This window comes from Lissotriton vulgaris, unplaced genomic scaffold (assembly GCF_964263255.1).
Source record: "Lissotriton vulgaris unplaced genomic scaffold, aLisVul1.2 SCAFFOLD_523, whole genome shotgun sequence".
Classification (NCBI taxonomy): Eukaryota; Metazoa; Chordata; class Amphibia; order Caudata; family Salamandridae; genus Lissotriton; species Lissotriton vulgaris.
In genome coordinates this window covers 980302-1052390 of record NW_028244325.1, presented here as the reverse complement: position 1 = coordinate 1052390, position 72089 = coordinate 980302, and the positions used below count along the sequence as shown (strand labels likewise).

The 72089-nt window shown below is 46.0% G+C and overlaps 1 protein-coding gene across 1 annotated transcript; it reads right to left on the bottom strand.

The window, feature by feature from the left end:
• Positions 1-37755: 37755 nt before the first annotated feature.
• On the bottom strand, positions 37756-61026 carry LOC147667607 (G1/S-specific cyclin-D1-like). Its single transcript, XM_086948791.1, has 5 exons — positions 60574-61026; positions 59105-59320; positions 57767-57926; positions 49289-49437; positions 37756-42032 (listed from the first exon to the last, which is right to left on the bottom strand). The coding sequence occupies exons 1-5, from the start codon at positions 60769-60771 to the stop codon at positions 41880-41882; spliced, it is 876 nt and encodes a 291-aa protein (XP_086804917.1). The 5' UTR covers positions 60772-61026; the 3' UTR covers positions 37756-41879.
• Positions 61027-72089: the final 11063 nt, after the last annotated feature.

Below are 72089 nucleotides of genomic sequence, written 5' to 3'. Positions count from 1 at the left end.
GCTCTGGGTGTGTGTGTGAGTGTGTGTGTATGTGTGGCTCTGGGTGTGTGTGTGTGTGTGTGGCTCTGGGTGTGTGTGTGACTCTGGGTGTGTGTGTGTGGGTCTGGGTGTGTGTGTGTATGTGTGAATGTGTGTGTGTGTGTGTGTGTGTGTTTGGCTCTGGGTGTATGTGTGGGTGTGTGTGTGTGTAGGAAGGTGGCTACCTGACTATGGTTACCCCAGATTTTTTGCCCTGTGTTTAGCTGGTTTTCGACTTAGTTGGCCTGGTTCCCTGCTAATCAGGGCCCCAGGCTATCTGCTCTCTCTGTAAAATGGATTCCATGTACCCTAGGTGCATAACTAGATTGGCTTGGGTCACCTTATCAGCCCCTGTACAGAGCACTATAGGTGCCCAGGGCATAGGTGCATCCAAGGCCTACCAGGGGCTGCAGCATATCTTTTGCCACCCCTGGCTGGCTATATAAAATTGACACAACTGGCTGATCACTCAGCTGGGGCAAGGTGGTGTAATCACCCCTTGCTTAGATATAGTATGCCTATATCTAAACCTATCTGGACACATATAAACCTGTGAGCCACTCCTATGGCAGGCCTTAACAATCCTGAAGGCAGAGTGCGTGGTTTAATGTGAGATGGTGCTCTAGCATGAGCTGAGCCTGTCTGCAGCTGTCGGGACCAATTCCCTTAGCTGTTCCGGGATAATGCCAAACCATATACTATTAAGTGCATTATAATCCTCGCGGTTATATGTCAACTTTGGTTTGGCTTTATCAAAACATGTCGTGTGAGGTGTCATACGATTTGGAATACTACCCCCTTGCCAGTCCTGGCGACGGGGGTAGCATTCCACCCCTCTAGAGGGGACGGCATGTTACTTTTGCTAAAACGCGGTTGATTTTTAAAAGAGCCTCAGATCCACAAAATGGATGCTTCTGCCACAGACACATGTCTGACCTCCTGCTGCTGACCGAAACTCAGCAGAGGAGGCCTGGACAAAGGATTTCCTGTCACAGGGAGGTGTGACACCACCCCAGACAGGAGATAGTGGATTGTAGCAGGGAGGTTTGAATGAAACCAGACAGTGCCTGGGGAGCACAAGGCTTCCCCTTGCATAATCCGGTCAAACCGGTTCTGGGGCAGCCCAGCCCCAGCTCCAGTGAGACCTGGACAAAGGAAAGGGGGTGTAACCACCCCCCTTCCTGGTCCCACCCATAGGGGAGGGACCTAGCAGGAGATCCACCCCTCAGATTGGAATAAGAGGGGGAGCAGTGCCAATGCAACTCAGATCATCCTGAAATCAACTTTAAACTAAGAAGACGACTGGACTTCGACATTCTGATGACAGAAGACTGAAGAGCATCTCCCTTGTGGCCTAGGAGGGGCCACCCTGTGAACACAGGCATCACCCAGCACCTCGATGTCTGCTTTGCCGCCGCCTCCCGCCGGAGCCCGAGTGCAGAGCCTGACAAGACCCAGCTTTCCAGACTTCTCCCAGCCGGATCCACAGTCCCTGCAAAGAAGGGACCCGTGGAGGCACCGAGAGACGTGGGAGCGGCCATCTTGAAAGACCCCCGAGACGCTGTCTGCGCAGCACCCGAGGCACCCTCGACTCTGTGCTTTGAGGTTTAGGAAGCCCCAGAACCGAGCAGCATTTGCACCAAAGATCAGCCCTCCAGCATCTCCACGATCTGCGTGGGGCCCTTTTGTTTTGTGCCACTCGACTCGCCATCCCGGCCGCTTGTCACGTGGTCAGCGGCCATCCTGGCAACGAAACCTACGATTTACACTGTGGGTCTGGTTGCTCCAGACCTGCCCTCGCTCCTGTAGAAAGGAGTACCCGCTCTGACCTTGCTGGTCCGAGTAATAAGCCTTTTTCACTTTCCCCGTGGCTTGCATTAGCCAAGGCTTGTTTGCTTCAATCAAGTTGCCGACACCGCCATCCGCTAGAGCCTTCGAGGGACAGCTCGTGATCGACTCCTGGACGTCCTTGACCTCTTCGTGTCCACGTGGCTGCAGAGAGAAGCAACCCCTGATCACCTGTTTGCACCCGACTTTGCCTGGTTCCAATCTGGTTCCACGGTGGTCACTGGTCAGTGACTTTGAACATTGTCCCCTCTGCTTTCAGGTCTTCACCACTTCAGATCCACCCTTGGATCCACCGGACACTTCTGCTTCACCTCGCCTGCAGCTGCAACAGCTTCAAGCCCCAAGAACCTGCGTGTCAGAACCCGACGCCACTTCGACCCTGTGCACCCACGGCCTGTGGGTGAGGTAACATTGCAACGCCGGTGTTCCCACACTGGTACACACCTCTAGGGTCTGTGTCTAAAGTTTTGTGTCTCTAGGTTCAGCGGAAGTATGTTTTAATTCACTTTAACTGACTTTTACGCACCATTGACAGTGCATTGGTGCGCGCCGCACTTTCCGTGCTGCACCCGTCTCCTGTGGGCTACTCCCGACTTCTTCATTGCTTGTCCTGACTGCTCCCAGCGAATCTCTAGGCCCTAGGCCTAACCATTGTTCGATAAGTGTTACTTATACCACTTTTTTAATATATGGTCTGAGTGGCCACCCGCCCTCATCCATAAACGTGCAACTTTATATGTGTAACAGTGCTTTTGATTTAACGCTTGTGCCCCTTTCCTCATAAAGAGTACTGGGGAGTAATTTAGAAATAAATACATATATTTTTATAATATATACTTGTGTGGTGTCCTTTCATTTGATTACAGGATTGTATGTGGTAAAACAGCTCGCTTAACACGACCTCTTAAGTTAAGCCTTTAAGGCTGCTTAGTCCATGCTACCACTAGGATAGCTTGTCTACAAGGTTGACTTACAACCTGACATCTTTGGGGTTTGTTTGGACTGATACCCAGTGGTTCCAGAATTGGAAACACTACATATCAGGCCAACTTCTCACATTGGTGGCAGTGGTGGGATTTGAGCTTGCTGTTTGTTTTACCATTGCAATCTTTATCAAATTGAAAGATCACATCAAGTACCTCTAGGTACATATAAATCAAAAGCTTAGCATATTAAGTTCTACTGAACTTAGTAGTTGTAGATTAAAGGGATTAGCACACCCTGACTACAACTCACTAGCAAGGTACAGTAGGAAACCACTTAGTGTAGGTAAGTGCATCACTTACACCTCACTAGCAGTCATGTCTGATACAGGTAGAGCCTCAGGCTCTGCTCCTGTAATAGTTGATCCTATAGGGACAACATCCAGATATGACAACCTTAGCCACAAAGACCTGAGTGCCTTGTGCACAGCCAGGGGGCTAAAAAAGGGCAGAGGCCCTACCATTCCTTCCCTAGTAGCTCTCCTAGAAAAGGATGACCTAGATAAGGTGAGTCAGGCTCCCTTAGAATCAGGTGAAGGGATACACTCCCCTGAGAATGAGAATCTTCCAGAAGAAGAAGAGGAGGAGGAAGAGGAAGAGGAAGGCTCTGATGTAGAAGAGCCTGAAGATCAGGATCAGAGGGGAAACCAGGTACAGGTTGCCAGGCTTAACCAGGCCAACTTGGACCTACATGAGAATGGAGAGGGCCAGCACCACTCCAGATCTCATAACCAAATTCTCCTAGGCAACAGGAGGGTGAGATCTCCATCAGGGGACTCTCATCTTTCTAGTGCCTCAAGAGAATCTCAAAGAGGGATGACTTCCTCCCAGAGAAAAGAGCATAGGGCCAGGATGAGGGCTGTCCAACTCCAAATAGAAAGGGAAGAGGTAGCCTTGGCTCAAGCTAAACTTGCTTTAGCAAGAGAAAGAAAATTGTGTGGCTTAGATGCCACTGGTGGCAGCAAAATTCCTAAAGAGAAACCCAGGTCCTATGATAGTAGAAACCTGACAAAGATTGTGCCCCCCTATCAGGAAGGGGATGACATCCACAAATGGATGACTGCTCTGGAGAGAGCCTGCATGGTACAGCAGGTTCCTGAGGAACAGTGGGCAGCAATCTTATGGTACTCCTTTTCAGAGAAAGGGAGAGATAGGCTCCTCACTGTCAGACATGAGGATGCCAGCAATTACAAAGTCCTGAAGAGTGTTCTGATAGATGGGTTTGGCTTAACCACTGAACAGTACAGGTTAAAGTTCAGAGATACCCAGAAGACACAGACTCAGGACTGGACTGATTTTGTTGATTGTGCAACTAAGGCTCTGGAGGGTTGGCTAAATGGCAGCAAAGTACATGACTTCACAGGATTGTATAATTTGATTATGAGGGAGCAGATCCTAAGTAATTGTCAGAACCAGCTCTTACACCAGCACCTGGTGGACTCAGATTTGACCTCTCCCCAAGAATTGGGAAAGAGGGCAGATAAGTGGGTCAGAACCAGGATTAGGCCTAAGAATCAGGACAATAACCAGAAGAAGGAGTCTACCAAGCCTCAAGATAAGGGTGGGGATAAAAGTAAAGAAAACACTTCCCCAGGGCCCCAAAACTCCAAGAAGGGGGGTGGGTCCCAAGACACTTCATCAACTGACAAAAAGCCTTATTGTCATGCCTGTAAACAGGTTGGGCATTACAAAACAGACAGCTGTTGTCCCAAGAATGGCATTAAAGAAAACATACCTCCAAAGCCAGCTCCAACACCTCCTGTTACTGTCAGCAGTAATCCCCCAGGAAGTGGGAGCACACCCAGGAATCTGGGTGGGTTTACTTTTGGAGCCCAAGGGGACCCTGGCCTATCCAGGTCCCCATCCCCAAATGCTCTTGTTTATGAGACTGGCATGGGGTTTGCCAACTTCTCTGTTTGCCCAAATACCTTGAGCAAATATAGACAAGAACCCATCATCAATGGTTTGAAAGTTGAAGCCTTTAGAGACACAGGGGCTAGCATCACCATGGTGGCTGACTGTATAGTCCCCTCTAAGCAACTTTTACCTGGTGCCACTTACCAGGTAACAAACATTGATGGCATCCAAACAAATCATCCCATGGCAGTAGTAAGTCTCAGCTGGGGAGGTGTCATTGGCCCAAAGAGAGTGGCAGTGTCACCAAACTTGCCTGTAGACTGTCTACTGGGTAATGATTTGGAAATCTCAGCCTGGGCTGAGGTTGAACAGGAAATCCATTCTAGAATGGTAAATTCCAATGGAAAGGTTAGTGTGGCTGTACTGGCTATAGCCCCAATTCAAGATGTCCTTCCTGAAAAGGTTGGTAGGGCTGAGCAACTCTCTGCCCCATCTTTACCAGAAGCTCTTCCAAACCAGAATAGCAAAGCTGTTATGATAACAGCAGAAACCCAAACTGAGTCTCCTCCTGAAAAGGTTGGTGGGGCTGTGATGGCCACAGCCCAAACTCAAACAGATATGTGTGTTGTGAAGCCTGAAATGATGGATCACTCCACCCAAACTGAGAGCATGGAGGAGGAAGAGAAATCTCCCCCTCACCAGACAGTAGGACAGGATCAGCCTCCTCAGGGAACTGATCTTACCCCTGATGAAGGAACTGCCCCAGAGGTTGTTAGGCCTGGCCTGACAGAGCCTCTGATGGCAGTGGACCCTTCTCAGGTGGGATCCAGTCTGGAGCAGGTAACCTGCCCCTCTCTACCTTGCCTCAGTCAGCCCAGGGCTGCAGAGGACAAGAAGGACAGTGAGACCCAGAGGGCCCCCTGTCAAATAAAGCACCCCCATCAACAGATTAGGGGCACCAAAACTAGTAGGCCTAGTAAGGTGAAAACTTTAAAAACTCCTGAGGGAGCCCCCTTAAAAACAGTTAGGGACCTCCCACAGATGGATTCTGTTGGGCACAGCCAAACCTGGGACCCAAAGGGCCCAAACCTGAACTGTCCCTCCAGCAAGCCAAACAGAGGGACCCAGCCTCCAGCTTTAGGTAGCCAGAGGTTGACCCTGAGAGCTCAGTGCAACTCAGTTGAAGAAAGAAAGGCACACATGGTGGAAGATAATTGGAGGAAGTTGAGCCCAAAAATAGTGGAGCCTCACTTCAATACTCCATATCCAAACCAGCCTTTAACTTTGCCTAAACACACCCAAGGTAGTGATTCCCTATGGTGGAGACCCTCTAATACCCCTAGGGTGAGGGACTGCTTAGTGGACCATGAGACAGGGGGTACCCATGCTAGTGCAGGTACTTCCTTATATGGCCACTCAGGCAATATAGGCTTACCTGGCCAAGGATAGCCTTATCTCCTTTCGTTTGGGGGGGGGTTATGTAGGAAGGTGGCTACCTGACTATGGTTGCCCCAGATTTTTTGCCCTGTGTTTAGCTGGTTTTCGACTTAGTTGGCCTGGTTCCCTGCTAATCAGGGCCCCAGGCTATCTGCTCTCTCTGTAAAATGGATTCCATGTACCCTAGGTGCATAACTAGATTGGCTTGGGTCACCTTATCAGCCCCTGTACAGAGCACTATAGGTGCCCAGGGCATAGGTGCATCCAAGGCCTACCAGGGGCTGCAGCATATCTTTTGCCACCCCTGGCTGGCTATATAAAATTGACACAACTGGCTGATCACTCAGCTGGGGCAAGGTGGTGTAATCACCCCTTGCTTAGATATAGTATGCCTATATCTAAACCTATCTGGACACATATAAACCTGTGAGCCACTCCTATGGCAGGCCTTAACAATCCTGAAGGCAGAGTGCGTGGTTTAATGTGAGATGGTGCTCTAGCATGAGCTGAGCCTGTCTGCAGCTGTCGGGACCAATTCCCTTAGCTGTTCCGGGATAATGCCAAACCATATACTATTAAGTGCATTATAATCCTCGCGGTTATATGTCAACTTTGGTTTGGCTTTATCAAAACATGTCGTGTAAGGTGTCATACGATTTGGAATACTACCCCCTTGCCAGTCCTGGCGACGGGGGTAGCATTCCACCCCTCTAGAGGGGACGGCATGTTACTTTTGCTAAAACGCGGTTGATTTTTAAAAGAGCCTCAGATCCACAAAATGGATGCTTCTGCCACAGACACATGTCTGACCTCCTGCTGCTGACCGAAACTCAGCAGAGGAGGCCTGGACAAAGGATTTCCTGTCACAGGGAGGTGTGACACCACCCCAGACAGGAGATAGTGGATTGTAGCAGGGAGGTTTGAATGAAACCAGACAGTGCCTGGGGAGCACAAGGCTTCCCCTTGCATAATCCGGTCAAACCGGTTCTGGGGCAGCCCAGCCCCAGCTCCAGTGAGACCTGGACAAAGGAAAGGGGGTGTAACCACCCCCCTTCCTGGTCCCACCCATAGGGGAGGGACCTAGCAGGAGATCCACCCCTCAGATTGGAATAAGAGGGGGAGCAGTGCCAATGCAACTCAGATCATCCTGAAATCAACTTTAAACTAAGAAGACGACTGGACTTCGACATTCTGATGACAGAAGACTGAAGAGCATCTCCCTTGTGGCCTAGGAGGGGCCACCCTGTGAACACAGGCATCACCCAGCACCTCGACGTCTGCTTTGCCGCCGCCTCCCGCCGGAGCCCGAGTGCAGAGCCTGACAAGACCCAGCTTTCCAGACTTCTCCCAGCCCGATCCACAGTCCCTGCAAAGAAGGGACCCGTGGAGGCACCGAGAGACGTGGGAGCGGCCATCTTGAAAGACCCCCGAGACGCTGTCTGCGCAGCACCCGAGGCACCCTCGACTCTGTGCTTTGAGGTTTAGGAAGCCCCAGAACCGAGCAGCATTTGCACCAAAGATCAGCCCTCCAGCATCTCCACGATCTGCGTGGGGCCCTTTTGTTTTGTGCCACTCGACTCGCCATCCCGGCCGCTTGTCACGTGGTCAGCGGCCATCCTGGCAACGAAACCTACGATTTACACTGTGGGTCTGGTTGCTCCAGACCTGCCCTCGCTCCTGTAGAAAGGAGTACCCGCTCTGACCTTGCTGGTCCGAGTAATAAGCCTTTTTCACTTTCCCCGTGGCTTGCATTAGCCAAGGCTTGTTTGCTTCAATCAAGTTGCCGACACCGCCATCCGCTAGAGCCTTTGAGGGACAGCTCGTGATCGACTCCTGGACGTCCTTGACCTCTTCGTGTCCACGTGGCTGCAGAGAGAAGCAACCCCTGATCACCTGTTTGCACCCGACTTTGCCTGGTTCCAATCTGGTTCCACGGTGGTCACTGGTCAGTGACTTTGAACATTGTCCCCTCTGCTTTCAGGTCTTCACCACTTCAGATCCACCCTTGGATCCACCGGACACTTCTGCTTCACCTCGCCTGCAGCTGCAACAGCTTCAAGCCCCAAGAACCTGCGTGTCAGAACCCGACGCCACTTCGACCCTGTGCACCCACGGCCTGTGGGTGAGGTAACATTGCAACGCCGGTGTTCCCACACTGGTACACACCTCTAGGGTCTGTGTCTAAAGTTTTGTGTCTCTAGGTTCAGCGGAAGTATGTTTTAATTCACTTTAACTGACTTTTACGCACCATTGACAGTGCATTGGTGCGCGCCGCACTTTCCGTGCTGCACCCGTCTCCTGTGGGCTACTCCCGACTTCTTCATTGCTTGTCCTGACTGCTCCCAGCGAATCTCTAGGCCCTAGGCCTAACCATTGTTCGATAAGTGTTACTTATACCACTTTTTTAATATATGGTCTGAGTGGCCACCCGCCCTCATCCATAAACGTGCAACTTTATATGTGTAACAGTGCTTTTGATTTAACGCTTGTGCCCCTTTCCTCATAAAGAGTACTGGGGAGTAATTTAGAAATAAATACATATATTTTTATAATATATACTTGTGTGGTGTCCTTTCATTTGATTACAGGATTGTATGTGGTAAAACAGCTCGCTTAACACGACCTCTTAAGTTAAGCCTTTAAGGCTGCTTAGTCCATGCTACCACTAGGATAGCTTGTCTACAAGGTTGACTTACAACCTGACATCTTTGGGGTTTGTTTGGACTGATACCCAGTGGTTCCAGAATTGGAAACACTACATATCAGGCCAACTTCTCACAGTGTGGCTCTGGGTGTGTGTGGCTGGCTGTGTGTGTGTGGCTCTGGGTGTCTGTGGCTCTGTGTGTGTGTGTGTGTGGTAGTAATTACTGTCTGCTGAGCTCGTCCAGTAGGGTACAATAGGTCTCACATTTGCGAGAGATTAAGCTATTGGCAATGTAAATGACAATGCCATTTATTTATCTGTTTTCAAAACCAACACAAAAATAAAAATGTTGTCATTTACAATGCCAATAGCTCTAACTTTTGCAAAGGCGAAACCGTTGCATTGTAAATGCTTGTTTTGTTTACCTCTTTTTGCCGTGCTGCTCAGCTTGTTGCTGATGCTGTAAAGCATGGATGAAAGGTGGCCGTATATAAATATCCTAGCGTTAATCTGCGAATTTACTATTGCCATGTAAAAAGAATCCAAATCATGGTCATGTTTTAAATACGAAATATATTTGTAATGGGGAGGGTGAAAATTCTTTTGATATCCAATCTGGATATAACACATATTGAGCATTGCATATTCGTATGGCCCAAAAAAGACAGCTTTTGGGGAGACCCTACCTGATATGCTAATAGAAATAAAATGAAATAGTTACTTAGACACAAGACGCTATTAGCAGCTTTTACGTATAGTCAGCAAAGCAACCTAAAACACCCACTAGTAACTAGGAAATGTAGCAATTATTTAATTTAAAAAAACAAAACTATTTATATAATTCAGTAATGTTTGTCAAAACATCTGAAGGCTCTTTCTACCCACCTCCCCTTTGGTCTTTCTTTCTTTTTGTATAAATAGTTAACGATAAAATAATACAAAGGACGGTTTGACTCAGAACTGATACACCGCCAAACGTGCTAATTCGGCAATAGAAAATAGATGAATACTGCACATCTCATTTGAAATATCAGGTATGGATGTCCATATGCCCTATATTACAATTGACTTTTTGTCCTATACATAGTGTAAATAACTTTTTGTGTTTTTAAATTCCACACTAGATCCAATCAGATTTCACCAGATTTTAGTAGGAGAAACCTCGGACCTCATTTATGAGAAATGACGCATCGCTGCGTGAAAGCAGCGTTGCGTCACTTCTCAGTGCGCCCTCCTTATGACATTCCTGATGCGTCATATTTAATGTATGACGCATCATGTCGCAAGTAGTTACAGATACGTCAGTATTTCTGACGTATCTGTAAGCGCAAAAGTGACGCATTGCTGTAGTGTGTCACAAAAGTGACGCAACTCCAGCAATGCGTCCTTTCACATGGGGCAAGCCCCATGTGAAAGGGCCTGCGTCAGTCTTACGCCTGCTGTGAGGCAGGCCCAAGATTTTGACGCAACGGCATCCTAAAAGTGACGCAGTGAAATCTCATAGATTTCACTGCGTCACTTCTACGACCCTTCCTTGCGTCAATACACCCCCTCTGCATACATTATACCTGGCGCAGGTATAATGTGGCGCATGGGTTTACAAAGTGACGCATCTACCTAGATGCGTCACTTTGTAAACATGGCGTAACAAGGCGCATTTTTTACGCCACTGGTGCGTCACAAAAAGTGACGCACCGGCAGCGTAAAAGTGACGCACAGCCTCATAAATGAGGCCCCTCGTATTTGAACAAATTCAATAAAGATTTCAATACAATGTGTTTTTTGGTAAGAAAGGCTAACTTTTTTATATGATTATAGGGATGAATGTAATTTCTATCATTTAGACATTAGTGCACCAGCCCACCAGAAATTCAAATGGATAAAGACCTGTTTGCAAAAAATATGAATATGAATAGATTAGGCTTTGTGACATATAGATGTGATTTAGAAACGTAATTATAGTACTGTCAGCAGAACGTTTACCATGTTTGATGTTATATAGCCATCCACACTGAAGGGAAGTAGGGGCATATTAGCAAGGAGTAGCGATATTTATAGCTAAATGCGCTTAGTAATTTTTTTTATCGCTGCCTATCGCCTGATCATATCGCAGAGATAACGTGCTATTTACAACGTCTATCTCCAATGCGATAAAATTACCTGCGATCTCTGAAAATCCTGCGATATTCTCAAATTAACGCCGATGGGGGCTTAATGTGATAATCCATCCCCCATTGAGTAAAAAAGGTAAGTCAACTTTTTAGCAGGCGTTAGAATCTAGCGATAATCGCGCTTAGCGCAAATTTTTTATCACATCGCCTGCCTTGCTAATAGCTGATAGCTGTGTTAGCGACTGTTTTCAGTCGCATACAGTTTGGGTACCCCCACTTTGCATATCATTAGCGATGACATGCAAAGCAGGCCCCAAACCTGTAGCTATCGCCTATAAGCTGTCGCTAACTGCTGTTAGAGACAGCTTGCTAATAGGGTGATAAAAATATCGCTGATTTAGCGGGAAAAAGTCCAGCTAAAGCGGCGATATTGCCCTTGATAATATGCCCCGTGGTTTCTTGTAATATGAACCAATGATAGTAAGAATATTATGAACCATTACAAGTTAATGTTTTAAATTGATTGAGATGAATTTGTACTGTTATCTCATATTGTATTGTTTACATTTGTAAATGTTTGTAAATATATGTTATTTGTAGCCCTGTAGAAGTCCGAAAGGACGAAATGCGTTGGCTACGGTATTTTTATCTTGTCGAAAAAGAAGTCATGAATAAAGAATTTGAAGAAACAACTCTGCTGAACTGCCATTTTTTCTTTGAAATGTGATTTACAAATGTTTATATAAAACGAATCACTTTTTGTAAACCTTAACTGAAATCAGAGTGCTGGACCATTGTATTGTTTTGTTAAAGCATGGATGAAAGGCATCTCTAGAACCGATAGCTCCATAAGGAGCCAAAGCTGCCAACTTTGGAGTTTTGAAACCAGGGTCAGGCGTCGGCTCAGCATCCTGTGATTCTGGGCAAATCACTTACACTCCCAATGCCAACAAAAAAATAAACGTTCCCTTGTGTAACGTAACCAGTGCTCTTGTAAAGCGCTCCAATCGAGTCTTATCTTATCAAGGATTTATACAGCGCACGTTCACCCGAGGGTTTCTTGGCGCTAACCAACATATCCAGAAAAACCAACTGACGAGGGGCCATAGAGAAATTAGGCTAAGGTCTGAACAAATAACCAGGTCTTGAGTTTCCGCCTAAACTGTAAGAGAGTGGTACAGGAATGGATCTCTTGAGTGAGGGAGTTCCACAGTTTAGTGGCAAGTGTGGCAAACCTACGGCCTCCTTTCCGTTGGAGTTTGTAGTGAGGGACAGTCAGGAGGATTTGTGAGGCAGAGCGCAGGCTACGTGTAGGAATATATCTAGGAAAAAGCGCCTGAATAAACTTGGGGCTACGTGCATGGAGGGACTTAAAAGTTATACATGCAGTTTTAAATAGTACACGCTGTGTGATCGGTAGCCAGTGCAGTTGATTCAGCAAAGATCTTGCTGATTGCCACCGTGGAATGCGGTATATGAGCCTAGCTGCCTGGTTCTGGGCCATCTGAAGGCGTTTACCAAAGGCGGTAGGAAGGGCCAGGTAGATGGCGTTGGCGTAGTCTAAATGTAACAACACCAGGGCCGACACGACCTGGGTCAAAGCAGGTTGGGTGAGCATCCGACTAATTTCTTTTATTTTCCGGAGCTGAAAGAAGCAGGATGAGACCACCGAATTAACTTGAGGTCTTAATGAGAGCTCTCCATCAATGAGTACACCTAAGCTCTTCACCGTACTGGATGGGGTAGGGGGAGGGCCCAATGTTGGAGGCCAATAGTGTGGGCCCCACAAGGATTTGCTTTTACCAAAGAGGACCAGTTTTGTCTTCTCAGGGTCAATTTTAGCTGGTTACTATCCATCCAGTGGCGTATGAAGAGCATGGTGGACTGAAATTGATGGATAGATTCTGGTGAGTCGTCAATAGTGAAGGTAAGTAGCAGATCGTCTGCGTAATTAAATGTGGTGACTTTTAAAAGATTTTAATGAATGAAGTAGTGAAAGCATATAAATATTAAACAAGAGGGGTGAGAGCGATGAGCCCTGAGGGACTACGCAGGTGGTGTGGAGTTTAGGAGACAAAAAAGGGGACAGGCCCACTGCTTGCGAGCGGCCATTAAGAAACGACTTAACCCAGTCAAAGGCCGAGCCACAAATTCCGGCTAGTCTGACACGGTCGAGAAGGATGTCGTGGTCGACCGTGTCAAACGCGGCCGACAGATCAAGCAAGACCAGCACTTGAGGAATGCCTAAATCAGCATTGTGGCGTAAGGAATCAAGGACTGCTGTTATAACCGTTTCAGTTGAGTGAGCCGGACGGAAGCCAGCTTGAGCAGAATCCAAAAAGTGGGATTGCTCGAAGAAACCTGAGAGATGAGATGTTACATGGGCTTCCAACAGTTTGGCTAGATATGGTAATAAAGAAATAGGTCTATAATTAGATAAAGTAGTGGCTTCCACACCAGTTTTTTTTTAAGGGGCATCACTACTGCCTCCTTAAATGAATTAGGCACTATACCTTGAGTCAGAGAGGTGTTAAGAAGTCTTAATATAGGAGAGGGAAGGGCGGTAATCACCTCTTTTAGCACATGGGGGGACAGCAGTCATATGGAGAGCCCGACTTGACCCTGGTCGTGAGGGCAAGCAAGGCCAGGACATCCAAAAGAGGGAAGTGATCCATTGAAAGTGGATTAGGGATGGGAGTAGGGTCAAAAGAAGAAGGGGGACAAGTAGGGATACCTGATTTAATAAGCGCAATTTTATCTAGAAAATAATGGTTCAAAGTATTACAAAAATCCTGTGTGGTCTCAGGTTTAAGTTGAGTCCTAGCAGGATTTGTGAGTTTGTCAACGATGGAAAAGATGTCCTTCGATTTGTTATTAGACATTTCAATAATTCTGGAAAAGAATTCGGCTTTGGCTAAGGAGATGGCCTTCATATAATCAGAACGGGCCGTCAGATAGTGGGTTTTTCGAGAGTTGTAATTTCTTCTCCAGTCACGTTCCTTCTGGCGGACAGTTAGTTTTTTTGCCCTCAAGTCAGGAGAGAACCATTTATACGCATCAGATTGACGCAAGGTTTTTAATTTTTTCAACGGGGCATGTATATCACTTGCATTTGCCAGCCAGTCTGAGATATTGGCTACAGATAGGTCAAGATCTGCATTGTGGGAAGGGATAGAGTTTCTCAAGCTGCCCAAAAGGCTGGAATATCAAGAGAACCCCACTTTCTAATTAGGCCTGCTCTGTTGTCAGTGTTTATAATAGGCTTAGAGTTAGCAATGCTGAATTGGATCAAAAAGTGATCGGACCAGACGCATGGGGAAGTAATAGGAGGTGAAATACTGAGATCGAAACACCAGATCTGGTCGAGCGTGTGCTCTTTTATGTGAGTGGCAGTGCTGATGTGGTGACTGAAGTTGAGCCCTGTAAAGAGATCCAGGAGCTCACTCGCTAAGGGACCGCTAGATGGACTATTGAACTAATAGTTGAAATCTCCAATTAACAGAATCCTGGTATAGTTGGTTACAAGTGTTGCCAGTTGGTCACACAGCGAAAAAGGAAACGTAGGCATATTCTGGGGGGTCTATAAATAAGCACGAAAAGAAGTGGGGCCGACTTAGAGTCTAATCTGATAACCAAGTTGTCCGCTGCCAGGAGGCCAAGGGACATCAATTTAGAGAATGCTAAGCGTTTATTAATAATTGCTGCTACCCCACCACCTATCTTGCCTGAGGCACGATCTACCTGCAAAATGTGGTCGTTTTCAGGGAGCGCTGCTAAAATGTCAGGGGAGGAACCACTAGTGAGCCACGTCTCTGTAAGAAACAAAATGTCAGATTTTTGGCAATCGAGAAACAAAAAAATGTCCAGTTGATGTTTTACAAGAGATCTGATGTTAAGATAAAATATATTTATTTGTTGGCTATCTACTGGGACAGTCATCATTTGCGAGGAACCGTGATGTATTTGTGATGGAGGTTGGTAAATGCCTAGTTGATTGAGGTGACTCACCGTGAGTGGACCAGGAGGGCCGGCAAAACTTCGCAGGTTCACCAGGCTCTCAGATGAATAGGTCGGTGGGGATGCAGGAAATGTGGCCCCTAGCCCCGGCCTGGCGCGGACGGGCGCAGACGGGCTTGCCTTTAGCGCGCCTTCGGCGCACTCTCGGTGCGCCCGCTGAGCGGCCGGAAGGGGATGTACATTATATACAGATGAGGAGCCGGTGTAAGGCAGACTGCAGCGTCAACCCTAGGCTACCCCCAAGATGGCAGATCCCCTGCTCCATCCCGGTAACAGCACCTAATCGGCTGTGCGGGAGGATCAGGCAGAGTGAGGAGTGGAGGGAGGGTGAGTGCACGGAAGTAAGCAATCGATATTTTTTAAAAAGAAAGAACACGAACAGTTAAAAATTACAGCATTAGATGCTCCCGGCTCCCGCCTCAGGGGCCTTATTTATGAAGGCCTTGCGTCAGTTTTGCGCCGCCGGTGCGTCACTTTTTGTGACGCACCAGCAGTGTAAAAAATGCGCCTCATTGCGCCATATTTAAAAAGTGACGCATCTAGGTAGATGCGTCACTTTTTAAACCCCTGCGCCACATTATACCTGCGTCAGGTATAGTGTATGCAGAGGGGGCGTTCCCTTGCAAAAAGCCTCATAATAGTGACGCAGTGAAATCTATGAGATTTCACTGCGTCACTTTTAGGACGCTGTTGCATCAAAATCTTGCGCCTGCCTCACAGCAGGCGTAAGACTGACGCAAGCCCTTTCACATGGGGCTTTCACCATGTGAAGGGACGCATTGCTGGAGTTGCGTCACTTTTGTGACACACTCCAGCAATGCGTCACTTTTGCGCTTACAGATACGTCAGAAATACTGACGTATCTGTAACTCCTTGCGACATGATGCGTCATATATTAAATATGACGCATCAGGAATGTCGTAAGGAGTGCGCAGTGAAAATTGACGCATCGCTGCTTTCACGCAGCGATGCGTCACTTTTCATAAATGAGGCCCCAGGAGTTTACCGCAATAGTTGGTACATCGAGTTCACGTTAAATAAATTTACAACAACAAAAAAAAATTATTGGCTATGCCAGTGCTATTCTAATTACTTTGCAGGCTCTGTTCTGGTGGACCACCTGAATCTTCTGAATACTCTTCATGCACTTGGTAGGTCAGATCTGCTTCAATTCAATTCAATTAATTTATATAGCACGCTACATACCCGTGGTCTCAAGGCGCTTGGGGAAGGGTGGGGAATTATTTGTCGAATATCCAGGTTTTAAGTTGCTTTCTGAATGCTAGGTGGTTTTGAGTGAGGCGAAGGTGAATGGGAAGTGAGTTCCAGGTTTTAGCCGCCAGGTAGGAGAAGGATCTTCCTCCCATGGTGGTTTTGTTGATGCGAGGTACAGCAGCCAGGGCTTGGTTGGAGGAGCGTAGCTGGCGGGAGGGGGTGTAGAAGGAAAGTCGTGTGTTGAGGCATTCGGGTCCAAGTTCGTAAAGTGCTTTGTGTGCGTGGGTTAGGAGGCAGAATGTTATCCTCTTATTGACGGGGAGCCAGTGGAGGTTTTTCAGGTGACCAGAAATGTGGTCATTACGCGGAATGTCTAGTATGAGTCTGGCTGAAGCGTTCTGGATGTGTTGGAGTTTTTTCTGAGGTTTTGCGGTGGTACCGGCATATAGGGTGTTTCCGTAGTCCAGTCGGCTTGTAACCAGTGCGTGGGTGACCGTTTTTCTGGTTTCGGTGGGGATCCAGCGAAATGTTTTTTTGAGCATGCGAAGAATGTTGAAGCAAGAAGATGAAACGGCGTTGACTTGTCTGGTCATCGAGAGTGAGGAGTCCAGAATGAAGCCCAGGTTCCGTGTGTGGTCCGTCTGGATGGGTGCTTTTCCGAGGGACTCTGGCCACCAAGAGTCGTCCCAGGCAGAGGGGGAGGTGCCTAAGATAAGGACTTCTGTTTTGTCGGAATTCAGTTTCAGACGGCTGTGCTTCATCCACTCGGCTACTTCTTTCATTCCTTCATGCAGGTTGGTTTTGGCGGTGTTAGGGTCTTTGGTGAGTGAGAGGATCAGTTGAGTGTCATCAGCGTAGGAGATGATGTTGAGGTTGTGTTGGCGTGCGATGGCCGCGAGGGGGCTCATGTATACGTTGAAGAGGGTGGGACTGAGTGAGGATCCTTGTGGCACGCCGCAAATGACTTCAGTGACCTCTGACTTGAATGGTGGGAGGCGGACTCTCTGGGTTCTTCCGGCAAGGAACGAGGTGATCCATTCCAGTGCTTTTCCTTGGATTCCGATGTTTCTGAGGCGTTGTTACAGGGTGCTATGACAGACTGTGTCGAAGGCTGCGGAGAGGTCGAGGAGGATGAGGGCGACTGTGTCTCCATTGTCCAGTAGAGTTCGAATGTCGTCTGTTGCTGCGATGAGTGCGGTCTCAGTGCTGTGTTTGGCTCGGAAGCCGGACTGTGAGGAGTCGAGGGATTTGTTGGTTTCGAGGAAGGCGGCGAGCTGGTTGTTGACAGCTTTCTCAATGACTTTGGCCGGGAATGGAATGAGCGAGATGGGAAGGTAGTTTCTGAGTTCGGTGGGGTCCGCTGTGGGTTTTTTCAGAAGGGCGCTGAGTTCGGCGTGTTTCCAGCTTTCCAGGAAGGTGGCGGAGTTGAGGGAGCAGTTGATGACGTCTCGGAGGTGTGATGCTATGATGGAATCTGCTTTGTTGAAGATGTGGTGAGGGCATGGGTCTGTGGGGGATCCTGAGTGGATGGAGTTCATCAGGCGGATGGTGTCCTCAGTGGAGATTGGGTTGCAGTCATTAAGGATGTTCAAGGGGGGTATAGGTACGGCGGAAGGTTGGGTGGGTTGGTCTCCGGGTTGGTTGTCGAAGCTGTTGTGGATGTCTGCGATTTTGTCGTGGAAGAACAAAGCTAGGGAGTCGCAAAGGGCTTGGGAGGGGGTGATGTCGTTGGAGTTGGCAGTGGGGTTGGTAAACTATTTGACGATGCTGAATAATTCCTTGCTGTTGTGTGCGTTGTTGTCAAGTCGGTCTTTGAAAGCGGCTTTCTTGGCTGTCCGGATCAGTTGGTGGTGTATGCGGGTGGCGTTTTTGAAGGCGTCCCTGGGCTCATTTGGAGTTTAAGTCAAACTTGCAAGCATATTACTGACACCGTTTCTTTACTATTTCTTCCTTCGGTACTGAATTCCAAGGTCAAGTGTCAGCCAGTTTCTCTGCAGTTGAGAGCTGAACAAATATTTACTTTCTTAAACTTATTCCTAAAAATGTATGTTCTTTTTATTACCTGCTACATCATATTATCTCTCTCTGTCCACCTATTTTCTTCTACTCTCACATAGGACTTTTTCTCCTTCAGCGTCCAATTGTAGGTGTGAGTTTGATTTCTTGCTAAACTACCTTCCACAAAACCTGCTTCATCATGTAATCTCTCCCTGTCCTCCTATTTTCTTCCACCCTCATCACTGTGTTTTTCTCCTTCAGCTTGCAGTTGTAGGTGGGAGTTTGACATTTTGTTAAACCATCTACTTCAAACTGCCTGTTTTTGAAACAGTCATTTTCACCATATCAATATCTATAAAATCTAAAATCTGATTTCCTCTTCCTTCCCTTCTTCGTAGTGAATCCACCAAAATCTTGTTCGGTCTCATCTTAATTACTGTTCTTCTGTACATTGATCTCTCTACATAGATAGGACTGCTCTCCTCCAGATTTTCCAGAATTCTTGTGCATTTCCTTCATTCTCCCTCCTCTATTATGCACATATCTCTCCTTGCCATGTTCAACTTCACTGGCTTCCGGTGCATCTTTAAATTAGATATCAGTTTCATTGTCTTAAATTTAAATGTTAATTTTCATGATCCATCTCATATATGTTATCTAGTTCCTTGTGTAATCCCTCTTGAACTCTTCACTCCACTACTTTGGCTCTTTCACGTATTCCAAGACCTACATGTGCTATATACCACTTAGTTTTGCTGTACCTGTACTCTACATTTCCTACCCATGCAAAGATCTTCCACTCTATGACAGAAGTGGATCAATGTTATCCAGGTTCTAATTTAATTCACATCTGCTTAAGTTATCCAACCAAACCTCTAATGATTGGAAGGTGTCTTAATTTTAATTTTAGTTTTTGTTCTATACCATGTTTCTCTTTGTTTGCATGGTGCTATGGCTAACAGCACTATAGTTAATAACAAGAAATACAGACATATTAGAAGGTAGAGCCTTTGACGCAAAACAGCAAAAAGCACTTCTGCTTCCTTCTGTAAATGCTGAACTATGTATTTTATAACTAAACTACAGTACCACTTCAGGAGGCACTGGTAAAGGTAATTTCAATATAATTGTAGAAAATGTTTACAGATTGGAAACTAAGTTTCCGGGTAAACATAAATTTGTAATGAAGCACAAGTCACTTATCTTCGGTAACAATATATCTGTAAGAAACAGTAGTTAGTATTGGATTCCTTACCTTAGAATATCCCCAGGCGTCAGACTGGATACGGAAAATTTTGCGTAGCAGTACCCCTGCGTGTCGGTAGGCGTCGTCTGTGGCTCCGCGTCCGTCGTCAGCGCCAGGTTGATGTCATCGGAGTACTTAGACTCCGCCCTCGCGCGCTGACATCAGTTCTTATACATAGCTTTTTCCGTGCAGAAACACAGAGCCATGATAAAAACCAACACTAGTGCCATGAAACTAGGGCCCTGAAAGGAGATGACCTTAACCCTAGATATTGGTTCGCAGAATGGGGAGGATGGGTAGGGCGGTAAGGAATCTAATACTAACTACTGTTTCTTACAGATATATCGTTACCGAAGGTAACTGTGCATCTGAAAGAAACAGGTTAGTATTAGATTCCTTACCATAGAATAGATACCCCAGCAATACCAACCCTGGTGGTGGGTCTGCGAACCAATCATCACACCAGAAAGTCCTGGAGAACGGAACGGCAGAAAAAGCCATCTCTCTGGAATGGCTGTCTAGGCAGTAGTGTCTTGTAAACGTGTACAGTGAGTCCCACGTAGCTGCCTGACAGATGTTCTGCGAGGGGACTCCCCGACCCAGGGCAGTAGTAGCCACCGTGGGCCGAGTGGAATGGGCCCTCAGCCCAACAGGAGGCTCCTTCTTAGCCAAAGAGTAGCATACCTTGACGCACAACCCACCGAGAGATGGTCCGCTTGCGCGCCGCTTGACCTTTCTTAGCGCCCATGTAACCAACAAAGAGTTGGTCATCCACCCGGAACTGGCGTGTGCGATCCAGAAAGAATGAGAGCGCACGATTTGGGTCCAGACGGTGGAACCTCTCTTCCTCTTTTGAGGGATGCAGAGGCGGAAAGAAGGTGGCAAAGGTGATGGACTTTGGACCGATGTGGAAGGCTGTGACTACCTTGGGCAGGAAAGAGGGTCGCGTCCGCAACACAACTTTGTCCGGATGGACAGAAAGGAAAGGAGGTTTAGATGAAAGAGCCTGGGGCTCACTCACCCTCCTGGCAGAGGTGATGGCAACCAGGAATGCAGTCTTGAGAGTAAGGAGACGAAGAGGACAGTTATGAAGTAGCTCGATAGGAGCGCACATCAGATAAGTCAGAACAAGGTTAAAGTCTCACTGAGGCATCACGAAAGGAACAGGAGGAAACATATGAGTGATGCCCTTCAAAAACCTATTTACAACTGTGGACTTGAACAAAGAGGGCTGATCAGGGAGCCTTAAGAAGGCGGAAATAGCAGAGAGGTAGCCCTTGATAGTGCCCAGAGCAGAGCCCAGCTGGGCAAGAGAAAGAAGAAAGAGGAGAACCTCTGAAAGAGGGGCAGAAAGGGGAGCCACAGCCTTTGCTGTGCACCATGCCACAAATTTGTTCCACCTGGAAGCGTATACCGATTTTGTGGAGGGACGTCTGGCTGCCAGAAGCACATTACAGACTCCAGGAGGCAAGTCAAATGGGCTTAAATGCCGCCGCTCAATCTCCACGCATGTAAGTGGAGACTGGACAGGGTCGGGTGGAGGACCGTCCCCTGCTGTTGTGACAGTAGTTCCTCCTCAAGAGACAGACGAATCGGGGGATGGACAGACATAATGAGTAGCTCGGGATACCCGTATCTTTGTGCCCAGTCCAGAGCCACAAGGATAACTTGGGCCCGGTCACGTCTGATCTACTTCAGCACTCTGGGCAGAAGTGGTATGGGCAGAAAGGCGTATAACAGACTGCAGCTCCACTCGCGAAGAAAAACGTCTCCAAGCGAGTGCCGCCTTGGAAATTCCAACGTGCAGAACTGATGACATTGCGCGTTCTCTTCTGTGGCGAAGAGATCTAACCCAGGCTCTCCCCACTGCCGAAAGAGGCCTTGCGGCACGTCCGAGTTCAGACGCCATTCGTTATGCATCATGCACCGACGGCTGAGTTCGTCCGCCCGGCGTACAGGGAACCTGCCAGGTGTTGAACTACCAGGGTCACGCCCTGATGTTCCAGCCACTGCCAGAGGCGCAGAGCCTCCTGGCATAGGGTCTACGACCCCACTCAGCCCTGTTTGTTGCAGTACCACATGGCGGTGGTGTTGTCCGTGAACACCTGCACTACACTCCCCCAGACAGAGGGGAGGAATGCCTTCAGTGCAAGACTGATCGACCGCAGCACCAGAAGGTTGATGTGGAGCCGGGACTCCGCTGGAGACCACATGCCTCTGATCTCCGCCTCTAACATGTGGCCCCTCCAGCTCTGGAGGGATGCGTCCATCACAACTACGTGCTCCGGTTGGGGTAGGAAGAGGGATCTGCCACTGACCCAATGGCGGTACGTGAGCCACCACTGCAACTGTCTTGCAGTGCCCTCCGAGATCAAGACAGGGTCGGACAAGTTGCCCTGATGCTGGGCCCACTGAAACTTCAGGTCCCACTGCAGAGCCCACATCCGCCACCTGGCGTGATGCACCAGAAGGATGCGAGAGGCTATCAGCCCCAGAAGCCTCAGCGTCAACCTGACCGAGACTCGGGATAACGGCTGAAAGATCGGAATCAGAGCCTGAATATCCGGAGCCTGCTGTTTGGGAGGATAAACCCGAACCTGCTCCGAGTCTAGAACCGCTCCGATGAAGTGGAGCTTCTGAGAGGGCCACGGGTGTCCCTACGGCACACTGACGGAGAACCCCAGCAGGTGCAGGAGGTCGGCCGTAGTCTGGAGGTGGCTGACGTGGGGTGCTTGTTAGGCTGAAGGGGAGCACGGTAAACTGAAAGTGCTCGTGGCCTACCGTGAACCGCAGGTAACACCGGTGGGCCGGCAGGACGGGATGTGAAAATAAGCGTCCTGCAAGTCCAACGCTACCATCCAGTCTTCCGGGTCCAGGGCAGCTAAGACCTGAGCCAAAGTCAGCATCTTGAACTTCTCCTTCTGGAGGAAGCTGTTGACGTTCCGCAGGTCCAAGATAGGGGGTAGGCCCCCTTTGCCATTCTTGGGAACCAGACAGTAGTGGGAGTCACAACCACACCCTTCTTCTGGCCCAGGAACGCGCTCGATGGCCCCCTTGGCCAAGAGGGTCTAACTACCTCTCGCAGAAGATTCAAGTGATCCACCGACACGCGGTGGTACTGCGGTGGCATGGCTGGAGGGGTCGCCTCGAAGGGGAGAGAGTAGCCCCTACGGACGATTTGTAGCACCCACATGTCCAAAGTGATGTTGTGCCAGTGAAGGATGTGATTGCGAACCCTGCCCCCCACTGGCGTCATGTGGGCCTGAAAGCTAGGACTAGGAAGGCTTTGAGGCGACTGCTGCGGGGGTAGATGTGGACTGGCCTCGCCGTTGTCCCCGGGCACCGCCAAGGCGATTACCACGTCTGCCACCGCGCAGGATGTTAGTCTGTGGCCCGTGGCTGGGGGCGCCCCTTCCTTGGCCACGAAAGGAGTGAAAGGCAGCAGGTTGCTGGCGCAGGCCGACAGGCCCAAGGACTTAGCCGTAGCCCTGGAGTCCTTAAAGCGCTCTAGCGCACTGTCTGCCTTGTCGCCAAAGAGGCGACGGCCATCAAACGGCATGTCCATAAGCGTGTTTTGGACATCGGCCAAAAAGTTGGCGGACCTCAGCCAGGCGTGGAGACGAATCGCCACCGTCCACACCGGATGGAATACCGTGCTGCATCTCGACCCTCCGCAAGGGCTTGAGCGAGTTTAGTCCGGGCCTCCTCCGGACATTTTGGCAGCACAGTCGCGACCATGTCCCACAGAAAGTGGGTATAACGGTCCAAGAGGCACGCGTGTTAACTGACCGCAACCCCAAACTCAGTGAGAAGAACATCTTCTTGCCATACTGTTCATACCTCTTGGATTCCCGATAGGGGGGAGCCGTCGGGAATGCGGTCTGGGAGTTAGAGGCCTGGATGACCAGGCTCTCGGGGGTGGGGTGGGTGGACAGGAAGCCAGGGTCACCCGGAGCTGGGCAGTGGTGTCTGGCCACGTTCCTATCTACAGGTGCCCAGAAGAACGTCAGATAAAACCTCATTAAACGGCAGCAAAGGTTCCGAGGAGCTTGCCTGCGGTTTAGGACCTCAGTGAGGAGGTTAGTCATCACGGCCGCGACGGGGAGTTCAAGGGATAAGCCCTAGGCCGCCCGCGTCAACACCACACTATAGGCAGCCCCCTCCTCTGTAGCCACGGTAGGTGGGGAGACAAAAACAATGTCTGGCGAAGTGTCCAGACCACTGGCATCCCCAAGCTCACCTGCCCAGTCCTGATAAGGCTGGCACTCAAGTGCCAGAGGTTCCTCAGACCCATCCCAATCCTCCTCGCCACCCATCTCCTGATACTCAGGGTCAAAGGATGGGGCCGGGTAATAGAAGTAAAAAACATCCTAGCGGCGTTGAATACGCCGGACCGGAATCGAGGGTAGGACCAGGGACGACGGCGTCCTGGGACAGCGTCGGGGGTGACACCCTGGGGGCCGGCGCCGGCAAGGTCATAAGGTCGACCGGCGACGCCCCGGTTCCGGAACCGGATCCAGTGGGACCCTGCGGCGTCGGGACCGAATTCGCCGACGGCACCGGAGCCAAAGCACCAAACAGCGCCAGGGCCTAAGCACCCGGCCCGCTTGGGGACCCAGTCGGGGCCACCTGGCATGAAGGCGCCGCGGAACCCAACAGAGGAGCGAGCGACCTCATGGCCAGGAGGAAGGCCTCGATCTCCTCCGGCGTCGCGTTCTGCCCATGGACCGGCGGGTATAGAGTAGGCCGCGACGCCTGCGGCTCCGGCGGAGCCGCGTGGGTGGTGTCACCCAAACCCCCGGCTGCGTCGCGCGAGCGTCGGGGAGTCAGAAGAGCGATGTCGCCTCTTTGGCTTCTTGTGCCTCTTACCTGGGGACTTGGAGCCTGAGAAATGGTGTTGACTCCCGTAGCTATGATGACTCTGGCCCCGCGACCGGTCCCTCGACCTCCTTCCGGACCGGGACCTCGAACAGTGCGGGCCGACTGCCGGAGCTCGAGGCGCTTGCGGGACCGCTCCCACCTAGCCTTCGAGGTCAAGGCCCGGCAGTCAGGGCACTACTTGTCATCGTGGTCAGAGCCCAGGCAATGAAGACACTGGCGATGGGGGTTGGTAACCGACATCAGTCGGCTGCAGTCGATGCAGGGTTTGCACCTAGGCATCCCTACCGGCACTGTCGTCAAAAATCGACTAAAGGGTACCACTTTCTCTGGACCTGCGCTGGCTGGCGCGGAAAAAAGAAGAACTGACGTCAGCGCGCGAGGGCGGCGTCTATGTACTCCGATGATGTCATCCCGGCACCAACGACGCCAACGACGGACGCGAGCCTCAGTTGACGCCTACCGACGCGCAAGGGTACTGCTACGCAAAATTTTCCGGATCCAGTCTGACGCCTGGGGATATTTTAAGGTAAGAATCTAATACTAACCTGTTTCTTTCAGATAAAAATGTATTCATTGAAATCAGCATACTCAAGATGATGTGAATTTTTTGTGTGACATTGCTATGTTATGTTGTTATGTTACAGTGTATAAAGAGCGCGTTCACCATAAAGGGTTACTGGTGCTTAAACATTGAGGGTTGTTTCTGGTGAACTTGGTGAATTGTCACTTCACCATTTGAGGGATCAGATGGCCATATACTGCACCAATACAAAGCTGCAAGAACAATTACTTAGAAACTATAAAATAATCACAACAAGAAATGGTTGGTAGTTTCAAAATGGTGGAGCATTCAATTTAATCAATCTTAGATTAAGCAAAGGTATAGATGCAATTTTCCAAAAAACTAATTTGAAAAACATTTTCAGGACATCAGTGAGGTAATGTCTAAGAAACGCTCAATGTTACATGTGAGTGTCGAGAAACAAGATGGCAGGCTAAGATGTAGGCTATGTGCGAGGCCCTCTCCCTCCCCAGGGAGAAGAAGGCCAGGAAGATAGAAAAAGGAAAAAGGAGGAGAACCCCCCCCCGCCACCCTTAGTTACCTGGCATGGGTGGCTATTAGAGGTTGCACATCTGGTGATGGAGGCTGGTAATTATATAACACCCAGCCAGCATGCGGTTGCGGTTTGGTGCTACCTGGCTGTAATGAATAATTGCAGGCGCATGGATGGTGGCAGTAAGAGAAAAAGGAGCGGACGAGGAGGACACGAGAGGCGAGAGAGCAACAGTTGGAATGACGGTTGAGGAATGTCTTCAAAGAAGTACAGGATAGTGTAGCCACGGCCTCGCAGCGACTGTGGCTAGTAGGGCCAGCAGTCTGGCACATGGGAGACCACTGGGTGCCTCCTGCAACTAGACGGCGGCAAAATCCCAGCAGATTCTTCCGGCTATGGACAGGTCAACAAAGTAGACGGGAGACAAGGGCAGCGTAGTCTAGAGCAACTTTGGCCGCAAATTATCAATCACAGACTTTCTGAAGTCAATATTGACAGAGAAAGTCTCCTGCCACCACTCTAGCAAGCACAGGAGCTTCCTGGTGATATCTGGGTGACGGGGCGTAATTTAGTAGCAGACTGTGATACCCATGGACCTAGGAGAGTTGTGGTTATTGGCGCCTCTGTTGGCCTCCCTGTCAATGGTCCACAGCAACTCAGGTTAGTGGAGAAATTGATGGCATTAATTCAGTCGTAACTGAAGGAGGATGTGCAGTGAAGCCTCAGTTTGTGGAGGAGAAGACATTGGTTGATTGTAATTACAATGTGGATGAGCTGGGGTGGACGGCAAAGCAAGGATGCTACTGGGAAGAAAATCTGTAGTATTACCTGGGGCACCCTCGCACCCAATTACAGTAGCAGCAAAGGAACCCATAGGACTGGGTACTGGGTAAAGCCATAATAGCAGGTACAGAGGAACAGAAGACTGGAAGCCTAAACGAGACATGTTTTGTACCAGTTTCAGTATATAAAAAGCAGGAGAGAGAGAGAGAGAGACTGACTGACTCCCGGGACGGTTATTCCAGGGTGCCAGCACAACCACAAAAGGCATAAGAGGAATTTATAGGGAGGTGGAGGCCACTTTGTAGGAGAGCTAGGAAATGTTGAAGCGGCAAAACACTTTTACTCATTGTCAGAAGAGTCAGGGAGTGCAAGTAATGACTCAGCAATATTGATTTGAGGGTCTCCCTCATGAAAAATGGATCTGGCACACCAGAAGACAAACAAGCTGCCGACTCATGAGGCTATATATTGCGGGATCATGCTCCTCCCGGAGAAGACACAGCCTGTCAATCGGCGAGCCGGTGCCAGAACCAGAAAGCACCAGGGGGCAGTTAGTAAAGTATATAAATATGCTCTGAGATCGCAGAACAGATCTCTTCAGTAGAAAACAGAACTGCCGCTTTAGAAGAGGAGCTTGTTACAATAAAGTCTCAGTCTGAGGCACATGCGTCACAGTTGGTGGATACACAGTTGAAACTGAGGAGTTCAAGAACCGGCAGCACTGTAATAACCTGAGGATTTGGTGGTCACTGGAAGTTGAGCAATGCTAGTTTAAGGAACTCGAGGGGATTTGTGAAAGGTTCATCTAGGAGTATTGAAGGACGATGAGAGCATTAAAATACCTGACACTACCCGGGGCTAGAGGAGGTTGGGCAATGCCTCACTAGATATTATTATTGGTCATCAGTCCTCCAGCATATGTGGATTTTACAGGCAGATAGACTAACTAAGGCTATAAGATCTAATGAACTGCCCTCTAACATCAAGATATCTCCTCTGAAAGCTGAAGCTAAATCATGCTTTCTGAGGAATATTGAGCTTCACTATTTCAAGAAGGTAAAATTCAAGGAATTAAAGGCGGCATATAGAATCGAGTGTCGAGACAATCATGGCGCACTATTTCCTCAAGGACTTCTAAATCGAGCGAGCGCCCGTACCACCTAACATTCCCCTCTAAACTTATTCCACCCAGTTGGAAAACAGTTCCCTCCCACAATACATTAACCCGCCCGATGCGAAGCATCAATCCGCTTTCGGAGAGCGATCTTCTCTCTCTACTACACTCTTACGAACCCTCTCCCACAAACTCCTTAATTTCCACTCAGATGACCATCCCTACTATCCCCCTCAACCCATTCAGGTCCTCTACACACAAAAATAGAGGAATCATCAATAACATCCTAAGAAGAGTCCCTCTCATCAGGACCCCACCTCTTCCCTCATCAAACCCCGTCTTAAATGCACACTCCTAAACTGTAGATCTGCCTCTAAACACACAGCGGATATAACTGATCTCATTATCTCACAGGAGTTGGATCTGATAATGCTAACCGAAACCTGGCTAACGAAATCCTACACCCCACTCAATGACATTCTAGTGCCCCCTAACTACGTTATCATTAGACTGGACACAATTGATAAGATAGGGGTAGGTATCGCCTGTATGCATCGTAGCAACATCTCTGTAAACAGAGCCATATCCCCGGTATTCCCCTCTTGCGAATACATATGCTTAGACATTAGAAGCAAAAGCAAACCAGTGTGCTCGCTACACATCATCTATCATCCACCAGGGGACAACCTCATCTTCACCGAACACCACATGGATATGATTTCAAGGAACACCAGGCGGCAAAATACCAAAATATTCCTTGAAGATATCAATCTCCATTAGAATGACAACAACCGCGCAGTGGTCAATAGTCTCAAAAACTTCCTTGATGATCTAGCCCTCACCCAAACTTGCAACAGCCCTACACATAATAAAGGCTCAACCCTGGATCTAATAATCTCCAAAAGTGATGTAATTCAGTTGGAGTCGATCCAACCTTATGACTGATCGGACCATCATATTATTACCTTCTTTATCAAGGAAACAGTAAAACTCAAATCGGTTCAATCCACAAAACCAAAGAATTGGAAAAGAGACTTGAAAAAACTCAACCCCAACACAGTACCTTCCTCCAGCTACAACCTTCTTCGGCCCCCTGCAAGCACCTCCGACGTTTACGATCTCACCTACCACTACCTTAACTACATGTCCTCGATATATAACAAGGTAGCCCCCCTTCAACTAAAGAGAGTTTCCACTAAAAACTCTAAGCCCTGCAACAATCTACTGAACGAGGATAGACGGTCTCTCAGAACTTTTGAACGTAACTGGAGATCAGTCCCATCTGCCAATCACCTCAAGTTGTTAGGAAAAAAGAGAAATGCCTATTACTAAAAGACCAAGCGCACTACAGCAGACTTCTTTAGCCACCAACTAGACCAAGCAAGGAATCATCCCCAAAAACTTTTCGAGTTAATCAAAACTCAATCTAAGGACTCACACCCCAACGGCTACAAGACATAGCCCGACAGCAACCCAATTGTGAAGAATTCTCTGCCTTCTTTAATCGGAAGACTGGCAACATCAAGAAGGATCTCTTAAATGACAGATTATTACACACCGTTCCTCATACGAAAACCTCCCCTTCACTACTAACCGCGCCACACTAGTCCCCTCAAAGTTTGACCTAAAAAAGAACGCAGCCTGGTCATCCATTGCTACTGACACGGAAGAGGCTTTAGGCAAGTTTCTTAATGCCCTGAAGCCTTCCAATCACCTCACCGATCCCCTCCCTGGAAACGCTGTCAAAGACTTAACCCCATGGCTTTTACCTCTCTGGAGCAAAATCATTAACAGTTCACTTCAACAAGGCTGCATCCCAGACTCCTTCAAAGTCGGTCAGGTTTCACCCATCCTAAAGAAACCAACAGCTGACCCTACGGACTTTAACAACTATCGTCCTATATCCAATATTCCTACCTTGCCAAATTACTTGAAAAATGTGTACACCACTAACTGACTAACAATATTGATCACTTTGACCTTCTTAACAAACACCAATCAGGCTTTAGAGCAGGTGACAACACTGAATCAGCCATGACACACATTATTGACGATGCGCTACAAATCCTTGACCAGAATGTTTCATGCCTACTCATCCTACTAGACCTATTCTCAGCCTTTGATACGGTCAAACACGAGAATCTGATAGATCTTCTGAAACATAGAATTGGTCTATCTGGGTCAGTGTTAAACTGGTTTACCTCTTTTCTCCATAACAGAACACAAAAATTCAAGGTCAACAACACTCTTTCCAAACCCGTACCAGTAACGTAGAGAGTCCCGCAAGGGTCCTCACTATCTCCATCATTGTTTAACCCCTCACCGTAATTCTACATGCGTCTAACGTGCAATATCATATGTACGCTGACGATACACAACTTTATCTTAAGATCAACATCCTAGAAGACATTAAATTGCTCAACACAATGCTTAGAAACACCCAGACCTGGCTGGCAGAAAACCATCTCAAATTGAATGCTCTAAAAACCGAATTCCTACTTATAGCTCCACCCGCCAAAGTCCCCATAATGCAAAACTTGATAAAACATCTTACTGCACTCAACGTTTAACCAACCATTCTGGACTCAGCGAAATCTCTGTGAATAACTCGCAACCTCACGATGCAGAAACACATTAGCAACGCCACAAAGGGAGCTAACTTCCAAATAAGCACACTGAGGAAGCTGAAACCCTTCCTGCCAGCCAATGACTTTAAGCTGGCAGTACAAGCACTTGTTAATCCTCGGTTGGAGTACGGAAGTGTCTCTCTGTGGCCTTCTAAAAGCTACCATGCGAGGGGGGTTCGGGGAGCACTCCATTTTTATCATCTTATTCCGTCTTATCCATATCTTGTAAAAATGCGTGCAATATGACGCAGTGCCTTGCCCTATGGCACTGATTTTCAAAAGGAAACAGGGATGGGGCATCATTCAGCCCAAGTCAAATGCACAGCTATATAAAGCCTTCCTGGCCATTCCATTTCGTCCATCAAGTCATCCATTTTTCAAGTTCCACTCGTTTCTAACTTTCTAATCAACTCTTTTCAACCTCCTTAGTGATACTCCACATTCTGGGTTTTTTCGCGCCATTTTTCATGCTTCTAATATATAGACTGTGCCCATCCGGACCTCTTGTTTACACACGACAAATGCGCAGGTTCGTTTCAGCAGTGTTTATTTAAGACCCAATGATTTCGGGGCTGTAAGCCCCTTCGTCAGGGGACACTATAAAACAACAATAAACACATGTCACTATACCATAACTGCATGTTATTTGTGCATTTGACTTGGGGCTGAATGATGCCCCATCCCTGTTTACTTCTAAAAGCTACAACAGCTCCCCTAAGAGCCTCAATAAATGCTGCACCCAGCTACCTCACACAGAAACTGTCCATCTCTGGTGGGTTAAGATCCTCAAGGAATGCAGAAAACCTACTACTGAAACCTCAAAAGTTCAACTAGAAGAAAACATACAAACTAACCTTCTCGGGGATGGCGCCCAGGATATGGAATACCCTTCCCCAGAAACCAGACTGAATGCTTCTACCGCATCTTTCAAAAAGGTAGTAAAAGCGCTTCTGATGGCAAAATACACCTGCTCATAGACTAAAATTCTGAGATCAACTGTACCCTTACGAGTAGTCTTTACTATGATAAGGGTCCAACGAAACATTCAAGTCACTTTATCTGCCCTTGACTTGATTCAATGGGATGGTCCTGTTATGTACCTTACTGCTTTTTGTTTTGCACGAGATGTTATGTATACGTGATTTACCTGCATTTATTTGTTTGTATAATTAGCATTGCTTAATGTAAAGCGCTCTGATATGCGCAAGGATCTTGTTCACGCTCTATAAAACCTTCAAAATAAATAAATAAATGAATCATGCAGTGTGCCATACTCCTCTCTGGTACTCTCCAATATTTCCAGAGGTATTCTATGAGGAAGGCAGTCTTGGGAAAGTAGGGGTTGAGGAGGTAGGGGAACACTGAGGACAGGGTCAGATGTATTCTTTCAATGAGCTACAAGCTCGGTTTGGACTGGCAAGCATAGCTTTTTTAATCCCCTTCATATTAGGGATTTTTTGCTGAAAATAGTCAAGGAGTACGTATCGACTGAGAATGTAAAGTTACTGGAGCTGCTGGGTTGCGATGGCAGCGGTAAGATCAGGCAGCTTCACAATTTTGTGCGACCTGATTCCGGATGAATTGGACCAGCAAGAGGAAAAAAGGGAGAGGAGAATAGGTCAAACTTCAGGGAATCATGGAAAATTGGAAGGGAAGTGTTACTGTCAGCAGGCTTGAAGGCCCAAAATCATACAAACGCTCCTTCTCTGGAATGGCACCTAGGATCTGGAATGCACTCCCGCCAGAAACCAGGCTTATCCCGTCCACTATACTCTTCAAGAAAGAGGTGAAGGCCATCCTTATGGCTAAATACACCTAAACACTATTGATACTGGAACAATGACAGTATTTGGCTCCCACATTATCGGCCTCAATAACCTGCAACGCACCCACTACTGACTAATGTTTTGCTTTTAACATTGTGTTTACTCACCCTCTGGGGTGCTATAATCTTATCCGTTTAGACATTGTACTGCTTCCATATTATTGTTTCTTGATTGTTATTACTCTGTATACTCTTGTATGATTGATACCCTATTTTTGCAACTCACTGTCTACGGAATCTCATATTGATTTAAGAGTCTTGTTTATCCTACCTACTGTTTCTGTAAAGCGCTCTGATATCTGCAAAGATCTTGTTCGCGCTATATAAAACTTTATAAATAAATAAATAAATATTACTTACTAGCAAATACGTTGTGGTGGGGAAAAAGCTAGAGGCTAGATGCCCTTGGTGTGGTCGCCATGAGGGAAATTTAATCTATATGTTTTGCAGCTGTGAAAAGATTGTGGACTACAAGAAAGACAGTCAGTTTGGACATAGTCCTTAATCTGCAGGTAACTGGTAGACCACAGTTAATGTTATTTGGCATCGATAATAGTGTGGAGCAAGACAAAAAGTGGCAGCACTTTATTTTTGAAGCTATGCCTGCGGCTTAACTTAATGGGGATCCCCCCACTTTTATACAGTGGTTAGGCAGGTTGCTCTCGATGGAGGGAAAGTTATATTGATTTTAGGGAAAAAGCAAAAAAGCTGAGTACCAAGGTCTGGGGACCAATTGCTGAATGGATTGCCAGAAATATATAAATCAAACTAACGGCGGCAGAAGAGTGCCACTTTAGAAAAGTTATGAGTGCAGAAACTACATTTCCCTATAGATTATGTGTCAGGATGCCATCAAATGTATGAGCTAATAGTGGCAATGATTAGCAGCTGAGACAGTAATGAATGCTCATAATGAGTCGAGGATTTTTAGAGATAAATCAAAAAGATGTGTTGATGAACTGATGAATCTATTAAACTGATGGTATTATATGACTATTGTATGTTGCATCCTTAAAACATAAAATGAATCATGTGAGTTTCCTACAGACATATTGTCTGTAGGAGAAATGATACAATACAAATCTTGTATGACCATTGGATAAAGCAACGAAACTTGGCTGATAGTCCCTAAAAATGGAAAGTGTTCATTGAAAGAAGAAACGTGGCTTGCCAAAGCTGCACCGGTCTCCCCAATGCACTCCAATAAACAGGAGTATAACTGTATATCTGGCTTAGGCTGTCCAAATATATTTATTATGCACACATTTTACAGACAATTTTAGTATCTAAGCGCATTAAGGGGTGGTTGAAAGGGATAAGAAGAGAGTATGGTTAGCAGTAGGGCCAGAGGGGAGGACAAAGGGTTTTCATGGTGATACGGATAAAACTATTAGATTAAATATGAAATATAAGGCTAATGCCAGTGATGGAGGTGTAGCGAGGTCAAGAGAGCAGGATTTGGATACTCTCCACAGTTTTTAATTATATGTGACTGACTGCAGCGACAAAAAAGTAATCAAATGTAAAAACACTCACAAAGCATTGCATGTCTAATGATCTTGCTTTAAGTACGAAAATATGTGTATGCCTCATCTGAGGGAGGTAAGTCAATCACCTGTTCCTCTCTAACATTTCCTGTCGCCAGTTGCCTGCGGTCTTAGTCTGAATGAAGAAATCTACCTCTGTGGCCATATTTATTGACAATTCACACAATGCAGGGCAGTAAGTGTAGTTGTTGTGAAAGGGGGAGAGTAGATCTGCACCATATTTTGAAAGATATGGCTCAGTTCTGCTCTGTCCAAGTGCTGGCAGGCGAGTGGCAGTCTAGTGCCAATGCAGGCACCCTTGTGTCCTTTCATAAGCGTGCCTGGCTGGTGATCAGGAGTTTTTGTGCAGGAAGGTATACTTTGAGTCGATTTCTACTTTGTATGCTCTTTGCACACATGCACAGAGGAAAAAACAAGCATAGACATTTCTCCTTGTTACGCCAGCCTTAGGTGGGTGCACTGTTTTAGAGCAAACACATGTTTAATAGTCTTTGTAAATATGTGTTTGCGTCAAAATGCACAAGTGGATGTATGAAAAAGTCTATGCACCATCCATGTAATGCCTACCTAATGCAAGTCACCGCTAGGCGCTAAACAACTTTTTTCACAAAGCCAAGCAAACTTGGATTTGCATGGCTTTCAAAATCCAAAAATACATTTTAAATCGGGCTGTCCCAAAAAGGTGACACAACCTTGACAAAATCGTACTAATTCCGGGTACTGATGAGTAAATCCAGATTTCGCAAATGGATCCTATCCACCCATCTCATTCGCAAAAGGTCTCTTGAACCATTCATAACAATTAAGATAAAAACATTGGGACATACTTCTTAAAAATCAAAATTCAAGTATTTATTCAAGTTTTTGGTGAAAAGTCTGAAGGGGGCATATTTACGAGCTCCTTACACTACTGTAGCATCACTTTTTGTGATACTCCAATGGGGCAAACCAAAAAATCCCATTTATGAGGCCAGGCACAGCATGGATTGAGAAATCTTCTGAAAGACAACCCATGTGTTTACATGTGTTAGCTTAATTTCATGTGATCCGAAAAAAAATTATTTATCTCATGACAAACATTACCTGTTTGGCACAAAGTTTGTATGTCCTGTGTTTTGGGAGTCTATAAAGTGGCACTTGACAGCCACTGTACAGTGGAGTGGGCCATTTGAAGACCACATTGCTTCAGTCCAGCACACATACATATAGCGCTCTCATGGGTGTTTGAGTGCCGACGACATAACCAGAACTAGATGAACCTTGAGCAGGTGCTGGAATGTGCTATGACCAGGTTAGGCCACCAGCAAGGTTGTTGAAACTGAAAAAATTGTCTTTACTTTTCAGCCAACAACTTTTGGTTATCTTTTATTCCTAACGTTTTTAGCCAATTTGATACTTTTCGTACAACACGTGTAGTCATGGTAAGCAATATATAAAATTCGCTATTCTGACACTGAAATCCCACTACGTCTATTTTTATCACTAGCACTTTGTTTTTGCAAGTTTATATAGTGTACACTTGGCCTTAGGTTATTAGAGCAATTTACAGGAGAACCTGACTATTACACATTTATTTTGTGCATGGAGAGATTTTCCCAGAATCACATGATATTGAGCAATGGACAGACTTTAAACCAGACTCCCTAGCTTTAAGTCTACAGCTCTAGCTGCAGAGTGATATTGCCACTCTGCGCCTGGCTTGAAGACCTGGGACCAAGTATCCAATGTAGTAAGAAACCTTACAATTATCATGGACTCCATGTTATCAATGAATGTCCAAGTGGGCAAATTAGTAAGATCAAGCTTCATCACCATAAAAACTCTGCAATGCATCATCCTCCATCTAGGATTTCCACACATGTCCATATCAGTACTCTGCTGCCAGACTACTCCAAGATGTAAAGCCCCATGCCCACATCTGCCGCCTTAAGAGCCCTACATTGGTTACCAGTTGAGAGAAGATCCACATTCAAGATGATTTGTATCGCCCACAAAGCAATACATGTAACAAGCCCACTTTCATCACAAATAAAATCATTAAATACATTCAACAAAGGTATCTCCACTCAAAATGAGCACCTTACCTTAAAACCCCCTATGAAAAAGCCCATAGGTGGTATACCGTTCTCTGTTCAAGCAGCCAAACTTTGGAATTCATTACCCCCAAACATAAGATACAATTATTACTATCTTATCTTCAGACTACTCTAAAGTTGGGTTGGCTCTTCCCTACATAACCATTATACTCAAGCACTAATTAATATACAGCATATCCCTGGGTTTGTTAACATTTATAATATAATACGCATCTAGATATGTCTATGTCTACATACAAATAAGTATAACTATGGTTTTTAAAATATATATTCTTTAGGTCTGCTTAACCAATGTATAGAGTACGAATCGTTAAATACATATATTATTCTATGCTCAACATGTTTTAGGTCACTGCATAGTTTTTATACAAGTTATTTCATCCGAAGCTTGTGGGTCTGTATTAATAATCTATCACAATAAGTAAACATTAGCATAACTATTTTAGCTACAAGTGCTTCACTATTAGACACCTGGGAAAAAGAACACATTAAAGAACAAAAAGTAATAGAAAATACAAATAAATTAGCTGCAAGTACAACACTTGAAAGTCTGAGTTTATACAATTATAAATCTCAATATATTATAATGTAGACAATTTCTATGTAGTCGTGTGCCTTTATAATACTTTACTCCTGCTGTAAAAGAAAAAAGTGCACTCTCCATTGCACTAGTGTTTCACCCTATGACTCTCTGACTCACCCCAAACCTCACTCTACTATGATTCCCAAAATAAACCTTTCTAGACCTTTCCCTCCTCTAGCCCTCCTGGCTCACCCCAAACCTCATTTTACATGATCTCCCAAACAACCCTTTCTAAATTCTTCCCTCATATATCCTCATTTGACTCTCCCAAACCTCATTTTCCTACTATGACCTCCCTAATCCCTTTCTAAAGACTCATCCCAAACCTTGTCCTACAACTATGATCTCCCAAATAACATTCTAATTTTTCCTTCCTCTATCCCTTCATCGTCCTATTCAATCCACCTAACAGACTCACATTTCCACTGCTCAAATTAACTCATATGCCCTTTACTAATCCTTTTGGGCTGCGGAGTAGCGTGCTACTCGCTGAAAATAGCTGTGACTCCTAGCCAGGGGTAGTAAGTGCTATATAAATACAATTACAATTAACAGAGACAAGACTGTGATTCCCAACCAGCACATACCTTTTAATATACTGCGGAGTATGCACCTACTTGTTTCTGGTGACACCTATCACTGATACTTTACTTCTGAAAATGAGTACACTCTTATTTTTTCGCAAATTCTGTTTCAGAATCCATCCCAACTAGGAATACAAATTTACTTTGATTTGATTCTTAATCGTGTGTTTTTTGCTTAATTTTACCACGTGTAACACGAGAAACCATTGTTACTGAAATAGTTTTCAAATATCTCTGTCTCAGGATCATCGAAGACTTAATTTTCTATACTACATCTGCATGTCAATTTGACTGAAGGGTATTAAAATATAGGAATTACAAAAGGTAATACTTTATTTTCTAATGGTCCGATTACTTACATATGTATCTCACATATGACATTGTGTTCTCATCAATACAACAGAGAAGACTTTTGTAAACTGTCCTCCTTAGCTACCCAAGGCTGCTAACAATATGGGTTTCCTAGATCGCTTTGGGAGCCGGAAGCTAGCAGAGTTAGGTTTACCAAACCCATGCTCAAAGTCTGCATGTAAAAATGGTTGCGACGAGTAAAATAGCAAAAGAAAGGAAGCAGTCACCAGAATTTCTTTTAATCTCTTTTTCAACAGATGTTTGCTAAAGTTTTGACGGTCATGCAGTGCATCAAATAATTGTCTTCTGCCACAAATGTGGCGCTCATGTTATCCAAGGCATCTCAACACTGCATAATGAACTGACAAAAGCAGATGAGTATTTCTTGCTATCATACTGATGAAGTGCATTTCTAGTACATGTGTACATTTAACCTGAGGTTTATATGAAACGGATGACAGTCTGAGTTGGTTACGTTTATGTAGCTGAAAGTGCCCCTCTTATGCAGAACACTCTCATAATGACTGGCAATAACATACCTTCTAGCACTGGTAGGCAGGAATTAAAAGGGGTTCTGAATATGCAGTGAACACTGTGGTAGGAAGTCAGCAGCTATGTCTGGCACTGTATATAAATGATGTATACACTAAGTGCAATAGTGTGCATGGTGGAGCACTTACATAATTAACATGGGTAACAGACAGGCAAATAGTGGTGCAGCTAATGTCACTTGAAGAGGGGACAAAATTGATATTGCTACTGCCCAACAAGATGACTATCAAGAACTCATCTACTACAGAAGCTGTCCCATTTGAAGAAATTCTGTATGGTTTGTTAAAAAGAAATCAATTTGTATTTTGAAGGAAAAACAGTACACGAAATGGAAATGAATACTACAGTTGCAACAAAGAATTCAATACTTAGAATACAGTGTGTGGGTTTTCACAAATTTTATTTCTAGACTTTAGTTTTTTTGTACTGTTTTTCTGGAAACTTGTCTGTTACAGGTCTGCGTGTGACAATGTGCATTTCAGACCAATGGTAACAATACAAAACAGGTACATATTTTGAATTGCTCCTTTGCGACAGACTGTTAATACATTGCGAATAATGTAGACACATAAAGCCTCTCGGTTGGCACGGGAACCCACAATCAGCCTTTGGCAGTACATACATTATTTAGAAGCTTCTTGGGGTATCCACCACCATGTGAGCCATGCCACGCGTGCAGACCCTTTGTACGCAACAATCTCAGTGAAAGGGAGTCACAGGGACAGAGGTGCCGCAAACAGAAGTGTTTTTTGAGGTAAGCAGTAAGAAGTGTTCCTGAAATTGGACAGAAAGTATCCGGTCCTCCTGTGTCCTGTGAATGCTGGTGGCTTCGCTTTGTCTTTTATCCATGAATTTTCTGTGTAGGACCTTTACTGCGTGCACCTTTGACATATATTCTAATTCTGTTTTGGTTTAGCAGCATACAGGAAAGAGCTAGATTATTCTTCAGCATACAACTCTGTTAGCTGGCTTCATTACATGCCTTTAAATAAGCATTATGCTATAGTTAACAGAAAAATCTAGTGTATCAAAACAGAACACACAACATACTGAATTTCAGAATGTATCCTATCATGCCATGTGATAATTCATAGTTGGCCATGTGGCATACAGGATAGTTACAATAATACATGAGTGACTGCAATAACTATATAAAAACCTGTACATAATGTCCTTGTTACAGGCTAGTAGTTCCATCACAACCGATCTGTAATAAGGTTATGACATCACAACTGTGCTGCAATAGGAAAATGACATCATAACTACTCTGCAATAAGGAAATGGCTTCGCATCTGTCCGGCAATAACTTATTATCATACAGTTCAGATCGTTACCATCGTCCAGAGCAATTGGTGTCACACATCTATTTACAAATCCAAATGAAGCTATTTCCGCACACCTGTTTACTGTGGTGTGCGACACAGGTGCATTCCCATTACCCAGTATGATCTGTACCATGGGGAACAGAAAACAATGTATTATGGAGCATGTAGCACTCTAATTCTACGGTATATCAGGATATGTCAAGAGCAGATAGCCCATGGAGCTGCTCTGTGACCTGACAGGCCTAATTCTATAGAATTTAAAGTACTGTGCCCAATATGGAATGCACCTTTCATAGATCAATGTGACTAACAACTTCTAAACTACTATGTTAAGGAACCCCCAGATAAGACAAAACAAATCCAGCTTTATGAACACAACAAAAATGACATTTGATTGAGTAGTTCTGAAATGTCTGCAGTCATTTTAACTTAATATTAATGAGAATATAAATCTCATCAGGTAGAACTTGCCCAATGTGCTGAAATTATCCTTTTAAAATGGTTTTGCTTGGCTCAGCCTGCGTGACATGCCTGTCATTTGGATGTTTCCAAATAAGTACAAGGGCTTTTGATATGCTGCGATAAATGCTGGAATCCGCCCTTGTTAACAGATTTAAATGTTTGATGACCAGCACAGGAGGCGCCTGTGTTTCAACTGGGGGTGGTCCTCCAATCAGTAACAACTTATAGAATGATTGCTATGTCACAGCTTGCTAAGCATTCTCGGAAATCTCTTGTTCAATCAAGGCTCCAAATTCTTACAATTACTGATAATGTTTTTTTTGCTGCTTAATTTTCAAAGAAATATGATTGGTAATGGAGAACAGAAGGTCAGCACTTGAGGGCAGGTGATCTGCCTGGTTTACATTCCCTTTAATACAACCTACAATCTTAGCAAATAGAGACCCATTCAGAATTCCGTCCAATTGCATTTCAGTTTGCAGCAGAACTAGGAGGCACTGTGTAAAACATAAAAACCTGGTCCAAACACGGTTAACTGAAGTATGAGGTATTGTGAAACAGGAGCCTTTTTTGGAATAGAGCAGTAATCACATTAAGTAAAAATTGATCACATAAAAAATCTACAAAAAATGATGTCAATTATATAATATTCTAACAGAAAATTAAAAACCTATAACATGGCAGTATATGACATTGTATAACACAAAAAAACTGATCCACAAAATAGCAGCAAACACAATGACAAGGATACAGGAAAGCATTGTTAATTTTTTTTCCAAACCATGCTGGGAATCTAACCATAGCAGCTCAATAAAATCGGAGCACCCACTCCGTATTCTCTTTTTTTGTAATTTTACAATCAACACCTTTAAACGGCAGTTTCTCACATACAATTTCCCCATCACATTCTCCTCGAGCATCTTTCTCAACAGCTAAACCCACCTGCCTTCTGACTACTTTCTACAATATAAAAAAAAGTACATAGCCAAGATGTGCAAATGTTCTAGTTGTAGCTAAATTACGAAACACAAATAAAAAAAAATTTGGGGAATCCGTTGAACATGAACTTCTTTCAAGTACACCAATTTTACATGTTTAACTATGGTGTTTTTCTTCTCTTTTTGGAGTTTTGAATCCTCTTGAAATTGTCCGAATATGAGCCAACCCGGCATGTGCCAGACTCGTATCGTTCAAGAAGCCCTGTTAGAACTGCACCATCAGGGATAGAAAGGTGATATAAAAACAAAAAAACGCCCCATTGAGGGATTTTGCATCTTTTGCTGTAATTTCTTTTTCTTCACACAAATTATACTGGCCTTGCAAAAATCCTCTTCAATAAATATTCTTATTTTAGCCTCAGCTATAAATTATATATTTTAGTGTTAAAAAAAGCTTCACTTGAATAACAACTAGAGATATAGCCTTAAAAACACCCTAAGGCCCTGCTTGCACACATATCTGGTGGCGCATTAGGATTTCTCAACTCCCACCTTTCAACAGAAAAGTATAGGATTACCCCCCGGGTAATATGTGAATTAAATGTTTTTTTATCGCTGGAACGCAACCTTCTGAAAATCACCTTTCGTCTAACACCATAGTTAAACGCACGTGCTTCGCAATTTCTTTTGCACACAAGCATTTATATATATATATATCTAAACCATTCCATTCGATTCATAGAATTTCCCACAATAATAATAAAAAAGGACGCATTTTCTCTATCTAATGGACTGAAAGTGCTTTGAACTGGAATGGTTTTAGAATATAAAAAAAAAACTAAACTGTGGACTTCACCTGGACATGTTTCGGCATTCATTTTGTTGGGTCAAGCCAGCTTTTTCTTCCTTTATACACAGGCAACTACAAAAATATGAAGATTACAAAAATATAATATATTATGTTCACTATGTCGGAATCTCTTACAATAGAGTATCTTGTGGGTATTACTTGAAGCCTTCTCTCGGCAATGCTAAGCTGGCTTCCCCCGACAAGCCCAGTCCTCAGGTAATCCACAGGCACAAAGAGATTATCACATATTAATGCTGTATGCTGGAATACACAAGCGTGTGGGAATACTAACCATTTCTAACGTGAAGAGGATGCTAAAAAATTCTAGGAAATAAAATAAAACTTTACAGAAGAATTATAAAGTGACTAAATGCATAAGCAAGCGGGATATAGGAAAGCCTAGACAGCAATAAAGCTATGCTTTTTTAAAGAAAAAAATAAGAGAATATGTTTTGCCTATCTAAAATAACCCTCTTCTACTTTAAAAATGGTTGCAAACAAGTAAGGAATCAAACATAATGGCTCCCCTGGAGACAGTCTTGATGTGTTAATGTCTACAACATACAGACATGAACACTTTTAATATATAAAAAAACTAGCTGATTAAGGTCTCATACAATCCTTGCTTATTTTTGTAGCATAAGTCCCTGAACCGAGACTAGCAAATACTATTTTTTCACGTTTTTTCAGACAGTTTATATTTTTTCGGGGTACTTTTTTTTCCTTTTTAGGTGTAAAGGAGAAAGAGCAAGAAAAAAAACACGACAGAGTGATGATTTCCCTTCTGGTTTTGAAAAAATTTCAACTGCCCAGGTGAAAAAAGGGTTTTCTCTGAGTGAGCAGGACGAGGCATATGGGCTTATCAGTCGGCGCCTCTCCTACGCCCATGCTCCACTACTGTGTAGGCCAGCAAATGACTTCCACAAGTCCCTTCAAATGTTCACGTCTCGCACATCAGTGGGAGTGCAGGACAGGCCTTCCTCTTCATCAGCATTTTTGCGCTCTGACACGTTGTGTTGCTGTGCCTGACGCAGACTGGATTCTAGCAGCGATTCAATTTGCTCTTGGCAGGCCCGTAAACAATCCTGTCGAAAGAGAACAAATCAGAAGACATCTTTAAAAACACTAGTAACCAATGAACATTGTAAAAAGAGAATATAAAAAAACAGTCCAACATCTTTTGAAAGCCCAAGAACCAAAGAACAATGAAAAATGGAAACATAAAAGAAAGTGTGACATCTGGTCGAGTATAGAAACTACTAAGCATAAGATAGGCATAGTACATAGGGTATACAACAACAAAAAACAGAAGCTACACCGTAAATTGTTAGCATTTGGGAGCCTATGCAGTGTGTATCTTAAAACATTTTCAAATGACAACCAGACTGGTTTTCATGGCCACTCTGAGCACGACCTCACATGCTGTATTGAGCCAAATCATAGTGAACTCTGCCCAGTTACTAAACTGGTTTTTGCAACTACCTACAAATACATATATTTCCAATTATATGTGGAAACAAAGTCACAAATATTTTGCTCTTTATTTCACGTTTCAGAAATGTTAGCAGAGCATACTCTAGTCTTAACCACAGCTCAATGGCAACAAAAAAAGAACTAAGGGGCATATTAGAAATGGCTCGCGATATAATTATCACAGCTTTAGCCTCCGTTTTCAGGCGATAATTATAGCGCAATATCATCAAGAACACCCTAGCGCGTTGCATTGTAAATATAGCGTTATCATGGCGATAATTTTCAGCGATAGCCGGCGATATTTCTATCGCTATGTGGGGCCAGCGAGAAGTATCACTGGCCCTTGTTAGGGGCATATTAACAAGGTCCAGTGATAATTATCACTGGCCCCACATAGCGATAGAAATATCGCCGGCTATCGCTGAAAACTATCGCCATGATAACGCTATATTTACAATGCATAGCGCTATGGCGATACTATTTCAGCGATATCGGTGTTTACCATGGAACAACGCTGGTTTTCCAGTGCTGTTCCATGGAAAACAGCGATAACATTGATGATACGACCCTATGGTCGTATCAGCAGAATCCACCTACCGGGGCATATTATCATGAAACGGCGTTAAAATTATCGCCGCTTTGGCAGCAGGAAACTGCCGCTAAAGTGGCGATAATGAGCTTGATAATATGCCCTTGAAAGTTCCAATAGAAGCACATGTTTTGGTGTCAACATGAGCTTCTATTGGAATTCTCAAGGGCATATTATCAAGCCTATTATCGCCGCTTTAGTGGCCGTTTTCTGACGCTAAAGCGGCGATAATTTTAACGCTTTGCTTGATAATATGAACCTCCATTATTAGTATGCCTTAGTCTTGAATTTAACAGGCATTAAATTCCAGCGTTAAGGCCGAAGTACCGCAATTTTTTTTTCGCTGCACCTCCTTGTTAATATCGCGTTGCTGCCTTTGCGCTATTTTCATGTGTTGTTTTCACAGCCGCGCCTTCTTTGCATCTCAGTAGCAATGCGAGGCGAGGCTGTGAAAAAACGGGCTCTATATCAAGGAAACAAGCGCTAGTGTGTCCTTAATGATATCGCAATATAATTATCCCCGCTTATCGCCCGAAAACGGAAGCTAAAGCGTCGATAATCATATCGCCAGCCCTTGCTAATATGCGCCTAACTCCCACCAACGCATTTTACTGCTGCAACCATTTTCAACATGTTCCAAAATTTTTTTACACTGGGATGCCGGATTAAAAGAAATTATTTGAACCCTTTATCTACTGTTTATGGAATATGTAGCTTGATTTAACTAGAAGGACCGTTATGGGACGTAACGGAAAGCCCAACTTGTTTCCCCCAAATCGGTTGAAACGTAATTGTCTATTCTCTTTCACCAGACATGAAGTTATTAAAATGGTACACAACTCCTCACAACTCATCTCCTATTGGAATTAGGAGGGAGGCAAAAAATAAAAGCCCATCCTTTCAGAGTCTGTGCTTGATCCCTGCTTCACAGGGGAACTACCAGCAGGTGCAGCTGACTTATAAAGGCGACTCACCTCATGGCCTTCCCCACCCTATGACCTGCACTCTACTATTTTCAATATCAGACACACATTGGGTTATTCTTCCTGGGGTCAAAGGGTAGGATGAGTAGTCACATGCGCATCTCCAGATTTCGTTGGACCATGAATCCTACATTCAGTGTTCCGCCCACCAGAGTGGCCCAGCAGTACATACAGTTGTACCAAAGACCGAGGGCCGATTCACAAAGAGCCTCCACCGTCGCGTCTGGGTATTCCCAGTTGAGCCGAGGGCTGCGCAGTCGAGGCGAGGGCTGCGCAGTGAAGGTGAGGGCTGCGCAGTCGAGGCGAGGGCTGCGCAGTCGAGGCGGGGGCACCGCACTGCAGTTTCTCACCACGAGTCGAGAGGGCCTTCGCCTGTCATAGAGCCAATGTGGAGCAAGCACTTGAAAATTGAGGTTACCCCACCATAGTCATAATGAATGCGAAAAGACATGGTGCATCAGAATACCAGAAAGCCACGTGGTAGCATCCTTGAACCCGTGAAACTGGAAGGTTTCATTACCTCGGGTTTAGAAAACCTCTCATTTAACTCTGTGTAGAATGTGCAGGCCCATGTTAGTACTTTTTCTTGGACAAGCCAGCAGCATCCTGATACAGTACACCATACAAAGGCAAGTCGAAAGATTCAATATGCTCATTTGAAAGATGCAGCCACTTCTGGTAAACTACATCCACACTCAAACAAACAGGCAGCTGTATTTCAGACAAAAGACACCTGGGAACCTGTCAGTTAAACTGAACCTGGTCACAATAGGTAAATTTATTTGTGCATATCAGCAATTAGTAAGATGGGATATGCAGGCCAGAGGACACATCACCGTGTCCAGCTAAGAGTGGACAATCTCCACAAGATGAGAGTTTGAACTGAAACCTCCCTACCATCATCACTGAATTCAGTGATCACTAACTTTGATTGGACAAACTGCTTTGTCACTAAAAATGTTAACTTTTCCTTTTCTCAATAAAGAAGACTCAAACATAATCAGGCTCCCTTTTTAATAAAAATTAAAGGAAAAGGCTCCTTAGTTGCAGTCTGGTTAGCAGGGATCCATTATGACAGCAGTGTTTTCCACTCCACCTGTGTTCTTAGCTTGGACGGTGTGTTTTTACAGCAGTCTCAAATTATTTTCTTCTTAAAAGACAGAATCAAAAGAATATTTCACCCAGTTTCTCAGGATAGAAAAGCCTGAAAAAAAGTAGCCGCTTCTCCCCAGACACAAGCGCTGGTCTGTTACCTACATAGCCAGTGACTCGGCATTATGTCTGTGAAGAAATGCAAACGTGCGTGTGGTTACTAGTGACCATTGGGGAAATCACTCACTGCTGGTCCTCTCAGCTTTAGCCAAAGAGACAGGAAAAAAGATAAGTAAAGAACGGTAATGCCTCACAAATAGTTCTGTATTGTGCCACTGCACTCTAAATGTTTTACACCCTTTGGTGGCACCGCCATGTGCCTTGGGTGTACAATATTGCCACAGTGCAGTCCTCTTTTCCTACAACGCCGACGTATGTGGCTACGCCTCTAGCAGGAAGCCACAGGAAACATCAAGACACAGCAGTAGTCAACCATGCCTGCCTCTTGTTAGGTTATGGATGCCACTGGAAACATCAAGACACAGCAGTAGTCAACCATGCCTGCCTCTTGTTAGGTCATGGATGCCACTGGAAACATCAAGACACAGCAGTAGTCAACCATGCCTGCCTCTTGTTAAGTTATGGATGCCACTGGAAACATCAAGACACAGCAGTAGTCAACCATGCCTGCCTCTTGTTAGGTCATGGATGCCACTGGAAACATCAAGACACAGCAGTAGTCAACCATGCCTGCCTCTTGTTAAGTTATGGATGCCACTGGAAACATCAAGACACAGCAGTAGTCAACCATGCCTGCCTCTTGTTAGGTCATGGATGCCACTGGAAACATCAAGACACAGCAGTAGTCAACCATGCCTGCCTCTTGTTAAGTTATGGATGCCACTGGAAACATCAAGACACAGCAGTAGTCAACCATGCCTGCCTCTTGTTAGGTCATGGATGCCACTGGAAACATCAAGACACAGCAGTAGTCAACCATGCCTGACTCTTGTTAAGTTATGGATGCCACTGGAAACATCAAGACACAGCAGTAGTCAACCATGCCTGCCTCTTGTTATGTTATGGATGCCACCGGAAACATCAAGACACAACAGTAGGCAACCATCCCTGCCTCTTGTGAATATGTAGAGCGCAGCTAACCCCCTGTGAGGGTACCCAGGTGCTGAGTAGGGCATGTCTGAGGGGAGGAGGACATCATGCCTCTTGGCATGCTTAAAACCATGACTGTGAAGCCTGAATCAGCTCCTACATTTTTACCATTAGACATCGCACTGCTATGTGGGGGGTAAGGGGTTGTGTGCCATGATGGAGGACCCCCATGGCTGACTGTCACTGTACTTAGCACCGACAAATGAGTAATAATTTTTAGCACAGTGAGAAAGGAATCAGGTTTAGGGCAGGTGGGTTTGTCCCATCCCTTCTCTTTGCTCCCTATGGCAGGAGCACTAGAAGTTGCAAGGTTTAGACTTTTTAGGGGAACGTTGAGCTACGGGCAACATTCGATCATCCATGGATGCTTAGGAGATGTTGCGAAAGTCATCCCAATCTGCAGACTACGCCGCACAGCCTTCACTTCATGGCTTTCCACATTTCTCAGCTGCTCTGCTTAGAAGACATAAAAATGAGATTTCCTTTGTTTCTGACATCTTTTGGATCAATAGTATACAGTGGGAAGTCACATTGTTGCTAACTAAAGTGTGTACAGCTCCTAATGAAGTACCTATAATGCTGCACCTGACACCCCACCATCAGCCATAGCAGAGCTGCTGCTTCTCAGCACATGGGGAGGCGGAGGCAGAGAACAAATTGAATTCTTCCTGCTATTTGGATAGCTTCCCCGGCATTTCTGCTTCACTGCCTAGAGTTTGTTCAGAGGTCATAAGCCCTTCCTGGCTTCATTAAGCCTCTGAGCACTAGAGCAAGCCTGGGAGCCCAGTCATGTGCTCAGATACATCCCAGTATACACAGTAGCCCAGATAAGATTGTAATTCAGGTCTGCATACAATGTGAAGGGGCGGAGACAGGAAGGTGAAAGTGACTTGGAGTGTTTGTGTGGGTGGGAGAGCCTGCCTGACACAGCTGCACATCAACAGGAGCATGCGAGAGTCGCCGGGCTCTGGGGTGTGTAAAACAGCACTCAAACTGAAGGGAGCAACCCTGCAGGCCTTACTCCTCACCACCGACCAGCGTTTAAATGCTAAGATGGAGGAAGACCACATACCTTGGTGAGATGGCACCGCTTTATTAGATCGACCCATTTGTTGGAATGATGCAAGGAAACTGCGCGCCTCCTCATCACCACAGCGCCTTCGTAAATGTGGTATTCTATAGAAATGAAGGCTAGTCTCCGACCTGCTGGATATTGGTAGTTCACAAAATTATTCTCTCATGACCGAGAATATTAACATGAAAATATACTGCTGCAAACACACCATAGAATGAATGTCTGGAGGTAGCTGCCTTTAGAAGACGTGTCTGCAGAGGAGGGGATCTTAAAATGTTTAAACCCCATCCCTCTTCAAATGAGACTGATCATGGTCAGTTCGTGTTTTCGGCATGTCTTCGTCTTGTGGGGATTCGGACAGTGACCACTTTCGCATTAATGAATCATGAAAGAATTCAGATTTCTTCGAATTAACCCGACATCCTATTCAAAGATCCTGCCTGGACTGTGGGCCCTTCTTGATGGAAGGGAATGCCATGATGGGGCATTTAACTGCAGAAGCATGACTTGCTGTTGTGAATGTCTTTTAATAGCTACCCCACAAAGTAAAGAACCACACCAGCAGTACAGCCCCTCTTTGTTTATAACCAGGGCTACTCTAATTATGCGAGTCTCTGGACGCTGCTTTTATCTCATAATTATTGATTTGCCGTATTTGCCAAATGATATATTATCTTCGGAATAATCTGCAAATTTAAACAAAAACAACCTTTCTAGCTCAAATGAACCAAAATGTACTAGAAGTGGTGATCTGATTGCGTACAATGGAGGGCTCCTCGGTAAAGAATAATTAGCCATCTTTCAGGTGCTTATTTATGCATTTGGTAGTTAAACTGGTACTAAAGAGGGGAAATATTTGCCCAGACAGCTTTTATCATGTATAAAAATGACAAAATAAGGTAGTAATGCTATCAAAAAATGGCCCGCATTATTTGCCTTTTCTTGGTGCATAATTTAGTCGCCCAAACCGCATAATTTGGTCCTCCCGTGCTGCATAATTCCAGTGGCCCTGTTTACATCACACACGTTCAAATACCAATCAAGGCACACCAGCAGATCCTGCTGTGCTGTAAATTTAGCACACAATTCCCTTTTGATAGGTTTCTTTATGATCTCGTAGTCCCCAGGCCAGGTTTATTCACTTTCCACTTTGTCTTGACAATGATGTACTTAATTGTCCTGCAAATTCTAGAGTGCGCGTGAGCGACACTACAAAACCTCAAAAAGCGCAGGAATACGCACAATCTGTGCAGGTACTGGAAAGGGCAGGCCAGTTGTCCAAGGGGCCTCGCACTAACCCGGTCTACATAGCAGAATGTTTTTATTCCCCATCGGCTCTGTTCAGTAGACAAAGCCAAACTCTGCCCCAACTTCACACTATTATGACACGGTCCATTGACTCGGTGGCTTCCTTGTCGGCTGCCTTCCTGGCCCATTGACTGATGAAAGGTTTATTGCTTACAAGCCATCCATGCGCATCTCCCGAAGCCCCTGGGGGAAAGAGGGAGCCCCGAGGGGAGCCCCACAGGGAGGGCTATTGTTCAACCAGAGGCCGCGGTGCCGGCTACTGTGCAGGGCTGTCACATTAGTAACCACATGAGATCATTGCAAGGCCTTAAAGAGACATCATTCACAACACTTAACAGAACAGGGGTTTGAGCAGCTGTCAGGTGCGGCCCCTGAAGGCCCCAAAGGTGTCCCCTGCACTGGAGAGGCCGATTTTACGCAAACGTCTCTTGCCTTCAAACAGACTGTTCACCTACACACACTAGGCACAACGGCTGCAAATGTGTTACAATAGTTCAAAATATTCGCCCAGAACTATTTTCTTCCAGTATTTCTCCTCAAATAATTCTGAGCACCAAAACGTGTGATGCACGGAGTAGACTGGACTCACGGCAGGCCCTGGCTGCGCCCTCCCCACATTCACCCCCCCCCCCCTCCCTCTTGAGGACTTACCGGGTCGCACTTGATGACCTGGGACAGGAAATGCGTGAGGCACTGGTAGGAGAGGAAGCTATTGGTGTTGCCGAGGTGAAGACCTTGGACGGCTGCTGCCACGCTGCCTGCCGCGATCATGGAGGGAGGGTTGGAAATGAACTTGATGTCTGTGGGGAGAAAAGAAAGAGGACTTAGACACGTGGCCTCGCGGGAGCTGTCATTCCATTCTCGCGCAATAAGGGAGCCAACATGGCCGCCGCACCACAGACAGCCCACATTTATCATTCGTGCTGGCGTTAGCAGGCGCAAAACTCCTAAAAACTTAGCGGGGCTGGACCGAGTATTTCCTTTAATCAAATTCCTAGTCATTTACCTTTAGATCAAACAATCTATTGTCAACACTGTCACTCTGAGATGTTATAGAAAGTGATCACACCGCCCACCGTCCGGTACAAAACATATGCAAATGAGGGCTCCCGTTCCAAAATGCCTTGCGCCTGGCGAGGCTGTTGCCAGCCTTGGCAACAGGGCTGCGATGCACTGTGGCATATTTAAGTGAGCAGGGTCCCAAGGAGTTGGCAGAGAGTTACATTCTGAACTGAAACCATGCTGGCAAGAGGCTGGGCCCCCGTCCAGAGACACGCTGCTGTAGGTCTCCCCAAAGCTACCCTCCCGCCTCACTTTGAAATAGGTCCAGCTACAACATGCAAAACCCTGTTTCCTTTTTTTGAAAGGGGGCATAATCCGCATTTTAACCCCCCGGGCGATTGCGCCTGGTGATTCTTCAAAACGCGTGCCCACAGAAAAGAACATTATGGACAACACAAATGTGTTTTTACCCCATGGCATTTGTCAAGTGAATTGTAGAGCTACAGGCAATGCACTGTCAGATCAGTTTGTTGAATTATCCACGAACCAGGAACCATAACACATTCATCCTGCAACTTATTTTCACTTACTGACCAGGCAACCCAAGTTTGCAAGCGGCTCTTGTGAGGCCACGGTATAAGCTCATACTGCCCCATTTTCCTACCTGCATGCAGTCTAAACAGGCAGAAAATCGGACAAATATCAACAGCAAAGAAATACGTTTTCACATGAATACTGATTGGTTGATGCTGTTGGGTAACCTGTCCTATGATGTACAATGTCGTATACTTCTATTGAAATATGGTCACTATCTGGAACAAGAAGACAGAGGACCTGTCAGATTTGGGCGGTAATGGGTCGAGATAGCCAATCAGGGAGCAGCTACAACACAGGGTCAAGAAGCGCCAGGCCCACTGCCGTGGAATCAACTCCTGGGAGCTCATAAGTTGAAGCCAGGAGTTAACTATTTGGCAACTGAAAAGTGAAGCCACACAAGAAGTGGATTACGTCACATGACAGTCTCGAAAGACAACCTTTCACTTAACAGGATGTAGCTTTCCTGTCTGCCGTCATCTTGGTCTCCGGCAAGCACATGATCGAAGTGCTACAGTCCTTACAAGTGGCTTGTGCAGTACATTCATCAGGCATGCTCTCACAGATAAAGATCTGGGTTGTCTGTATGCTGCAACTTCAGGTGAAGGGACACCATTGGTTTTCACGGAGGCCGCCGCTCCCCCACGAAAGGGGGGGGGGAGGGGGCTTAGGGGCCCGCCATAAAACTCCGGGGGAAAGTTACTCCTTCCTACACACAGAGGGCGTGGGTGTCCACCCAAATGGTGGCCCCAGAAGTAACACGACAAAGAGGACTACCAAGGACTAACAAAGAACTGGCTTCAGGGGGCCATTTACGAACTGAATGTACCACAATATGATCTGCACAATATGATGACGACATGTATGATTTATGACCAACATGACCAGTGGTCATTGTACGGATGACTGGATAATCAGTCTGTGTATAATCCTAATAAAACGGCGGCCAACAATGACCACAACAACTACAACCATTATTGTCTAATTTTATTGGGATACCAGGGCGGCGGGGATGGGGAACATGTTTCCCATGGAATGGGCGCAGTGCGGGGGTTAATGCAAGACAGCACTAGGCAATCGAGCAATCAGAGACGTTAGCTCAAAGGTATCACAATTCCTGTGTTAATTTTCGGGAACCAATAGCAATTGCTCTGAAAATACCAGCCATGGAAAGTCATTGTGCCTTTCTTTTCTTGATGTCATCACCGAAATTACTCTGTCTCATTTCTAAACTCAGGTCACACTGCCTCACCACTCACATATATCAACAACGGTTCATACACTTTTCGTAGGATGAAACAGAATCCATCCACGAATAACATCTACCCAATGTTAAATACTTATATTTAATAGGTATGCACAGGTACCTCGCATAAGGCAACAACTAGAAACAAATGCATCTAAAATAAATGAATTCAGGAACATACACTAAATATAATACAAAAATATACATTGGTGAAAAAACGACACCAAATGAAAATGGACAGTCACTTGGATCGGTGGCTTTTAAAATCATTCTTGCTTAATTAGGGTCCTGACTTCTTTCCAGGTGTTGTGTGGATGTTTTCATGTTCTGTTTATCTACATCTGCCACAACACGGTTTGGTGACTTTTAGTAACGGGTGATGGTTAGAATGTGACAGTAGCAGGTATGCTTGGCCAAGAAAGGAAATGGGGAAGGGCCCACAACAAAACACGACGGGGTGTGGGGTCCCTAATCTGGGCACATGCTCCTCATCTGCGCATTGGAATTAGGGGGGTTGACGCCAGTAACTGGAAGCCCTCACTCGCCAACAGAGGAATGTGGCATTGCTGTCAGCCCCCATCGCCTCACCCCGCTGCTCGCCGAGCGCGCGGGCGCAAGGGTTCTTGGGTCAGATGAATTAAGCCTGACACGACCACAATGGCCGAGGTTGGAGTGGGGGGCTCCCATGGAGCCCGTAGCGACAGTGGCCGCACCAAGACTTCATCCAAAAAGAATAAACAACTTGACTATTGTTGGGGGGTGGGGGGCACGGCAGCGAGAGGAGAATGCCTGCCACCCTGAAGGGAAGACAAAAGGGGTTGTCCGAGTCCTGCAAGGCGCGGTCACCTCTGCCCGCGCATCCAAAGTAGCACGCCTCCACCCGGAGGATAAATGAACATTTTATATGGAAGTAAATCAAAGCTCGGAGATGATACACTGCTCCTGTGGGTGTAGCGGGCCCGGACTGGGGTATGGTTTGTCCCGAGGCCCTTAGGGTGCGCAGCTAGATGCGGTAATGGTAGAGTGGCGCGGCAGGTACACGCCTTTCTGAGAGGTAGAGAGGGTGCGGCCAGAAGTAGCCTTCACGTGTTCTGATAATGAGCGCCACATCATGTAAGGGCGCTGCTCTGTTTTTCAGACTCCTTTGTGTGCCGAGGGCCAGTTTACCCTCGGTGTACGTTCGTTCCGCAGAAAGGCCCTGTGCACTCCCATCCATATAATGCAGCAATGTTGGTGGTAGCGTTTCTCAATGAGAGAAAACGTCCGCACCTTCTGTTTGTGACTATTTCCTCTGGGCAGGTCGTGTGTGAAGTATCAAGAGAAGAGGTGCACTGAGAACCTGGTAAGACACCCACCACCCGGGGTGTTGCACAAAGCAACTTAATGCCCGTATCAATACTCAGGAGAAGACCAAGTTACAACAAGCACCCTCTTGGAAGTCACTCCCATCCATCTCGAGGCCCGTCCACGGACGCAGTGCGTGTCCACTTCAAACAGCACTGCTGGATTTACCCGAACCTACCGCAGCACAATGGCCGCCGAGAGCATTCTATTTATAAGAGGGCACACAGCTCTCCGTGGCATACGCGGCAAAAAGAAGTATGCTGAGAACGCAACCCCCACTTTGTGGGGCCACAGTGTTGTATGACAGTTGGTTATGACCTCTGAGCTAGGGTGACCAGATTTTAAAAACCAAAAACCGGGACATATGAGAACAAGTAGGACTACACGTTTTCATGGATTGGCTCAGATTGACAGACGTCATCAACATAGGATCACAGAAGATGCACTAAGAAAGTGAATACAATGTAATTCTTACAACCAAAAACATACCTGTTAATTACATTTCTAACTTATAAAAGTTGCTAACTAACAATGCTTTAGAACGCCCCAAAAAAGAGCCTCTTACTGTTTTCAGTCAACATCCTCTAAAAAAAAAAAAACCGGGACATGAGCTAAAATTGACGAAATCTGTGTGGACAGGTGGTGCAAAAACGGGAATGTCTGGGCAAATCGGGGACGTCTGCTCGCCCTACCCTGAGCACATTTATCTTGCCACTAATGGCTATTACGCAGCAGACTCTCCATTGGGGGAGGCCAGGTGAGCGCCGTCCAATGGGGCTGGCCCCTTTAAAGCAGGCTCGATGACGTTCTCTGGAAGGGATGGCTCAGTATTCGGGGCTTCGGGTATCGGCCCTTTGGGTTCTTCCAGGGTCCCCAGTCTTTAGAAACGTTTCCATGCGCTCCAGCAGGTGATTACTCTGGGGAGGAGTCTAACTAGGGAAAGGCCAGTCCCAAATCGACGTCAACTATCTGATTAGGACACCAGACGCTGTGAGCATTTGGTGATTAGGTCCACACGGGGGCGCAGCCATTCTGATTGTCGCAGGCGCAGTGGCCCGAGGGCTCAGGGGTAGGAAGAGCATACTGCCCCCTTACCCCCAACCAAGAGTATCTTTTGTAACTGAAACAAGGGAGGGGTGGGCCAATTTCCCTGCTGGTATTATAGCTCGTGACAGGCATATTACATTACTAGCCAAAAATTAGATGGGTACTTGACAAGTTTTATTGCATCACTACATGGCTGGATTGACCTGTCCGCTCGTTTTTTATTATGTACAAGCTACTACCTTTTCTACATATCGCCCCTTTAACATCGTACCATACAGATACTCTGCGGATTAGCACGACACACTCGGATTCAGACTGCACAAACTGCGGGAATTTGCACCATAGGCTTAGTATACATTGGAGAAATTGCACCATTCAGCCTCCTTGCTGTGAAGGGTGGGTGAATGTACGTAACATTTGCACCATAAATCTATGCTGTCCTGCGAGAATGTAAATAGGATATGCATCATTTTTATTTCTCTCCTTCATACTGGACAGAATGAAGCACTTTACGTTTTCCCATCGCGATTTACAATGATATATATATATATATATATATATACACGCATATGTATATAAACAGAGAGAGAGAGAGAGCTAGAACTATCTATATTGTTCATTTTCACTGTGTAAATTGGGTGATTTGCACCATACAGATTATAATATTAGATTCACATTGTCCTCTCCTACGAAGTTATGGATTGGAGAACTCGGATCCTCTATAGGATATTTGCTGTACATTGATTGGTCAGCTTGGCAACCATTTCCTGCCATGCCTCCAAACTATCTTCTCCCCCCCTAAAGAGGTAGCCTCTACAACGGAGTAAACTTCTCTAGGTGGTGCCAGACAGATCTACTGTCTTATATATATATATATATATATATATATATATATATATATATATATATATATATATATATATATATATATGCTACATATCCTTAAATCAACCACCTTTGCTTTGCGGTACTAACCCAGTCACATGCCAAGCAACACTCACCTCCATTTGAAGCTTGCGTACAATGCTTCCAGCTGGACTAGTGTGAGGGCAACCAAATAGTTACAAATAGAACTCGTCATCCCCCTCAGTGCAATCATTGGCATGCACCCAGTGATCGTTCCCGGGGGTCCCATGCGAACAAGATACTTGCAGTAAACCAACATAAACATCTGCCATTATGTCTATCTTATGGTCAGGCGCAGATACCTATCGCATGGTCTTGGCTAGTAAGTTGTGGAGTTGTTAACATCTGTTGATTTATGGTCAAATCATGAAGTTAAAGAACTCACCTAAGGGACTTGCTGACATCTGACAAACCGAAAGCATAGTGGCTACTGCCTTTATGTTTAAAATGGCTAGGTGGCCACCGTTTCCATTCCTAAACAGCAGGCTGCCTTGCATGCTGCAGGGCGGATGACATAGTGTCCATTTAGGGTTTATCCAGGCGGCTCTGGGCAATGCTCTCCCACAGGGGGATGCTGCTCATCTTTACAGACAGTACGACCCTAGTGCCAGTTTTGCCACTTTCAAGTGCACTCTGCTGAGTTGGTACCAATGACCAGTCATGTAATCACCGACTGCTCCGCTCTAGGGGTAAAGCTACGCTAGGGGGCGCCCTCGGGAGGTACCATCAGAGAGTAACCCCCACATTCATAATATGACACCACTGGTGCAGAAGAGGAAGTCACTCCGCCCAGAGTGGTTCGTAAAGTCAGTCCTGCCCCTTCTGACACTCGTTTGCCCCCCTCGGAGTGGGTGTCCCACCGTGTTAAACAGAGGCTCTGGGTAGGATTCTGTGGAAAAGGACAACAAGCAGACTGGCGGCGGATCAAAGCGCGGCACTGCAGCAGACTCCCAACCTTTGCACCTCTCTGTGAAACTCCCCGGTGCCAGCCCGGCGCGCAGTGACGGGGCCAGGCTGCAGAAACAACCAGGAGACCCGAGCTCGGAGGTGGAAAAGCAGGAGCTGCCAACAAGTTTACTAGGAAACAAAGCGTGTCAACAGTGGCGTTTCGTAATCCCTAAAAAAGGTTCAAAAACATTGGCCGCCTCTGCATTATCGCTAATCAGTCGCTAGGTCTTCATGCCCCGATCTTATCACTTCACAGATAAGAGAAATAACGACCAAATAAAATAAATAATTTCTGACCAAATAGTCTAATAGACGCCATGTTTCAAGTCTAGGCCTTAAAAGGTGCACTCGTGTACGGTAAAGCCATGAAACCGTGTAGGCTCAACAGATGCGAACCAAAGCGAGTCATAAAACTCTGGGTAAACCGTATCCAAAATTACAGTTTTGTCACGCAATCCATTTAAACCCAGCCGCCGACAGGGCAAGGGAGGTCTCGGGCAAATAGAGCGGTATGCACACACAAGTTCCTCCTGTCACCAGCAGGGGTCAGTAGCGCGCATGCCCAACAATGGTGCTCTCCAGTTACAGCGGCACGTGCACAGCTCCCTCCAAGCTAGACAAAAACCCAGAACATGTGGCCTGTGATACTGGAGGAACCTCTGCAGAAAATGCCCATGTGGTACCTAGAACGACATGTACTTCCGGCTACTTCTACGTTGATGGGGCATGGCACTGACGAGGCTCTCAAGATGAAAGGACTGGAAGGCTATCTTGTGTTCCCTAGAAAGGCCAATTTATTAACAAACCTTAAAATGGACACAATGATTATAAAAGAGAAGCCCATGCCATAGTTTTGTCTGTTTCTACTATTTACAAGGCAAACAGCGACCCGGCCCAACATTTGAAAACGTCGAAAAATGCAATATTTCTTAATATACAACATTTTCACACTAGAATGCGTATATATAACTGACATTTGGAGGCAAAAGAAAAGAAACGTATGTACCCACTCCGCTAGGTTCTAGCCTATTTCCAACTTTTCTCAAAACCCGACTGGGGCGATTAAGTATATCTAATGACAAACCTTTTCGTAGCATTCAAATTCATAAATCCAGAACATTTGTTTCTCTCAAAATTCGACTAGTCGCCCACCCATGTTCAGCAACTTTAATACTTTGGTATCCTGGCATCCCTCGACACATACGTCTGCTGCCTACAGCAGGACTAGTGTACTCCTTTCAGTTACTACGAAAATGCAGGTAAATAACGCAATTTTCGCTGAGTCTGCCCCACTACAATTAACGAATGCATAGCGCTTAACACCAGTTTGAAGTGTTTCAAACCACTAAGACTGAAGAGAACATGCTACACATACCATTCACGAAAAAAATTGTATCCAGAAATGAAAATTATTTTCCAGGCCGACAGGCCGTGCAGGTGCCAACCAAATGCATTCGAGGAACACAGAGGTGTCAATGTCCTTTTGGATTTAAGAAACCACTGTCTGAGGCGAAATGGAGGTGAAAGGATAAGGCCCGTTGTGCACTTATCTGCCTTCACCACTGCTCCTGGAACGCCCCTCCCCCCTCCCCGAAGCATGCATTCATTGCAGTTTCTGATTAGTACCAAAGTAGCCTCTTGAGGTCACAGCATTCCAGTAAAAACAAGTTTTTTGTCTTGTACCTGTGTGAGCAGCAGTCATAGCAGGACTGCTCTTTACACGAACTTACCTCTGGACTGGAAATCCGGGGTCCCCACACCAAGGCTGCCAAGCTCAGAGCAGTTGAAAGGAGGGGCACCGCGAATCCAGGCCCAGTGTTGCCGGCGGGCATGCACCCACAGAGGGACATTCTCGGACTGTCCCATCTGAGGAAGGGCGGTGGGCAGCTCGGCCAGCGCGCCACGAGGGCCTCGTGGCACGCAGTGAGCCTAACCAACGTGGATCTAAGGGGGCGGGCCCTGGGGAGGGAGCACGGGGGACGCCATTGCCCACAGTGAACACATCACCACCATCAGCGCCATGCCTGGCTGCGTGCCCATACCTGTCGCGCAGAGTGCCACAAAAGTCTGAGCGTGCTTGCGGATAATCTGCCTCGTGTCCTCGCCGAGGGGCATTTTGGAAAGGAAATGTTCAATGAAATCGTGAGGGGTGACAGAGGCCAAGTCCCACTTGAGTTTGTTCAGCGTCAACAGCTCCATTTGCTGTGTGAAAGAAAAAGGAGGCATGTTAGTCACGAACAGAGGCATTGGTAGCAAAACAAACCTGTTACAACCTAGAAAGCATATTTGGAAAATACACCTCTGCCACAGTTAACTAAAAGTCGACTACATTTACAGAATACGTAGGGTGGTCAAGCGTACTGCACAGGAAAGAATTCAGATTTGCCTGGAAAGGAGGAGACGGGCTACGCGGCATTGTGGAGTACAGGACCAGTACGTGGCTGACAAGAAATTACGATGTAAGGCCAATAAAAATGTTGCACAAAAAGTGAATGTGCCTTTCCACGCCACATAAGTTATTACGCCCCCTCTGTCAACTTGCCTTTCACACCACACACCGTGGTGAAAATAGAAAGGGCAAATGAGCATTACAAGAGTAACGCTAGTTAATATAGATGATAACAACCAATACCAGATTAAAAGACGACTTGTACCCAGGTGTGAACTTAAACATGTACAACAGAACCAAAGACATGAAATTTAGTTCAATCCCATGATTCCCATGATTTTAACACAAGCCGCAAGGTCTCACATTCATTAGCTGGTGAAAACATGGGTACTATAGTGAAAGATGACGGGAAAGTTCCATGCAAGGATACAGACACCTTTTATAGCTAAGAAGGGAGCGAACCTGCACGGACAAACTTTTTTTTATCGTGAGTTTCCGCTCTGCAATAACCAGTCCGACCGCTAGAGGGGAGGATAAGCTTATTTATCGCCCAGCGCTCGGCCTTCGCTTCAACGAGGTGTATTGTTCCAGCGGAGGGGGCTCGTTGTATGACTTAATGCTTTGTGAAGAACCAGGGAGCAGGATGTGAAGGGGGAAAAGGGCTTGTTAATCATCACGTGCGCGGTTCCACTTTCACAGGTCTATTTCTAGAAGAAAATGACGTTTGGATCGGGGGACACAGAACCAAATATTACCCCAAAGATACACGGTGGCACCAATTATAGACACAATGGACCATTCTTGACTTGTCGGGAGAACCCAGCATTCGGCGTAGTTCCTGATTATTAAATGGCCATATAATAAGACTCCATGTGCCACCAACGCGCTGGAGAGGGGTGCTTCCAACGGTTATTTATCAAACTTCGATTTATGAAGCCACATTAACACTTAAACATTTCTCCAGTATATGGTTAATCAAGCTGCGAATTACCACTAATTCGTCGGGTCCGATGGAGTTATCAGTATAAATGCAAAGTTTTTCCGCCGTTAGAGGAATGGTTTCTTTCATTTTTGAGGCCACGAACATGCAGGTAGCCCCCAGCAGCTGCAATCTGTTTTTCTTCAGCGGTTCCACCGACAAAAATCTGTCCAAGTAATTCATGGCTAATGGGAACACCTCCTCTTCACATTTCTGCTCTTCACAAACCTGAAAACAAAATAAAAAGACTATATGTATGCATTGCTTAACGAACTGACACGTAAAGAGTATAGAAATTAAAAAAGAGAATGAATGTTGAAAAATATGGTGGGGCAATCGTATAAATGCATTATTTCAAAGGGGAAAGCGGATGTGAAAAAGTTCTAAAAAGTTATACGGTTTCTTTCTACGGCTAACTGAATCGTTTGACATGCAAGAGTGCAAATAAGGGGAAAAAACTATTAAAGGTTATTTCTTCCAATGCAGTTTGGGTGCAGTGTGCGCTGCACTCTATACAAAGGTGGCGTCTAATCCTGCTCTTCTCAAGTCACATTTTCCAACGTCATCTTTTCAAAAAATATTTAAAAATGTAAAAAAAATATGTCAGAACCCCAAAATCACATGAAAATGTACTACTGGCGATGCTCTACCGAGCTGTGCAGTTTAAGAAGGGGTCAGAGCAAGGGGTCCCCCCGATCTGAAAGGCCCTTGGGTGCCCCCCCGGTCCCTGCCGAAAGCATGCGACATTTGCAAGGAAGGAGCTCGCCGAAGTTTCAAAAATTAATAAAAAATATTTAGAAGTCAGAAATAGTCACATCCGACCCATCAAAATGTACCCCTGAGTGTGGGGCTCAAACTGAGCCGGGTCTGAGAGTCGGATCCTCAAAGGAGCTCCTCATTTGGAACTTCTTTGGACTTGCGACCTTGCAAGTTTAGTCCAAACAAGCATGTTCTGCTTGTAAGGACCGAGAACACAGCCTTCAACAAGGGAAAGTCCCCTTGAAGTGGGGCACAGGCTGTTCTAACCCAGGGCCACATAGGGAGGACCCTCACACCCCAATGCAGCCCCCCCCCAAAAAAAAAACATTTATCCACTTTTACAGAATTGGGAGCAAACTTTTGCTTGGAAACAAGAAGTCATCAAAGATGGCGTGTAATACTGGCACGGGGAGCGCTGCATACGTGTACATGGTATTACATTAAAAACTACATTCATAGTATTTCCAGACCCGGTTAATGGGGGGTAGACTGCGGGGCACTGGGTGTAGTCCCGGCTTCCAAAGCAGGTTTGACCGGCACTCTTCATAAAGGGGGCCAGGCTCTACAGAGCGGCGCATAGGGGTTGCCCCACATGTATGAAAGTTCGGTGCGCCCCTAGCATAAGTGTGTGTTTATCATGTTACTCTGCTGGGTTGTGGGGGGCAGGGGTGATTCGACCTGGGTGGCAGTCATGTGGCACGTGCACTCCTTGCTCCACAAACCTCCAGCATCCAGGTGGCCACGATCTTCCGCATGTAGGGTTGCACTTCACGCTGCACGCACTTAAAGTAGGAAGCGGACGGCGGGCAGTTCTCCTCCGCCTTCAGCATGGTGTGCAGCACCCTGTCGTTCAGGAGGTGCTGATCCAGGTAAGCCCTTCGGATGGTTTCCACCTCGCAGCACAGCAGCTGATGTTCCATGTCTCCCCCGGCGCGGCGCGCGGTGCCTGCTCTTGAGAGGGGGTGCGGGGTGCCCGTGCTGTCCTGTGAGTGAGAGAGCTCCGTTCAGTGCTTGCTGCTGCTTCCGCTGCTGGAGCTCTCTGGAGGCTCCGGCTCTGCCCAGCTCTCAGCTCAAGTCTCCTCCTGCGGCAGGCCCACACGGCCCTCCAGTGCTCACATCAAAGCGGGCGCCGGCTGGAGGGGGCGGAGGGGCGTCCCAGGCAGGGCCCTCCCACTGCAACAGAAGCTCGGAGGCTCATGCAAATGTCTCTTAAAGGAGGGAGAGCGGGCGGGAGCTGGGCTCGTCTCCTCCTGCCCGTGCGCAGGCCCACATATCAATGCAAGCCATGCACCAGTACAAGTAGACCCCATGTGCGCCTCGTGGAGCGAGCACACATTGTCCAGAAGAAACTTTATGCAATGGATTATTACACTTGTTGCACAGATGAATCTCGGTCGGTACGGAGATCCTGCTCTGAAGTCTGAACCATGAAATGAAAGTGATATTTCACAGCCTATTGGCCGAGTGAGTTAAGTTTCTTGTTTCAGTAACTGCCTATCTATCTACCTAATGCAGTGCTGACACCAACACGGTCAGTAACTTCCGTTTCCTGAGCTAAACCAGCAGAGGGGAACAGGAATAGAACATCTAAAACACCCCGTGAACCACAACTACATATTGTAATCTGCGAGGGGGCTTTTCTAACAGCACATTCTCGGTTTGCTGCAACGGTGTGCAGCTTTTACTAGTGTTTTGCAAAGCTGTGGTTTTCCCGTGCCACGAAGCATGCGGCCGAGCAGCCCGTCTGCTGTGTTGGCTGCCATGTGCCTGCATGCTCAACAACCAGCTTCTCTCAGCGGTGTCTCCTAGTGGGGGAGGGAGCTCCCGTGCCTATACAAACTTTTCTATCCGGTTCTTCTGCTGGCAGCGAGATAGCACTTTGTAGTTTGCGTTGATTGTTACACCATTGCGATGTCAAAAAATGACTAAGCGTGTGCACACTTAAACAAGATGGGATTTATGTGTGGGGGTCGGGGGGGGGATAAGAGGATATGAACGGTTTGGAATCAAGGTAGTTCCCCACCGGGTTCACGCCTTCTCTTGAAACCAGACAAAAGCCTCGGGACATAACTCTTCGGTCCCATGTATATTTATATATACATCTGCAACCATATATCTATATATGTACATGGCTAATATCCACACTAAGCCCATTTATATGTAGAGTAGCATGGACAATGTGGTGTTCATCACAGGCACACATACACGTGCGCCTCAGAAGAGGCTAAAAGCGATGCACGTGTCCCGCTAACAGTATACATCTTTTATCATTGCGACAGACTATTACACCTTTCTAATTTACTGGAAAGGTAGGGTGCACGTTTTCATTCAGTGTTGAAGAGTGCCCTGGGTGGACACGCGAGCAAAGACTGACTGAAACAATAAACTCGCAGCCTCCATTCATAAAGTTGCCTGTGTGGCTCTGGGGCCGCCTGCTGTCCGAACGAGAGGCGCTGCGGCCTGCCCACGGGGTCTCCTCTGCTTGTGTGTGGCACTCAGCACTGATCGCCAACACCCCCTGAAAATGTGCCTCTTATTCAAGGAGGTCTCTCCCTTCCCCGTCGCCCACGGCAAGCACTGGGCGGGGCCACTCGAGGAAACATTTGCATAGGCCAATAAGGGAGCAGACCTGTTACTAGGCGGATCAAGGCAGAACTGGCCTTGGAACTCATTCATAGCGCTCCGGGATAGTCTGGGACTCTCTCAAAACTACACCAGGGAGGAGAAAACGCACGAGGGTCCCGCGCGTGCAGCATGCTCAACTTTTCCTAGCTTTCTCTGAGCTGTCGAGAGCTCGTTGCCACCATAATGCACCTCAATTCAGGCATCATGGTGTGTATTGCTTTGCACTGTACTCTTAATTTGCTTAGAACTAACACATATTAACCGCTCTTTCAAAAACCAAACCCCCCAGTGGGCTACACATCGTAAGTAGCAAATTATGCGGAAGCGCCTTTCAGCAAGCAAATATGTGAGTCATTGTGAGAATTAGTGAGTGGTTAAGCGTGTGGCTTACTCTATGAGTAAGGGAGTGAGTGCACGATTTGGAAGAGACACCAAGAGTGTATGTATATGTGGATAAATGAGCGCGCGAGGCAGTATATTGGTGTGTTCTAGATTTAGTAGCGCTTTCTATGGACTACATTGCCTCTAGGAGCTGAGTGTAAATGTAATTAAGCACGGCAGTGTTTTCGTAAATTAAACGTGGTTATGCCTTGAGATATTAGATCGGAGCCATGGGACGTTATAATTACGTCACCATAAATTACATCACTTTAAAGTGTTGCTGGGTGCTTTGTTTGATACTGAAGTGCATATTTGTGTCTGTTTGAGCTGAACCATATTATTACATTACCTACATGCATCTTGAAATAAAGAGCAATATTATATAGTGCATTGTAGCCACCACTTCCGTAATGCTGCACAAAAAAGTATTGAACACATATTGAAGTAATCTCTCTACTTGCCACAGGGGTGCGCTATCCACGCGAGTTAGAACAGAAATAAAAAGAATACAAGTAGAAAAAGAAAACACACTGCCATCTGAGCACAGAGAGTATTTGCTTGCAATAACAAAACTAAACATAGCAGTGGGTGTCCGTCTTGCATAGGCATTGTACAGAGGCAATCCTAGTTTCAAATATCTAGTATGGCTGCTACGGAGTAACAACAATTTGCCCTTAAATACCTATCGCCTTTCAATGGTTTCTCAGCACAATCAACTCTGTATTGTCAGCATAATCAACTCCGACCCAGAGTACTGAGTATAAGCTTTCCAGAAAGCAATCATTGTGTATACAGCTATAATAGTTCAAATGTAAACAAAAATTCGGTTGGCAATAACCTAACATTAATTATTGTAGTGCGTATCTTCTATCCCCAGAGTTTGTTTATTCGGATGGATCACCAACATCAAAACCCTTCCTTATTCTTGTAATTTGAAATTCCATGTAACTAATTATTGTCTATAGTCTTTAGCACAGTGCAATAACCATCCATCCTTAAAACCTTTTGCCTTTAACACATGCTTTTCACAATAACTCATAGCTGACAATTACTTTCAATGGGGTCATTAACATGCCCCCTTTGAGGCTCCAGTTTATTCAGTTCTGAGTTGTAATTTTTAAGGCACTCAATGCACTGCAAGACCAAAGGTCGGTGGCACCATTAATGCAGTAATGGTGTTTTGAACCGTAATACGCGCAGGAAATAGGCCCCAAGCACAGTGAGTGGGTAATACAAATCCAAATTTGTGGCGCAGTGGACCCCTCTCCTTTTAGATCCGGCATCACTGAACTTACTGCATATTAGTTACATCTACGTGCGGACCGTGGCATTTTTTGCACTGACGTGGTTATATGTGTACATATATTTTGGAGGCTTTCAAATGTAAGTCCGCTGTCTTCGTTTTTTTTCTCTGTCCATGTGTGTCGGTCACGAAAGTTTGGTCTCTGGAGTATTTGCCTGTGCCCTACCTCGGCCTTGCAACTTCGGCGGAGTTTTGCCTCGCTCCCTTGCACGTCACCCCTCCCTCCATTGTTTGTCTGAGTGCCATAAGCATGAAGCAGGTTCCCACGTGCGTGGGTGAATCACCTCCAGGCAGCTACCCTGTCGGTTAACTTGAAAGGTTTGATTTTCCGTCAATGTTTCATTGTTGAACATTTACTTTCTAATTGAATAATCTTTCTTCTCAGGAAAGCAGCCTTATCTAACTGGATTCCAGGGCAGGGCAAATTGTGCATGCGATATATTTATGCAGTTTGATGTTGAATGAAAGGTCAAAATGTCGATATACATGTGAATTGTCCAAGCGCTTCAATAATGACACGACCCGATTATATATATATATATATATATATATATATATATATATATATATATATATATATATATATATATATATATATATATAGTATATATAATTTATATATATCATCGTGTCAATATTGGAAACTCTTGGACAATTCACATTTGATTTGTTTAACATAACTTTTGATGTCTGTAACAAAATGAAATGCTAGCCTCTAGCAGCAAGATGTGAAACGTGATCAAATCTTTTTATTATTCCTGCACTACTCCACGGCGGTTATTCCTTTCATGCACAAATCGCCCAGTGCTGTTTGACTTCACATTATGTACAATTTGGCATGATCCTACAGCCTGTCAGACCATGTGTGATCTTCAATAATTAGATACATGCATCCAGACCCAGTCGTTGCCAGTCCCTGTAATGTGCCTACATGGCATACCACGTGCCATAGCTAGTAAGCATCCTGAGAGACGTCGCGGTCATGCTGGTCTGCAGAGCCATGTACCCGTAGCTGGAGTATTTGCCGGGAACTGCGCGCTGGCATTTACTACTCCCTCGGAGGTCACAGGGCATGCTCCAATAACGTTCACGACTACAAATATACATCTACGAATATACGCACTCAGAATCCCCGTGGCAAGCATATGGCACTTGGTGAAGTCGAATAAGATCTGCAAAATAAAGAAAACTTGTAGAGATAGACAGACAGACCTATGCACGAGTGTCTGCGGAGGAGTGGCAAACTCAGAGCGCATAATAGTCTTGGCTACAGATGAAAGGCAGGGAGGGTGCAGGAATTTCTGAAATGCGTGTGTGCACGGAGAAGGGGGAAGGGACATCCTGTTCCTGTATTCTGGACCAATCACAGCTTGGCTCATGGACAAAAGGTCACTCACACACCTTCCTGTATCCAGGCAGAACTCAGCCCGGGGCAGTAGATGTTGTAGCGATCGAGGCGTGGAACACATTCTGTGCCACTTTGTGTCAGTAGGGACAGGGTGGTCTCTTTACACATCACATTCAGCGTGTTATAATATCTTACCACAGCACGACATAGACTAGGGTCACATTCGTCAAATGATCACAAATATTACACACGTTTTCATGTTTAACTGGTGCCATGTCTTTCTGACATGCCAAACTACTGTCTCGTTTTATCAGTTATGCAACAAAGAATGTCTCTTTGTTTACTGTCTCAAGAAATACCTTTATTTCAGGTGCATTATCTCTAAATCTGTAGCATTCCGTTTTGATTTTTTTTCTGTGATGCACATATATGCTTTCCTTCATCCACATGCAAATTCTTGTCTAGTTTATTTTTCTTGCCACAGTACGTCTCTTTTCCATATTCTGTTCGTAGGTGCCAGCAATAAGGTCCAAACGACAATATTGCCTTTCTTATCAGTACTGCAGTACTAATATAGTGCCAATATCCACATTTCTCTGTGATATTGCAATGGTGTTGGTGTGTGAGTAATTCCACTCTTTAGCAGTACTGTAAATCGATCAGTACCGTAGCAGCATCACAGGGCAGTTTGTGCAATGCTCAGAAGTACTGTGAGACTTTTCTTTGAACTGAATTAAGTGGACGATTAGAGTGGATGTTACCACTCCCTTAAAAAGTACTTTGGGGTCCATGGTGATCGTTACTGAACAACTCTTGAGAAGCAGCACAAACCATTTCCAAGCCACTAACATCGATGAATGTTTAGTCCACTTTAAGTAATGTTATGGCCCCTCCTCTGCCTATGGGCCTTGAGTTATTTGATCAGTCTCACATTCATACTCTTCAGGCTTGCATCTGTAGTCAGCATAGCTGGTGTTGGTGGATTCATACACCCACTCATTCTGAGGTTTGCTGGAACCGTCTTCTTGGTTAATTTGTACTGCAGACTCACATCTGGGAATGAGACTCCATAAACACTATTCCCAGATTGGAATGTGGTGGGTGCATATCCCAGAGGTTCATTTAGAACAGAATATGCTTGAGGACCTAATCAATATACTTTTGCATCTTCTCCATCTTTAATTGCAGTAGTTGAATTGGTTAGTTTTCGTACAAGTCCTTATCTACCTTTTCGTTTGACCACCACAAAATGCAATTCAGTGCCATCCTTGTCCTACCTCAACTGTTGTGACTAGAGTGAGGGTTCCCCTTTTCATTACCGCCTGTGCATCTTGCACTAGAGATAAATGTTTGCTTGGCTTTTCTGTAGTTGGTGCTACTCTGCCACCTGAATTAGGAGAGCACAATATGAAGTTGTTGTAAATATGATTTTACTTTGTTTGCATTGTGTAGTCTGTTCTCCATGTCTTTTGTAGTTTCATTCTTTAGAATATTGTGAATATTCTTTCTTGCTTGTTACCTGGCTAGTATTCCAGCTCGGGCAGTTGGAGCCTGGCCAGATGGTGGGATGCACGTTTGTTCCTGTGCTGTGATTAAACTTCTCTTCTACAATAGAAGTCTCTACATGATTCATCTTGTTGTGTTTACAACAGAAGTCTAATGTGTAGCCACTATTTAATTGCCTGTAATAACCATTGATTCTAAATCAGGTATAGACAACTTGAGAAACTCCACTTGGTTGAAGTCAGGAAACTGCCAACAGCTATTGAATGATAATACTTTATTTTCTTTTTGTGCTGAGGTGGCGTGCTCTCTTCTGGTTGTGATACATCACCATGTTGTACTGCCCCTCGAAATGATGGCGCTATACGTACTAAAGAAAAGATTTTTAATTCTTCGGGAAAAAGACCTGTATCTGCCTCATTCAGAGCATCAAAGTATTAGTGAATAGACAGCAAGTCAGGAAATTCTTCATTTTTTCATCTCTTATGCTGCCTCTCCAACACTGTTTCTCCAATATAAAATACTTATACCTTTGACCGATCATTGGCCACAACTAATGACAGTTAAGAGCGCTTCTGCATTATCTTCAGTCAGTATCCATAATTCTCATTTTGCTGAGTTGCAATAGTCCTCGAAATTCTTTAACCGCATCGCTGCTGCGGTGATTTTTGCGCTGTGCGGCTGTTTTCCATTTTCCGCGTTACATGACGAGCTCAGCTCGTCATCAGCACACGCCACCCGTGGCTGATGACGAGCTGTGCACGTCATCAGCAGCGAAGGGGTTAACAAAGAGAAATCGCTTACCATACATGCTCTGTGCAACACCAGTTCCACAGTTGTCACTCTGGAAGCCCAGCAAAGCATCTTCTGTCGACAACGCTCATAGGTTTGATTCCATAATGTCCCTCTTAAGAGTACTGGAGAATTAGGTTCCAAAACCCACTTGTGAATAGTTTTGCCAGTATCCTCGAAAATGAAGATTAATCCAATCACAATATGGTTCAAGTCATAGTAAATTAGCAGAGCAAACTAAGATTTTGTCCTTACTCCGGATTGATTGTTTTGATGTAGTTGCCATTGTCAGTGTAGGAACATATGATCTCTGTTTGATGTACTGCTGTTTTTTCCCATCAATTACTTATGGACAGAGTCACTTGAATTATGCAATTGTGCATTGTTTTTCGCACAGTGTTAGATTGCCAGCATTTGCCACATAATCCCTCATCTTCTGCATAATCTGCAAATTTTAACAAAACAAAATTGTAACTCAAACGGTTCAAAAGTTATTAAAGACATGGTGACACGTGTTGCCGTGCAGTGGAAGTACTTTAGGAAAAGTAGGGTGACTGGTTGCTAATTGCTATATTTTGCTATTAAACTGGTACTAATGAGTGCAAACCAATGCCCTAACAATTTTAACAAGTGTAAAAGTTACAAACTAATGAAGTAATACTATCAATAAATGTGCTGAATTGCACTGCATAATTTACCTTTACAGGCCTCCCCTTTTACTCAACCTTGCTGAATAATATGGCCCTAACTTGCCACATAATTCCAGTGGCCCTGCTTATGGATACATACACCTTGATATTTCATCTGCTCTCCTCACTTTTCACATCCCTTATATGGATCTCATGCTGCTACCTCTGCTTTAGTACAATTTCTGAAGAACAGGATGTTTAGTCTTGTTCTGCATAATAGTGGCCCCCACAACTATTGTAATATCCCATGCTTTTGCATAGGGAACCAGTAGACTTTCCCAGGGTACCATGAGTTGGCTAGGAAGAGCTGGCCAGCTCTCTTCGGGGTATATTGACAAGAATGTGTGATAACTACAGCAAGAGTAGCGTAACGCTACTTGCAACATCGCAGCCCATCGCCGCAAAATAACCCTGTGTCAACGTGGAATTCACAACACGGCGGTAGCATGCAATAGTCTGCCGAAACCACCAACCATCTCGATGGAGACAAAAACCCAAACCACAACACCAAAAATCCTGTAATAGGCCCACGCACGATGAGGAAAACCGCAATAAGCAGCGCCAGGCCTGCAACACACACCTGGCAGGTGGGAACAATCACCATAAAAGTAGAAAAAACACCCAAACACAAACTGACCAACACCCAAGCACCATGGAGGCAGCCGGAGCAGGCGCAGAGAAATGAATGAAATGAAATGAAAAATTCCACTTATATAGCGCATAACTACCCGGAGGTAGGTTTTTAAGTCTCTCCTAAATGACATCAGGTTGTCGTTTTGTCTGAGGGGTAGAGGCAAGGAGTTCCATGCCTTCGCCGCTGAGCAAGTGAACGAACGGCCACCCCAACGGGCTTTCTTGATTTTTGCCGTAGTTGCCAAATGCAATGAAGCCGAACGAAGAGTTCTAGGCGGCGCATGGGGCAGAGGACGAGCGCAACCCCACAAGCACAAGCACCTCGGACGGCCAGCCTGGGACCTCGGGGACAGGGAAGGGCAAGGACAAGTAGAAGAGGCAGACAAAGTTCAGTCCGCAGGTGAACAGGTTCATAGTCACAGAGGTGATGGAACACTATCAACAACTATTCGTCACCTCTAACGTGTCATTGGGCACCAAAAACGGAATATGGCAGGACATTGTGGACTAGATGAATGTCGTCAGGGAGCACAAGAGGATAATGGACGAGGCCAAGAGGCGATGGAATGACAACAAGCAGCGGACCAAGGAGAAACTCTCCGCCAACTGGAAGGCAGCAACGCAGACTAGAGGTGGGGGCCCAACGCCACAGCTCGAGCTGGATGACATGGAGGAGCTGGTGTCTACAGTCATCAGTGTGGATACTATGGCCGTAGTCGGGGATTGGACACTGCTCGGCAGGACACAACACAACCGGGTAAGTGACCACCAGGTGCTGGGGGGACGGGTGGAGATGGGCACAATGGCACACATGCACAATCAAGCAGAGCACAGTGCACACCCACAATGACTCTGGTTCCTCGCCCAGATCCACAGACTGTCACATTGTACAATGTACAACGCCTTGCAGTCTGAACGTCAACATGTACCATGCGGCTACATACAAGTGGACACACAGTAATACACCATCTCCCCTTCACATCGCAGGGGCACCGTCAACACCTGCTGGTGAGGGTTTGTGGCAGACGCTGCATTGCTGCTGGCACAGGCACTCCGCCACGGGACGGTGACTGAGGGTGCATTGAGTCATTGCCACCTTGAGCTGCTCAGCGGGTGAGCAGCTGATATGATGGCCTGTCCTGGCGGTACGGAATGTTTAGGGTTTGTGTGCCTTGCTGGACCGCAGTGTAGGCCGCACCAGCGACCTACGAGGGCCTACCGCCACGTGGCCCTGCTTCCGGGGTCACAGAGTTTGGGGCACCCATTGGGCTGAGCGGCTGTGCAGGCTGCGATGTTGCTGGGTGCCCTGGTTCAAACCATGCCATGGTTTAATATAGTCCCAGCACTAGACATGTTACTTGGTGGCCAGCGCAGCGTGGATGCATGGTGTGGAAGGTGCCATGTCTGCAGGCCCCGGGCTTGTGGCTTGCAGCGGCACATGGTGGGACCTGCAGTTATCGTGCCGGTGGCGGAAGGTGAGCAGTGTGGCCCGGGTGTGCATGGGCGGCCATGCTCCAATGGACGGCGGGAGGGGTGGGATGCCTCTGCCTAGGTGTGCATGGGCTGGCATGCTCGATGGAATGAGGGAGGGCCTGGGATGCCTCTGCCTGGGTGTGTATGGGCGGGCAGGCGATGTTTTTTTGTGCAAGTCTGTGTACTGTGCCAGTCTTGTCTCTGGACTCTGTTTCAGATGACAGCTCTGTCTCAGATGTGGGACCTGGTGTGCTTCTATACGTACCGGCATGTGGTTGGAGACACACCGGTGGCAGCAGGTGAGTAGTGTGGCCTTGGTGCGCAGGATCGGCACTCTCTCTCGCTCCTCCTCTCTTTTTCTCTCTCTCTCCCTCTCTACTTCTGTCTCACTCTCTTCTTTTCTCTCTCTCTGTCCTCTGATGTACGCAGAACACACCTTCTCATCATGTTTTTTTGTCTTGCAGGCTGTGACCTACGGATTGTGTTGAGGGGAGCCGCCATGTGTCTTCATTTGATTTCTGTGTTGTTACAATAAAGTTTAATTGTTTGCTTCTAAAGTGAATGTGTGATGCTCATTTCTGTGCCAGCATGTGCATGTCACCAGTTGTGATTGTGCGACATCAGGCGGGTTATTTGGTACATGTTGAGGTGTTGCTGATGTGGCATGTCTTTACCTGGGTGAGGCCGGGGAAAGGGGGGTCCAGGGGGTGTGATGGCCTGCATAATCAGTTGCTCCATGGCATCTGTTGCCCTTCCGATAACGCCCTGGGCTGTGCTCCCTATTGTGGTGCTGGCTGCCGTCCGATTTTACACCAGGTCAGACAGGTGCAAATTTCCTGCTGCTAACGCGCCTTATCGCATGTTTTGTTTTCTTATCGCTGATCTGGCTGGTCGTTATGAATGTTGAGGTGTGGTGTTGTCGTGGGTTTTGGCACGGGAACGCCTACTCTGCATCTCATTAGCGATAGTTGTGGGGATCCTATGTAGCGATGTTTTTTGCGGCTGCTAACGCGGGAAAAGTGGTGCTGTGGGCTGTTAGCACCTGCTTGTGAATGGTGGGGTAAAATAATCACTACTTTGGCTGCGCTAAAGTGCCGTTAATTCAGCGATAGCTCCTTGTGAATATGCCCCTTAGTGCTATGGATCCTGTCTATCTGTCCCTTTTACAACCAAGGTTAGTCTGCGTGCTCTGCACTTCTTCCACCAGTGTGGAGAGAACCAGGTGCATATCTGCATGAGCTGCAAGCGTCCTGTCTATACAGGCTCGTCTTGCTTGTTCATCCCCTAGCGCCAACGAGCCATACCATCAATTGCTAGGAAAACATGTGCTGAACCATCCTTCTTTTTAGAGCAAGCTTGATACCCTCTTCTCACCTGGTCTCAGTACACTTATTTGGACTTTAGCTGTTACAGCTGAACAGTAATGCCAATCAAATGGTGCAAGGGCAGCCTCATTTCATCAAGTAAAGCAAAACAATCCATGTGCTGTGG

What these genes read in the sequence shown, in the direction of transcription:
- LOC147667607 (XM_086948791.1), bottom strand. Translation starts at nt 60,771, where the DNA reads ATGGAACATCAGCTGCTGTGCTGCGAGGTGGAAACCATCCGAAGGGCT. An exon ending in TGGCCACCTGGATGCTGGAG is followed by an intron (nt 59,321 to 60,573) that starts GTTTGTGGAGCA and finishes TTTTGTTTTCAG; the next exon opens with GTTTGTGAAGAGCAGAAATG. An exon ending in TGTGGCACTCTGCGCGACAG is followed by an intron (nt 49,438 to 57,766) that starts GTATGGGCACGC and finishes TTCTCCCCACAG; the next exon opens with ACATCAAGTTCATTTCCAAC.